The sequence below is a fragment of the Aulonocara sp. 'chitande type north' Nkhata Bay genome, linkage group LG2 (genome assembly GCF_057382095.1).
Source record: "Aulonocara sp. 'chitande type north' Nkhata Bay isolate Kocher_YH1m ecotype deep benthic linkage group LG2, A_spYH_male_GT1.1, whole genome shotgun sequence".
NCBI lineage: Eukaryota > Metazoa > Chordata > Actinopteri > Cichliformes > Cichlidae > Aulonocara > Aulonocara sp. 'chitande type north' Nkhata Bay.
The window spans coordinates 26,663,291-26,724,238 of NC_141345.1; the positions used below are offsets into that span (position 1 = coordinate 26,663,291).

The 60,948-nt window shown below is 40.7% G+C and overlaps 3 protein-coding genes and 4 pseudogenes across 13 annotated transcripts; all 7 read left to right on the top strand.

Annotated features, from left to right (window-relative positions):
- The first annotated feature begins 2,422 nt into the window (after positions 1-2,422).
- LOC147338004 (protocadherin-10) lies at positions 2,423-9,147 on the top strand. 2 transcript variants are annotated; one of them, XM_086313803.1, is made up of 5 exons: positions 2,423-4,957; positions 5,048-5,161; positions 7,580-7,638; positions 7,869-7,996; positions 8,294-9,147. In XM_086313803.1, exons 1-5 carry the CDS (start codon positions 2,639-2,641, stop codon positions 8,596-8,598), a joined length of 2,925 nt encoding a protein of 974 aa, XP_086169929.1. In that variant the 5' UTR covers positions 2,423-2,638; the 3' UTR covers positions 8,599-9,147. The 2 variants fall into 2 exon arrangements, with proteins under 2 accessions (XP_086169929.1, XP_086169919.1); XM_086313793.1 differs by having other exon boundaries at positions 2,423-5,161.
- Positions 9,148-14,056: 4,909 nt separating this feature from the next.
- LOC147338005 (protocadherin gamma-A4-like) lies at positions 14,057-19,692 on the top strand. Its single transcript, XM_086309274.1, has 3 exons — positions 14,057-16,650; positions 17,347-17,515; positions 18,449-19,692. The coding sequence occupies exons 1-3, from the start codon at positions 14,263-14,265 to the stop codon at positions 19,690-19,692; spliced, it is 3,801 nt and encodes a 1,266-aa protein (XP_086165400.1). The 5' UTR covers positions 14,057-14,262.
- Positions 19,693-19,796: 104 nt separating this feature from the next.
- On the top strand, positions 19,797-23,619 carry LOC147338006 (protocadherin alpha-C2 pseudogene; annotated as a pseudogene).
- A 184-nt stretch (positions 23,620-23,803) lies between these two features.
- LOC147338007 (protocadherin alpha-C2-like) lies at positions 23,804-59,777 on the top strand. 10 transcript variants are annotated; one of them, XM_086314126.1, is made up of 3 exons: positions 23,804-26,385; positions 55,433-55,468; positions 57,445-59,776. In XM_086314126.1, exons 1-2 carry the CDS (start codon positions 23,998-24,000, stop codon positions 55,442-55,444), a joined length of 2,400 nt encoding a protein of 799 aa, XP_086170252.1. In that variant the 5' UTR covers positions 23,804-23,997; the 3' UTR covers positions 55,445-55,468; positions 57,445-59,776. The 10 variants fall into 10 exon arrangements, with proteins under 10 accessions (XP_086170252.1, XP_086170211.1, XP_086170177.1 ...); XM_086314085.1 differs by lacking the exon at positions 23,804-26,385 and adding an exon at positions 30,403-33,113 and having other exon boundaries at positions 57,445-59,777; XM_086314118.1 differs by lacking the exon at positions 23,804-26,385 and adding an exon at positions 41,400-43,810 and having other exon boundaries at positions 57,445-59,777.
- On the top strand, positions 27,655-30,216 carry LOC147338008 (protocadherin alpha-C2 pseudogene; annotated as a pseudogene).
- On the top strand, positions 33,132-37,701 carry LOC147338009 (protocadherin alpha-C2 pseudogene; annotated as a pseudogene).
- LOC147338010 (protocadherin alpha-C2 pseudogene) lies at positions 37,858-40,640 on the top strand (annotated as a pseudogene).
- Positions 59,778-60,948: the final 1,171 nt, after the last annotated feature.

Consider the following 60,948-nt stretch of genomic DNA (forward strand, 5'->3'; position numbering starts at 1 on the left):
GCACTTACATGTGGACATTATGAGCCAAATAAAACATAGACGGCACTAAAGTGGAACTGAAAGCGCTTATAGAGAAAACAGCCCCCTTTATTTCAAGTGCATAAAAAAAACAAATGAGTTTCTAACCACTTTACCATCCTTCATCCACCCACCAGTACTTTTTCATTCTGTGGGGAGGAACGGGTCACGGTCAGATGGCTTCTGAGCGGTAGTTCAGAGAAAGTAGTCTTTCTGTCGGACAATTGGGTGAGCGAGGCGATAGGGGCGGATGAGTCCGGCTTAATGCTGCGTGTAATGCATGTTAATGTTACAGGCACCGAGGGACCGCCGGCCCGAGGGCTCTGGGATTATTTATCACAAAACATTTGTATTCTTCCGTCGGAGAACGGTTGATCCCGGATAGCTGCACACTAATCCTTCACTCCGTTAATTAAAAAGAAGGGAAAAGCAATGGAACTGGTGGTGGTGGTAATTTTTTTTTCTTTTTCCAGAAATGTAATCATTTCTGGAGAAGCTTAACCATCTGCTTGAGGTTAAGTCTACAAGCAGATTGTATTTTCTGCTTATTTAAACCTGGGGATTTTAGTTTTTCCTGAAAAGGGGAGGGAAATGCATGCCAGTGCTGCTTATTGGAGAGATAGAAGTGCAGCAACTTTAGTTCCCAGGGGAAGTAAAAGTAATGCTTTTTTTCCTGCGATTTCTTCCTCCGGGATGAGGATTTATGGTTTGATAGCATTGCGGTTTTATTCAAAAACAAGTAGTGACCTTTCTTACCTCTCCTTTAAAAACCCAGCTGAATATGAAGAGGGAACGTTATTCTCTCAGTTGCTTAAGAGAGAAATGTCAGAAACAACCACTGTCTTCAAGTGGAAGTATTCCCTTTGGCCCTGTTTGATTTGTTTTGAAAGTGAAAAGATCGCAGCAACATTAGACTTTGTTTCCCTGATCACCCTCAAAGAGGACCAACCATCAACACGATTTTCCACAGAGGTTTTAGTCCCCAGGTTGTTGGGAGCAATTTATAGAAAAATGCAGCGTCTAGTGTAAAAGGAAATGCTGCCCCTAAGAAGCAGAAATGTTTGTTTCTTGTTCTTTCTCTCTCATCTCCTTCTCGCTTCTTTTCCTTTTTAGTTGCTAACAAGCCCAACGCTGCCCGGGGGCCAAGGCTGTGTCGTCAGTCCCATGAAGAGACTTTCAGATTTCCACCATTTTTTTTGGCATTAGGATGCTAGTCGTGTCTGTCTGGAGAAGAACCTGAATTCACAAAGGCAGCCTTTGGTCGCACTCTAACTCTGTCTTTAACTGCTCCCTGCCGCTCACTGCTTGTCTAACTGACCAGGATATACAGGAAAGCGATTAGATGTGAACAAACATGCGCGGTGCTCTAAAGAGTTGTTCTCTTTATCTCAAAACTATAATGGCACTCTGATACAGCCTTTTCTGTTTATGCCAGTCTGTAAACAAATCATCTATGAGATATTTATCTAATCCCAACCACAGTATAATACCTGATTAGAGACAAGTATGATTGAGGCTTTATGACACTGCTTTTACGTTGATTATGTTGATACATGTACAGACCCACTTAAGTGAATTAAAGGCGTGTAATGCGTATTTGTATTGGTCTTTTGTCCGTTTATGATTCTCAAAGTAATCGTTTTAAGTTCCAGGACCTGTAGCTCACACTCATTTAAACACTGATTAAAATGAATACTCTGACCTATCAAAGATTCTTTTTGTAAAACCCAATTTCGCATGTGATGATTAATGAATGGGACTGTTTTATAGTGTTTGTATTCATCTTCAAAGGGCTCTAATTCAAAAGCATTATGAAGTCCCAGGAGCCTACTGTTAGTGGCCACTGGGCCATTTGAAGCAGAGCGAGTGAGTGCTTAAGCTTGTGTGTTTTGTTTACTGTATTTCAACACGTACTCATGGGACCTCAGAAGAATAGTTTATTATTTTTCTGAAGGTGCAGTGGGGATTGCAATAAAACAATAACACGATGTTGGCTATCACCACGGTCCTGGCGCAGTAAGGAGCTGGGAAAACCAAGACAAATCCTTACTCATCCTCATCTAGTAAACCCAGCCTAGGAAAGGACACTCGTGACACACTTTGACTCCTAATCCAAATCTGGCTCTGACGTCTGGTATCAAACTTACGCCCTGTCCTCACTTTAATGGGTCAGGCGAACAGACACGCGGATGTGAAAGGGTTAAACGTCTACAGTAATTAGAGTCGTATTTCGCGTCTGCGTCCTCCAATACGGAGCTGCGAGAAGCCACGTCCACCCCCTCCATCTCTCTTTCCATCTCTCTCTCCCCCTCTCTCTCTGTCACACACACACACATACACACGCACCTCCCCACCGGCTCCTCCAAGTGCCTAATACACTGTAAAATCAAAGCGCGAGCCTCCCCCGTTCATACCGGTGTTGCGCGTGGAGCACAGCACCGAGAGAGGTGCTTTCATTCTGCTCCCGCTCTCTCATTCTAAGTATTTGGCAAAGTTACCCATACAAATAAATGTGACTAACTTCAATCTTAGGACAGGCTCCTTTTCTCTATTATGTACAGCTGGATGTCTTTATGAGGCGAAAGATGTCCGTGTGAGGTGCTTTACGCACGGGGCTGAAATGGATCACATTCTCTCCAGAGGCAGCTGGGTGCCGGTGACTGGCCTGGTTATATGTCTGCTTCTGTGCGCGTGTGTCGTGGACTTGGTTCTCGCGCAAATTCGCTACTCTATCCCAGAAGAGCTGGAGCATGGAGCTTTTGTGGGCAACATCGCCGAAGACCTAGGTTTGGATGTGGCAAAGCTGTCAGCCCGTCGGTTTCGTATCGTTTCTGGCGCAAAGAAACAGTACTTAGAAGTGAACTTGGAGAACGGGATTCTCTTCGTCAACGAAAAGATAGACAGAGAAGAGCTTTGTGAACGAAGCCCAAACTGTTTTTTGCACTTACAAGTGGTCATAGAAAACCCGTTAGAACTATACAGAGTTGAAGTGGAGATTTTAGACGTGAATGACAACTCCCCCAGTTTCCCGTGGAGCGAGTTTAATCTTGACATCACAGAGTCCGCTGCGCCCGGCTCTCGTTTCCCGTTGGAGAGCGCCCAGGACCAGGACGTTGGCACCAACTCTCTGCGCTCATACCTGCTGAGCGCAAACGAGCACTTCGCACTGAACATCCAGACGCGCAATGATGGGAGCAAGTTTGCTGAGCTCGTGCTGGACACCCCACTGGACCGGGAACAGCAGAAAAAGCATGAAATGGTTCTGACTGCTTATGACGGGGGCTCACCGGAACGCTCAGGGACAGCGCTGATAACTATTACAGTTTTGGATGCCAACGATAACGTGCCTGTGTTTGACCGCGCAGTTTACCGCGCGAGCCTGGTGGAGAACGCACCGAGAGGGACGCTGGTGCTGAAACTGAACGCCACAGACCTGGATGAGGGCTCGAACGGGGAGGTTACTTATGCGTTCAGCGGGCACGCACCACTCAAGGTGCGCGAACTGTTCAGCGTGGACCCCTACATGGGTGAAATCCGAGTGAAGGGTATTGTGGACTATGAGAAAGCAAGTGTTTATGAGTTGTATGTACAAGCGAAAGACAGGGGACCCTCGGCCGTGGCCGTACACGGCAAAGTGCTGGTGGACATCCTGGATGTAAATGACAACGCTCCCGAAGTTATCCTCACATCAGTGTCCACTCCCGTTCAGGAAGATGCGCCAGCAGGTACGGTGATAGCGGTTATCAGTGTTATGGACCGGGACTCTGGAGAGAACGGAAACGTTGACTGCCAAATTCCAAACAACGTTCCCTTTCAGCTCCACTCATCTTTTAAAAACTATTACACTCTTGTGACAAGCGAGTTTCTGGACAGAGAAACCGTGTCCGAATACAACATCACCCTCACAGCACGAGACCTGGGCTCTCCTTCGCTCTCTACCAGAAAAACCATTCTCGTTCAAGTGTCTGACATTAACGACAACCCCCCGCGGTTCTCCCAACCTTCATACACAGTTTATGTGACCGAGAATAATGCCCCTGGCGCTTCCATTTGCTCTGTAACTGCATTCGACCCCGATTCTAACCAGAACGCCTATCTGTCTTATTCTATTCTGGAGGGTCAGATTCAGGGCATGCCCGTGTCCACTTATGTCTCAATCAACTCTGACAACGGCAACATCTACGCACTGCGCTCCTTTGATTACGAACAATTAAGAAACTTTCAGATTCTGGTACAGGCACAGGACGCAGGCTTCCCCCCTCTCGCGAGTAATGTCACAGTTAACGTCTTTGTCTTGGACCAGAACGACAACGCACCTGTTATCGTATCCCCACTGCCGAAAAACGGCACTGTGGCCACAGAGGTGGTTCCGCGGGCAGTAGACGCTGGCTATCTGGTTACCAAAATAACAGCGATAGACGCAGACGCGGGGCAGAACTCCCGCTTGTCCTATCAGGTGTTACAGGCTACAGACCCGGGGCTGTTCAGCGTAGCTCTGTACACGGGAGAAATCAGGACTATTCGTCGAATAGTAGAAAAAGACGCAACGAGACAGAGACTGGTAATATTAGTCAAGGACAACGGGCAGCCACCGCTTTCCGCCACTGTCTCCATTGTCCTCACAGTGGTAGACAGCGTGCCCGAGACCCTGTCAGATTTCGGGGACCTCACACTCAGCCCGCAGCCCCCTTCAAACCTCGCTCTCTACTTGATCGTGTCGCTGAGCACTATATCCTTAATATTCCTGGTGGCTATCATCGTGCTGGCTGCAGTAAAGTGCTACAAGGATAGCGAGACTCTCAGCGGGTACAACCTGCCCCCCCTATCCTGCTGCTGCTGCGGGGGGTTTCAGCCAGAGCCGCCCCCGGAGATGTTCAAAAAATCCAACCTCAACCTGCAGATTTCATCCGCCGCCAAAGTGCCCACGAACTGCATGGAGGTGAATGGAAATAGCAGTCTCTCTCAATCATATTGTTATAAAGTGTGTCTAACCCCCGAATCAGCCAAAAGTGACTTTATGTTTCTGAAGCCGTGCAGCCCGAGCAGCACACCGAGGAACAACGAGGCAAAGAGCGCGGAAAACTCGTGGAACGCGCAAAGCCGGAGCGCATCTGTGAACAACGGAACAACTACTCCCAGTGAGGTAGAGTGAAATCAGCACATAGTATAAAACAAAGGAGAGCGAGCGTTTAATTCCACCCCATTCCACACACTGACACAATAACAACTATCAACTCAGTTTCCATCAGATGTGAATCTAGACTGTGACATTCTCCCATGAAGGTCAAATCGCGCATGCCATACAGGCTGGTACTCAACTTGAGGAAAACCTTCAGTAAAGTCACTCTTTTCTTCTATCACTCCCTCGTTAGTGTTTTCGCACAGCGTGTCGTCTTCACAGCGTTTTAATATAATTGTGGCAATAATGAATTCTAATTGTGCTGCCCATGTTAATGTTTTGCACCCGGGAAATGAAATGAGACGACGTGAGATTACATTTTAATTGACATGTTAATGAAAGTGTAAAGCCCCATCTTGCGAGGAGCATATGCTGTGCAAAAAACCGTGTCTGAGAACGAAGTGAGATGTCAATTACTGCACGAGAGGAAGATGAGATGTAGTTCAGGCAGTCTCCTCTGTTCAGTCTTGGTATCAATTCAAGCATTTAATAATAATTCGAGAACTAATTATAGAGATTGTGACCTGCGAGAACAATGTCTACATCATCCAGTGTTATTGCCACACAGTTTTCATGCAGTGACGTGCACACACCTGCTTCCAGCGTATCTACCTGAACAAAAAGTCAAGGTTACAAACATGAAGGTGAATGGCAGCTGTTTGAAATTGTCAGCCTTGGGTTCAGGCAATCCATGTCACGGGCACTCGGGTTTGTGAACACGCCTTCTTGTTTTCAAACTAACAATACAGGACAGATAACCTCACTAACTATGCCTCAAGGGCACAAGGACGACCGAACCATTATACCAGACACAATGTGGCGTATTCGCAAGAGGGGGGTGGCTGTCCATTATTGATGAAAAATGGCAAATGGTCGGTTTTGGGGAGACAGGGGAGGACATCGCGAGGGGAGGGGGCAAGGAGAAGGAGGGGGCGCAAGGACATGGCTGGACTGAGACGTGGACAGCCTGTAGATCGGCCCCAGCACTGTCCTCTGAATGCGAGGAGAGAAAGAGAGATGTGGCTTCATATTTGTCGAGCAAGGGTGGGGAAGAGGAGGGGGTGAAAGGGAAGGAAGGAGAGGGGAGAAATGAGACGAGGAAGGGGGGTAGTTTACAGAGGAAGGGTGTCTACGCCCGTGTTTTTTTTATTTTTATTTTTTTTATTATTATCATAATAGACGGAGCAGCAGACCATAAATATGTGCGTAATGCCGATTCCGGTATGAATCGGCCCTGACTCTTTGTCCCCTCCGGTCTAATAGCGTGGAGGGGACAAAGAGTCAGGCCCTTGATACCAGACTCCACCAGGCTGACTGAGAAATGTCAGCCCGGTCACTGACACATACACCTCTGGCCACAAGAGGGAATTCGAGGTCACGGTGAATGTGCCGCCTGTAGCTAAACTCCTTCAGGAGAAAGTGTCCTTCTTTTTATTAATTGGCTCCACCAAATCACCCGGTAGTGCCCCTCAGCGTGCTCACGTGAGTCACAGTGAGGTTGTCTCTGGCGCGTCAAAGACAAATCACAACGAATCACAAATACTCGAAGCAAGTGCATAACCGCGCTTAAGTTGACGAATTGAAGGTGAAAAGGGAGATTAAACACACATCTAAGCGCGCACGACACACAGGAAAGGTAGGCAAATGTGATGTGTGCCACGGTGTGAATGCGTGGCGAGACGTGCTGGGTTATTCCATTTACAGCTGCGAGGGCCGCAAACTTTTCAAGGCTCTCTGCGAGACTTTTAATTAAAAACCTTGCTCGAGGAGCGTCAGGCAAATATTAATGTAAAATGATGCATAAAATCCACAAAACAATGACGTGTGTAATTTTCTTAATTTCCTCCCTGGCACGGTTCCCTTTGAAGATTAAAATCATGTTTCGTTTCATCCCGGTGGGGTTCTAATTGGTTTTGTGCACAGCTGGCTGAGGACAGTATTTTGAATACCGATTCTAATAATAGCTTACGTCGCATTCTTCTCGTTAACAACTTTAGGTGAATTAATGGAGCGTGGAATCCGTACTATGAGAATCAAATTGGAATAAATATCACTCGGGTGCTCTCTTTCACCCTTCCCGCTGCGCCACGGAGGATAAAAGCAAAACTAAGTGACAGGCGAATCGTAGCTGGAGGCGTCACCACCTCTACTCTTGAAATGAGCATGTTCTGCCAAACATCCACGGGGCGGCAGCCACGATCCATCTGAAAAGAATCGTGTCTTCAATTCAGGAGGGATCCCAAGAAAGTCTACTCCTGTCAGCTATCAGTGACCTCTATCATAACAGACATCGTTTAGATGAAATTAAAAATAGAGCCACACGGAACTGATCGTTGACATGAATACCCTTCCATTAACTCTGACAATATCTTCCCTCTGCAGCTAAAGCAGCCAAACACAGACTGGACTCTCACGAAGAACCAAAACTCCTCTATTAAAAGGTATAGTTCTGAACTTTGACCTGATTTCTGTAGAGCAGCATTATGACCTGCCCCCCCCCCCCCCCCCCCCCCCCGCCCCCCCCCATCACACACAAACACACACACACAAGTATGTGCTCAATAAAGCTCTAAAGCATACAGTCTGCATAAAAAATGCTCATGTCAATATGATTTGCATTTTCATAAATATGAGTCAACGGTGTTGTTACACAGACTTATTTCATTTGTAGTTACAATTCCATAAACATGGATGGCACCCTCATGCGAAAAGCCATGCATGCAGACCCAGAAAACTATGTCACCTCAATGGCACCTGGACAATACTGGACCTGGGGTACTCACATGAGAGGCACGAAAGGTGAGAGAGGCTAAATGCATTCCTGCTTATGTATGCATATGGAGTATTTCATCGACACTACTTTAATATTACACACGCTGCGCATCCTCGTTCTTTAATTTTTTGACTTTTTTGTTATTCCCTTAACTCACTTGTAGCTGACGGCCTACCTCATCCTCACTAAACTGACCACTAAACAGATCACTGCTCCTTTTACTGCATTTAATCGTTAACAGTCCTTACAACAAGCTGTAAAGACATGAGTCAGTATTGAATAATAAGCAGTTGTTTCTTCTCTCCTTTCTCCTCATGTTATAGATTATAAAATGTCTCCTTCACCCAGTGGGATTCCCTCTCGCCCCTGGACTCCTCGGTGTACACCTCCTCCCCAGCAGCAGCAGCCTTCAATCCCCTCCCACCCGCACCCACACCCACCACCCGATTACCACCACAATGTGTACATCCCTGGGACGCCATCAGGCTTTTGCACCCTGAGGCCTGCCGCACAGCGAAGCGACCTAGATGTCCACAATTCATTTTCTACTTTTGGAAAGAAGCGCCGTCTCCAGATGTCGCCCCAGGGAGAGACTGCGATCATAAATAATGACCTGTACAATGACTGACTTTTCAATAACTGCCCTAGTGGATGATTAAAAAGATGGATATCCTTATATGAAAACAGAGGTAGAGCCCACCCAGTACATAAATTAATGAACATATGATTTATAAGTGGTATGAAAATAGAAAGGGAAAGAGGAATAATGTATGGACAATCTGTTTTGAAGAAGGATAATGAAGGTCTGATGGCTATTTATTTGACATGCCACTGCAACATTGTCAGCATATGTGTCTGTTTTTATTATTAGAATTATCATTATTATTATTTAGACAATCAAACTGGAGCAGCAGTTACATCCAAAATAGTTTTCGAAAAAGCATTCGTGGACAATAATTTTGCACATCCTTATGAATTTATATTTTTTGGTTACATGAAAAAGAAGACGTGTTTTTCCTTTTTGTATCTTTGTTTGCTAACAGAGCTTGTGTGAATATGAAACAGTGAGTATGTATATGCAAGCTGCACCATGAAGCAGACTACTGTAATGACAGGGGAGGGTTCCTTCCTTTACACATGTACTGTATACATTTATGAAAATAAAGTATTTTTTTCATATGGCCTTCCTCTTTTCTTTCAAGCAAGCATTTGTGACCTGCTGTGATTCATAAAACATAATCCCTGCACCAAAACACAGATTCAGTCGATGTGCACGCATAAATGATTTAGATGTAAGTTTTCCAGATCTATGTTTAATTAGCCTGAGTTAATTATTTTGAGGTGAAAAAGTTCCAGAGCTACTCGTACAAGGGTGAAAAGCTTTTCGCCTTGGTAAGCTGTTTTCCACGGTGAGGAATAAACATAGTAAAATGCTAACATATGCTAATTGGAGTGCTTGCATTTCCATTTGCCCGCAGAGAATAGTGGGGTTCATTAACTGAACAAACAGAACCTCCTCTCTCGAAATATCACTTTAATTAAGACCACGAACAGGAATACAAGGGAGGAAAGAGAAAGGATGGGGGTGGGGGGCTCTTAACTCCAAATGCCACACCTGAATCTGAGCAAGGGGGCCTGTGGCTTCTCTCTCTATGTATGCCCTTTTATTTCTTTCTTCTCTGGGAATTAGTTCACAGCATCAACAGATGGGAGCTGGCCACTGGCCAGAAATGAGCAGGGTAATTAGGTTGTCCTATGGCTCAGATTGAAAATAATGTCGTTAATAAGGAAACGGGTGTCCATAGAGAGCATGAAGGGGAGCAGAGTAACCTTCTCTGTAGTAAGGTGATCCACAGGGACAGTGAAAGGGGCAGCCATTTTTAGATCGGCTTGGCTCATTTTCAGGTTTTGATCCTTGAAATAAAGTGGAAGTTGGACATTGTTTTTTTCTTTTCTGTTTTAAACACGTTCAGAAACGCCAAATTCGTGTATATAAAATAGATCACATACATATCAGCTTCCTTTAAAGTCAGCAACTGGTGAAATTGTAGTGAAATGATAAAATATAAAATCTCAACGTTTCTTCTCTTATAGCATAGCAGGACCTGTAAGGCAGACAGACTCGCTTCATTTCCACATCATGTAACCATTACTGTCGGTCGCACTGGGAGCTGTCCATTGTCATAGTGCTGAAACGGCTTTGTCCATTTGTGCCTCTAAATCCAACTGCAACGTTTCCTGTTGTCCACCAGAGGGCGCTTAGAGCACGGTGCAGCAGGCTGGATTTAATGCTTTCACAGCAGCCTCTCACATACATAAATCATGACCTCTTAAAATGTTTTGTTTTTAATTTTTAAGTAGTGATAAGAAAACAAAGTCATGAGGTGTAAATTATGCTCGTAAAATACAAATAAATTGCATACCCCTCCCCCCCTCTCTAATGTCAGTGGTAGGTTTAACCAAAAAAATACCAATAATGCAACAACATAACATTAGATGAAAACGCTGTTACAACACTGTTGCAACAACCTTGCATTCATTAATGTAAAAAAAATGCTCTACTTAAATGAAGCAATTGAATGTTGCAGCTTGCTGTGGTGAAAAGCTTTAAATACTGTTGATTACATTAATCTCTGTTTGTTCGTTTTTTTCGTTAACCACATCTTACTCTGCAAACTAACTACTACAGTTTCCCCAAAATATAAACACATAAACAAAGTAGTTGAGTAAAAAACACACAATTACACAAAGAAACATAGATGAAATGTGGTTTAAATACTCAAGTAAAGGACAAAAAAGGACAAGTGCCTCCGAAAACTACTTAGTAAACTGTAAGTTAAGTTATTTATATATTATAGATGTTTAAATTTGATTAATTTATGATCACAACGTTTTCACAGTCACTATACTGACCAGTTTTTCCACAGAATAGTTCCCCGGTAGAGGGCATCATTGAGTAAAAATTATTTTAGTGATCCACTTATTTAAAACTCTTATCCAACCCAGGGAGAAGTGTTCCCCTCCAAACAAAACTTGTTGGACAGAAAATATAACAGAAAATATTATGTGGACACCGTGTAATGTACAAACAAAACAAACAAGCAAAAACAAAAAACTGGTCGAATCTCAGTGGGAGTCATACTGTCTGTTGCATGGGCCCCCATTTTTTTGTGTCTCTGAAGCCCTTTATGACTCAGTCTGTTTGCTTAGGGTTGTTGTCATATGGGCAGATCAGATTCTTCACTAATAGTCTCATGCGTGATAACATCTGAGCCTATATTGCAAAGCCTAGTGAGTTCTTGGCAAAAAGCATAATGAAAAAGTAATTAAAAATAATTGTAATAAAATGTAATAAAACTTTGGCAGTCAAGGAGTACTACCACTACTACCACATATATTAGTGAGCCACCATTTCATGAGTAAGATGGCTCAGTGTACATTTTTAAACTTAATTTTCAATCTTTAAGATAATTAAATGAATGTAACAATCATTTCCATCAAATCTGACTTTTTATATCAAGTGTGCATGGATTTTTTAAATGTAAAATTGTGGTTTCAGATAATAAAATTTTTTAAATAAAGCATTCCAAACCATGAAGTTACATAAAGTAGTGGCTCAGACACATTCACATTCTAGTGACCAGTGCTGTTTCCAAATTAGTTTCATCTTCAACAAATCTAAAATTATTTTGACCAAGACTATTTATTAGAAAAAGTCAGGTTTCACATTTTCAGAGGCATTTTCTAGCCAATCCTTACAGTGTATGTACAAAGGAAATGGCATTTTAAGCAGTGATTGATTAGAAAATAACACATGTTGAATTAACACAAAAAATTACAAAAAGTGAAGATTACAGTTGGGTGTGACCTGATTAAAGCATCCATAGATACAGGCCAGACTCATCTAGTCCACTTGTGGGACCAGAAATAATAGATAATCAGATAACTGAGGTTAGATTGATAGAGGCTGTGATGATCACTGGCACTCCTTTTGGCTCTTTTAAACGCAGGGTTCTCCTCATCATGATGAACTGTCAGCTTAGGTCTTTAAGGGAAACTTGATGGATTCAAGGAGATTTATTGTCATTCGCATCACATGTTTACATGAGGTGGAACCTCATGTACACATGGTCCCGGAGCAAGAAGAAACAGTATTTTAAATTGTAAGTAAATTAATAGTTAAAAAAACAAATACAATTACCAGTTGGGAGAATAGATATAGAAATGTAGGTATAAATATAGGTATAGATACTTTAGCAGCAAACGGGCATAATGACCAGCATTGATAAAGTGACGGTGTCAGTAAGTGTCTTATTGTAAACTGTGATGTAATCCAGTTGCAGTACAGAAGGTAAACCAAAATACCCAAGGTATGTGTAGCTCTCTCTCTCTTCTGTGAACATGATGATCCATATACAGTGGAAGTCCCCAGTGAGCTGTTTATTACATTTATCAATCCCATTCTCCTTTGCCTTAAAACTATTGCACAAAAACACTTTTCCTTCTATGGGCTTCTCACAACAGCAGTTATGAGTGTACTTTAATGAGCAGATAATAATTTTATTGCAGCCCGGAAATACTTCCAGGCACTAAGTGTACTGAGTGTATCCTTGACTATCATAGAGCTCACACTAATTAGAACATTGCTTAACATATTTTTTTTCCATCAGTGAGATCCGCCTGTGGATCGCAGCTTGTACTCTGGCTTGCAGAGTACAACAGTCAGACTGAAATCAGGAACATAACGGTGCATGATAACTGTGCAAACATTTTAAATACACAGCCAGTGGTGGGAGGTAAAAAGCTGATCTTAATTTGCCTTTTTGTCAAGAACTTTGACAAGACAGTAATCTAAAAGGAGACGAATTGCACAGTGAGAGATTTTGCTAAGGCAGCTGCAGTAAACTCTGACACATGCTCTCTATCTTTCTCTCTTTCTCTGCCAACTGTAAACATCCTTTGATTGAGAGTATCACTCTTTCCTGATTCCAACCAGTCAGATTTTGGCACTACTCTCTGCTGCTGTCAGCTGTCATTTAGGTGTCAGATCAAGGAGGGACGCACGTCTCCTTCACACAATTCACCTCCAGGTTTTATCAGTGTCTTCTCACTGATTACATCACACCCACTCACATCTTCATCATTGTTCTTCACCCCTACTGTACCTCTCAAATGTGTAGCCTTGTTGAGTATATGTGGTAAAATCTAGTGAACACTTGACTCTACTTACACTTCAACTGTTACTCATTGTGGATGTTTACCCTAAAAAACTTTCTGTTACTTGAGTCTCCTTAGACTGAATGCTTCCACCCCCTAAACTACTATAAAGTTAAATGCATACAATGTGTTTGTTTTAGTCCAAGACCTACTTCAACTTCACTACAATTTGGCTGCTATCTTGTAGAGACCAACTACATGCGGATTTCTTGACTGTTTCCATATTACAGGCAAAACAAAACAAAACATGTTTTAAACTTTTAAAAATTAATATAAAAGTAAATGGAAATAAAAGTCATAAACTACAAACTGTAAAATAGCATCTACCAGCACAGGTCATTTGCCAGCTTAGGGCAGACTGTAGTAGGCTGGCGTCAAGTAGTAACAGCGCCAACAGGCTTGTGTATAAAGGCACAGAAAGCTAGAAAAGGTTTATGTCTTTATTATACAATCATATACCCTAGTAATGTAGGAGCTGTTTTAAACAGCTGTTTTAAATCATCTAGTGGCATGTAAATAAAATAAAGACATGCCAACTTAAGGATAGTAGATTGTTTTATCCTCCATGATTTATTCCCTTGTTATAAAGACCTCAGACAATATTTGAAATTAATCCTTTATTATTGCAAAACAAACAACTGTCTTTTGAAGACATGCCCGATGAATGAGAGATGTTGTCAGGATAAAGCACACAGTGCTGCTCGTGCGCCTGTGTGTGTGTTTGGGGATGTCCTTCCATGCGTCAGTGCCTTGCGAAGCTGCAAAGCTGATTTCAGAGCTGAAGAATTCAATACACTATGTTTAGCGTGTATCGCACGGTGTCACTGTTGACCACTAGAGCACACTACCACACTACTCTTCTTCTCTGAAGTCATGACACACCCATTTGTAAAGGCAAAGGACTGGTTTCTTAAATGGGCGCTTATGATTATTTACACACAGAACCTTAATTCATTCTTGTCTATTGTTTTTCTGGATTTTTTTTTTTTTGCAAAGATACTCTGTGAAATCTTAAGAATCACAGACATAAAACGGCTTTTAGGATCTGGCTTATTTTTTTCCTGCAAAGGAAAGGATGAGATTTTGCATTGCCGTCTTTGTCTTGTGTGCAACATGGCCAGCCGCTTTGTCGGTGACACGGTACTCCATACCCGAGGAGAAGGAAAGGGGATCTGTTGTGGCTAATCTGGCTGCAGATCTGGGACTTGAGCCAGGAGGTTTGGCGCAACGAGAGGTAAAACTTGATATTTTTTCCAACAAAAAATACCTAGATTTTAACAAAAAGACGGGCGAACTGTACATCGTAGAAAAAATGGACAGGGAATATCTTTGTCCGGCGAAACCCGCGTCCTGCTTTTTAAAGCTCGATGTGATCATAGAAAGCCCCTTACGTATCTTCAACATCGAGCTTGGAATAACGGACATAAACGATAACGCTCCACATTTCCGACGGGACAGAGTAGAGCTCGACGTTTCAGAATCTGCAACGCCGGGCGAGAGGTTCTCCCTGCCCAACGGCGTGGATCCAGATGTTGGTATAAATACAATTAAAACGTACAAACTCAGTGTTAGCGAACACTTCACAATCGAAATTCAGACAGGTAGCGACGGAACTCAGTATGTAGACTTGGTGTTGACCAAATCGTTGGATAGAGAACAGACTGCTGTTCATAATTTAATATTAACTGCAGTGGATGGCGGTGTCCCGGTGCGCTCTGGCACTGCTAATATTATTGTAAGAGTACAGGACACAAACGATAATCCCCCACGGTTTGATAAGCAGACTTATACAATTAACATGACGGAAAACACCCCAATAGGGACCTTAGTGATGAAGCTAAACGCCTCGGACCTTGACGAGGGTTTGAATTCAGAGATTGTGTACTCATTCACCCTTTACACGTCGGAGAAAACACAAGAGGTGTTTTCACTGAATCATAACACTGGAGAGATAACTGTGAAAGGAACTATAGACTATGAAGATATGAAATTCTATGAGATGCACATAGAGGCCAGAGACAAAGGCACGCATCCCTTGCTTGGTCAGTGCAAAGTGGTCGTTAATGTGAAGGACATGAATGATAATTATCCGGAAATCATCATACAGTCTGTTAAAAACACAGTGGAGGAGAACGTAGCAGTAGGAAGTGTTATTGCACTTGTAGATATAAGTGATAGAGACACGGGGGATAACGGAAAAGTAAGCTTGACTATACATCGACCCATGCCCTTTACAATTAACACATCTTCAGATCGACCCATGCATTACAAGCTCATTGTGTCCGAGCCTTTAGATCGCGAAACAGTACCTGAATATGACATTACTCTAATTGTAACAGACGCAGGGATGCCACCTTTATCTGATAATGAAACAATAACTGTCCATCTGCTGGATGTTAATGACAATGCGCCACAGTTCCCCCAGTCATTTTATACTATACGTGTCATGGAGAATAACGCACCTGGGGCCTTGCTCAGCTCACTCACTGCCTTTGACCCCGACCTCCATGAAAACCAGTATCTAGTTTATTTCATAATAGAGAAGGAGATAGCTAACACATCCATGTCTATGCTGTTCTCCATCAATCCAGAGAACGGTAATCTTTACGCACTCAAAACCTTTGATTATGAGATTGAGAAGGAGTTTCTGTTCCACATCGAGGCCAGAGACTCTGGCTCTCCTCCTCTCAGCAGTAACGTGACCGTCCACATCATTATTGTGGACCAGAACGACAATGCTCCAGTTATTGTGTCTCCGTGGCGTGCACAAGGCTCTGTGGTGGAGGAAAAGATCCCCAGATCCACTGATAAAGGATCCCTGGTTGCCAAGGTGATAGCCTTAGACACTGACTCTGTGCACAACTCTCGGATCACCTACCAGTTTCTACAGGTGACTGACGCCACCTTGTTTAGTCTGGACCAATACAATGGAGAGATCCGGACTATGAGGATGTTCAGTTACAGAGATCCACGCCACCAGAGACTGGTTGTTGTTGCCAAGGACAACGGAGAGCCTGCTCTCTCTGCTACAGTCACCATCAAGCTGACCACAATGGAGACTGCTGTTAAAGCCTACTCTGACATGACTGAGGAGCCTCTGGAATATGACATCTTCTCAGACATCAACCTGTATTTGGTCATCGGTCTGGGCTCGGTGTCATTTCTGCTGCTCATCACCATATTGGTCACCATCGTGATCAAGTGTCAGAAACCCAAGCCCAGCAAAGCAGCTCCTCCCTCCAGGAACAGTGTGATCAGTGAGAGGAACTCCACCATCGCAGACTCCACTCTGGTCTCCAACGATGCCTACTGGTACAGTCTGTTTCTAGCAGAGACCAGGAAAGGAAAGCTGGTGGTTAGACAGCCTCTGCCAAAGGGCTCCAGGTACATTGTGTCCAGCATACCGAGAGGGACAGGACTGACAGACACTAGTGACTCAGCAGCTTCTACTCTGCAGGTGAGAGTTCAGTGTCGATATTTGTATTTATGTTCATGATTTTTTATATTCATTATTCATTCATCATATACAGTAGACTCCTTCCACAATGTAAAAGTTCAGGAGTGATTTACTGTTATTTAAGCTCATTAATAGTATTATAGTATTTCTAAATATATATCTATATATATATATCTATATATATAAATATCTATCTATCTATCTATCTATCTATCTATCTATCTATCTATCTATCTATCTATCTATCTATCTATCTATCTATCTATATATATATATATATATATATATATATATATATATATAAATTGAAATTTATTACAGAATGTTCGGAGAAACATTCAAAATCTCTGATATAATATTATATATTACCGGTGTCGCTGTTCCGTTAGTAAAAGGTGGAACTACGAACGTAACCAGCATTCACTGTGGAAGTCGGGATACGACCAGAAAGCTCAGTGGTGCTGAAATTGCAATGCGAAAAGACGTGTGGCCATTTTACTACGGGAACAACGTAGCGGGAAAATTTTTGTGTGAAAATATTTGTGTTCAAATCCGTTACAGGAAATTTTTATATCATTGGAAAGTAAAGAATATCGTTTAAAGTGCTGCAAGTCCGTGAACAACAAAGGGTTCCTCATAACAATGGAGTCAGAGAAATGGTACGTGCTGTTCATTGCTCTTCTGTTTTCGATTGTGTGTCAGATATCGGGTTCAGTAACTCATTATTCGATGCCCGAAGAAATCAAAGAAGGATCCGTCGTGGCTAATCTCGCCACCGATCTCAGTCTGGATATTAAATCACTGAATCAGAGGAAGATGCGTCTTGATATCATCGCGAACAAGAAATATCTGGATGTGAACAAAGACACTGGTGAGCTGTATGTTGTTGAGAAGATTGACAGGGAAAATATTTGCACCACCAAGTCGTCAGCGTCTTGCTATCTTAGACTGGAGGTTATATTAGAAAACCCTTTACGAATATTTAATATAGAAGTAGAAATTCTTGATATGAACGACAACGCCCCACAATTTCGAAGAGACGCCATACATTTGGATATATCTGAAGCGACGCCAAGAGGAGAAAGATTTTCTCTGAGTAATGCAGTCGATCCTGATGTAGGGTCCAATTCAGTGAAAACCTATCATTTGAGTGAAAGTGAATATTTTAATATAGAAGTTCAGACCGGAAGAGATGGAACAAAATTTGCGGATTTGATCTTAAAACAGACATTAGATCGAGAGCAGCAGGCTGTTCATAATTTGATACTTACAGCTGTAGATGGAGGAACACCCGCTCGTTCTGGCACTGCCAGTGTTATTGTTCATGTTCTGGACACAAATGACAATCCACCTGCCTTTGAAAAAGAAAATCTTAGTGTTAAAATATTGGAAAACTCTCCAATTGGAAGTCTTGTTGTTGATCTTAATGCAACAGACTTAGATGAAGGATCAAATTCTGATATAACATATTCATACAGTTTATATACATCAGAAAAAACACAGGAGACATTTAATCTGAATCCAGCCACTGGTGAAATTACAGTTAAGGGAGTGCTGAACTATGAAGATTTCAGGATTTATGATATGGAAGTTATAGCTGCTGATAAAGGAGCCACCAGTTTAACAGGACAATGCACCATAAAGATTCTAGTTGAAGACATGAATGATAATCATCCAGAAATATCAATTAAATCATTTCAGAGTCCAGTGACTGAAAACATCGAGTTAGACACAGTGATAGCTGTAGTTAGTGTCAGTGATAAAGATTCAGGTGATAATGGAATAGTTGATCTTCGTGTTCCAGATAATATGCCTTTCAAACTGAGGGAGTCCTCTGATAACTATTATGAATTAGTAGTGTCGGAGCCATTAGACCGTGAGAAGGTGTCAGAATATGACATCACTTTCACTGTGACAGACAGAGGCTCTCCTCCTTTATCTGACAATGAAACTATGACTTTAGAGCTGCTGGATGTTAATGACAATGTCCCACAGTTCCCCCAGTCGTTTTATACTATACGTGTCATGGAGAATAACGCACCTGGGGCCTTGCTCAGCTCACTCACTGCCTTTGACCCCGACCTCCATGAAAACCAGTATCTAGTTTATTTCATAATAGAGAAGGAGATAGCCAACACATCCATGTCCATGCTGTTCTCCATCAATCCAGAGAACGGTAATCTTTACGCACTCAAAACCTTTGATTATGAGATTGAGAAGGAGTTTCTGTTCCACATTGAGGCCAGAGACTCTGGATCTCCTCCTCTCAGCAGTAACGTGACCGTCCACATCATTATTGTGGACCAGAACGACAATGCTCCGGTTATTGTGTCTCCGTGGCGTGCACACGGCTCTGTGGTGGAGGAAAAGATCCCCAGATCCACTGATAAAGGCTCCCTGGTTGCCAAGGTGATAGCCTTAGACACTGACTCTGTGCACAACTCTCGGATCACCTACCAGTTTCTACAGGTGACTGACGCCACCTTGTTTAGTCTGGACCAATACAATGGAGAGATCCGGACTATGAGGATGTTCAGTTACAGAGATCCACGCCACCAGAGACTGGTTGTTGTTGCCAAGGACAACGGAGAGCCTGCTCTCTCTGCTACAGTCACCATCAAGCTGACCACAATGGAGACTGCTGTTAAAGCCTACTCTGACATGACTGAGGAGCCTCTGGAATATGACATCTTCTCAGACATCAACCTGTATTTGGTCATCGGTCTGGGCTCGGTGTCATTTCTGCTGCTCATCACCATATTGGTCACCATCGTGATCAAGTGTCAGAAACCCAAGCCCAGCAAAGCAGCTCCTCCCTCCAGGAACAGTGTGATCAGTGAGAGGAACTCCACCATCGCAGACTCCACTCTGGTCTCCAATGATGCCTACTGGTACAGTCTGTTTCTAGCAGAGACCAGGAAAGGAAAGCTGGTGGTTAGACAGCCTCTGCCAAAGGGCTCCAGATACATTGTGTCCAGCATACCAAGAGGGACAGGGCTGACAGACACAAGTGACTCAGCAGCTTCTACTCTGCAGGTAGGAATTTGATATACAGATAAGATATTTTACCTACATAACTGGAACATTAAAATTAATTACGATTATTTTTTCTATTTTCCGCTTTACCTTAATCCACAAAAAAAATTCAGTGAATTATTCAAAAATCTCATAAATTATCATGAGGTACCACTATCAAATGCACTACTTAGTACATAACCAACATAGCAATAATCCATCATCATGATTTAGCAGCTTTTAATTGTGTTCAGGTCTTGTCCTCAAAAGTCAAGTCTGCAGTTTAAAGAACAATCTAAAAACCTGTGTTTTAATAGCAGTATAAATAATGTATATTTAATAAATGAAATGCAGTATTTAGGATCCACAAAGCTTAACTTCTTCATGACTTATTCACGTTTATTGTTTTTTATATACTTTTTGCGTTAGTACTGTTAGCACAGTTTTTTTTTCTTATTTAACAATCAGTTTTAGGTGCGCCGTTATCTTCATGTTGTTAGAGTAACTTAATCTCAACTAACTTCTCTGGCTGTGTCCATTCTTTACAGCCATTTCCTCCCTGTTCTTGTTTTTGTGTAAATAAAATGTAATATCATGTATTTTCAATATTTTCCTGTGCATTCTGTATATGCAATATTGGCAACTCGTGCATTTATGATTAATACAATTGAGTACTTTATTATCTCTAATAATTTGTTTTTATCAGTGGTAAAGAGCGACTAGATTACTACGTCATCTAAAGTACCATGGTCATAAAGATATGGATAGAAAATCATTAGATCTATAATGAGACATTATGCAAAGTTAATGATAACTCGAAGTGCTACCATATTTGAAAATCGTCTGCAGCATTTTAGTGGTATCTCGTTTTATAATGCAGTAATCGTGAGGTCATTACGGTTCATTGCTTTGACTGGTGGATTGTGTCTGAAATTTGATTGTTTTTTCAGCAATAATCAATTTGAACTGATTACATTTAGTAAATGTCACCTTTTATGTTTTGGGACCACCATTAACGGTATCCAGGTCCGTGTGTAGTAAAAACAAAAATATATGCAAAAATCAACGAAAATCAAGAATAATTTGAAGACGTGTGGTGTTCATTGTGGCTCAAAGGCTCCGACAAAATCTCAGGGGTGGCGCTATTCTATCAGTAAATTGCAAAGCAAAGAACGTAAAAGCAGAAAAGCGTGATGGTCTTCGCACGTTTAGAAGCAAGAGGACAGCGTCGTAGTGCTGAAACTCCGCTGCGAAACGCGCTGGCTAAGATTTAAGTTTAAATGTGCTTTGGAATTCATACAATGTGTATTTGGCTCGAAAGAAACAGGGGAAGTTTTTTTTAAATGAATATTGCTAGAAACAAACATTATATCGTTAGAAGTATGATGAACTCCCATACAAGACGGGTTTCCAGAACAATGGAGTCTTACGAGAGGTACGTGATCCTCGCTATAATTTTTTCTTTTGCCCGGTACACATCGGCCTCAGTGACTCATTATTCAATACCAGAAGAAATGAAAGAAGGATCCGTCGTGGCTAATCTCGCCACCGATCTGACCCTGGATCTTAAAACACTGAATCAGAGGAAGATGCGTCTTGATATCATCGGGAACAAGAAATATCTGGATGTGAACAAAGAGACTGGTGAGCTGTATGTTGTTGAAAAGATCGACAGGGAATACATTTGCAATACCAAGTCCTCTTGCTATCTAAAATTAGAGGTTATACTAGACAACCCAGTAAGAATATTTAATATAGAAGTAGAAATTCTTGATATAAACGACAACGCCCCACAATTTCGAAGAGACGCCATACATTTGGATATATCTGAAGCGACGGCAAGAGGAGAGAGATTTTCTCTGAGTAATGCAGTCGATCCTGATGTTGGATCCAATTCAGTGAAAACATACCATTTGAGTGAAAGTGAATTTTTTAACATAGAAGTTCAGACCGGAAGAGATGGATCGAAGTTTGCGGATTTGATCTTGAAAAAGACTTTAGATCGGGAGCAGCAGCCTGTTCATAATTTGATACTCACAGCTGTAGATGGAGGAACACCTGCTCGCTCTGGCACTGCCAGTGTTATTGTACGAGTTTTAGATACAAATGATAACGCACCCACCTTTGATAAAGAAAATCTGAATGTAAAGGTAATGGAAAACTCTCCGATTGGAAGTCTTGTTGTTGATCTTAATGCAACAGACTTAGATGAAGGATCAAATTATGATATAACATATTCATACAGTTTATATACATCAGAAAAAACACAGGAGACATTTAATCTGAATCCTGCCACTGGTGAAATTACAGTTAAGGGAGTGCTGAACTATGAAGATTTCAGGATTTATGATATGGAAGTTATAGCTGCTGATAAAGGAGCCACCAGTTTAACAGGACAATGCACCATAAAGATTCTAGTTGAAGACATGAATGATAATCACCCAGAAATATCAATTAAATCATTTCAGAGTCCAGTGACTGAAAACATCGAATTGGACACAGTGATAGCTGTAGTTAGTGTCAGTGATAAAGATTCAGGTGATAATGGAATAGTTGATCTTTATATTCCAGATAATATGCCTTTCAAACTGAGGGAGTCCTCTGATAACTATTATGAATTAGTAGTGTCGGAGCCATTAGACCGTGAGAAGGTGCCAGAATATGACATCACTTTCACTGTGACAGACAGAGGCTCTCCTCCTTTATCTGACAATGAAACTATGACTTTAGAGCTGCTGGATGTTAATGATAATGTCCCACAGTTCCCCCAGTCATTTTATACTATACGTGTCATGGAGAATAACGCACCTGGGGCCTTGCTCAGCTCACTCACTGCCTTTGACCCCGACCTCCATGAAAACCAGTATCTAGTTTATTTCATAATAGAGAAGGAGATAGCCAACACATCCATGTCCATGCTGTTCTCCATCAATCCAGAGAACGGTAAACTTTACGCACTCAAAACCTTTGATTATGAGATTGAGAAGGAGTTTCTGTTCCACATCGAGGCCAGAGACTCTGGATCTCCTCCTCTCAGCAGTAACGTGACCGTCCACATCATTATTGTGGACCAGAACGACAATGCTCCTGTTATTGTGTCACCATGGCGTGCACACGGCTCTGTGGTGGAGGAAAAGATCCCCAGATCCACTGATAAAGGATCCCTGATTGCAAAGGTGATAGCCTTAGATACAGACTCTGTGCACAACTCTCGGATCACCTACCAGTTTCTACAGGTGACTGACGCCACCTTGTTCAGTCTGGACCAATACAATGGAGAGATCCGGACTATGAGGATGTTCAGTTACAGAGATCCACGCCACCAGAGACTTGTTGTTGTTGCCAAGGACAATGGAGAGCCTGCTCTCTCTGCTACAGTCACCATCAAGCTGACCACAATGGAGACTGCTGTTAAAGCCTACTCTGACATGACTGAGGAGCCTCTGGAATATGACATCTTCTCAGACATCAACCTGTATTTGGTCATCGGTCTGGGCTCGGTGTCATTTCTGCTGCTCATCACCATATTGGTCACCATCGTGATCAAGTGTCAGAAACCCAAGCCCAGCAAAGCAGCTCCTCCCTCCAGGAACAGTGTGATCAGTGAGAGGAACTCCACCATCGCAGACTCCACTCTGGTCTCCAATGATGCCTACTGGTACAGTCTGTTTCTAGCAGAGACCAGGAAAGGAAAGTTGGTGGTTAGACAGCCTCTGCCAAAAGGCTCCAGGTACATTGTGTCCAGCATACCGAGAGGGACAGGGCTGACAGACACTAGTGACTCAGCAGCTTCTACTCTACAGGTAAGAATATAATAAACAGATATATTTTTCTTCGTTTTCCCCCCAAATTATTAACATTGATGGTTTCTCATTCATTGTTTCTTTTATGTCTGGGGGCTAATTAACAAAAATAAGTGAGGTCATGAACAAACTTTTTCATTATCTTAAAAAGAACCTGGAGTCAATCAGTCACACCTGACAATACAAGAAATAAATTAAAATATTCATAACTTATCTTCATGCCAAGCATTTCAAAACATTATAAAATCCAAAAGGTGGCGCTGTTTGGTCAAGAACAGCTCAGACCATAACGTCATGACTGTGTGTCGTCGCCATTATTGGTCATAGTAAGAGAAGCGACAGTTTCCAGGTCCCGAAACACCCCCGTTCAACGCGTCTTGCTCATTTTACCCTGGGATATAGCTGGGAGTGAATCGGCTGCATATTTTTTAATCAAGGAGGGAAGAGAAATACTGAAAACTGCTATACACGTACAGTATATCGCTTGAAATGCAGTGAAACCTTAAATAACGGGAAAAACGGGTCCCACGCAACAATGAAGTCATTTAAGAGGTATGTTCTGCTCGCCGTTATTTTTAGTTCTGTTCATAGCGTACGGGCCTCAGTGACTCATTACTCCATACCCGAAGAAATGAAGGAAGGGTCAGTTGTTGCTAACCTTGCTACTGATCTCAGCCTAGACGTTAAATCACTCGGTAAGAGGAAGATGCGACTTGACCTTATCGCCAACAAAAAATATCTGGATGTGAACAAAGAGACTGGTGAGCTGTATGTTGTCGAGAAGATTGACAGGGAATATCTTTGTACACAAACGTTTACGGTGTGTTACTTAAAAATGGAAGTAATACTAGAAAATCCATTGAGAATATTTAATATTGAACTGGAAATTTTGGATATAAACGACAACGCCCCACAATTCCGAAGAGACGCCATACACTTGGATATATCTGAATCAACGCCTACAGGAGAAAGATTCTCTTTGAGCAATGCCGTTGATCCCGATGTGGGCAGCAATTTAGTGAAAACGTACCATTTAAGTGAAAGTGAACAATTTACAATTGAAGTTCAGACCGGAAGAGATGGATCGAAGTTTGCGGATTTGATCTTGAAACAAACATTAGATCGTGAGAAGCAGGCTGTTCATAACTTGATACTCACAGCTGTAGATGGAGGAAAACCTGCTCGTTCTGGCACTGCCAGTGTTATTGTTCATGTTTTAGACACAAATGACAATCCACCTATATTTGGTCAATCAGTCTATAATGTAAAAATAATGGAAAATTCTCCGATTGGAAGTCTTGTTATTGATCTTAATGCAACAGACTTAGATGAAGGATCAAATTCTGATATAACATATTCATACAGTTTATATACATCAGAAAAAACACAGGAGACATTTAATCTGAATCCTGCCACTGGTGAAATTACAGTTAAGGGAGTGCTGAACTATGAAGATTTCAGGATTTATGATATGGAAGTTATAGCTGCTGATAAAGGAGCCACCAGTTTAACAGGACAATGCACCATAAAGATTCTAGTTGAAGACATGAATGATAATCACCCAGAAATATCAATTAAATCATTTCAGAGTCCAGTGACTGAAAACATCGAGTTAGACACAGTGATAGCTGTAGTTAGTGTCAGTGATAAAGATTCAGGTGATAATGGAATAGTTGATCTTCATATTCCAGATAATATGCCTTTCAAACTGAGGGAGTCCTCTGATAACTATTTTGAATTAGTAGTGTCAGAGCCATTAGACCGTGAGAAGGTGCCAGAATATGACATCACTTTCACTGTGACAGACAGAGGCTCTCCTCCTTTATCTGACAATGAAACTATGACTTTAGAGCTGCTCGATGTTAATGATAATGTCCCACAGTTCCCGCAGTCATTTTATACTATACGTGTCATGGAGAATAACGCACCTGGGGCCTTGCTCAGCTCACTCACTGCCTTTGACCCCGACCTCCATGAAAACCAGTATCTAGTTTATTTCATAATAGAGAAGGAGATAGCCAACACATCCATGTCCATGCTGTTCTCCATCAATCCAGAGAACGGTAATCTTTACGCACTCAAAACCTTTGATTATGAGATTGAGAAGGAATTTCTGTTCCACATCGAGGCCAGAGACTCTGGCTCTCCTCCTCTCAGCAGTAACGTGACCGTCCACATCATTATTGTGGACCAGAACGACAATGCTCCGGTTATTGTGTCTCCTTGGCGTGCACACGGCTCTGTGGTGGAGGAAAAGATCCCCAGATCCACTGATAAAGGATCCCTGATTGCCAAGGTGATAGCGTTAGACACAGACTCTGTGCACAACTCTCGGATCACCTACCAGTTTCTACAGGTGACTGACGCCACCTTGTTCAGTCTGGACCAATACAATGGAGAGATCCGGACTATGAGGATGTTCAGTTACAGAGATCCACGCCACCAGAGACTTGTTGTTGTTGCCAAGGACAATGGAGAGCCTGCTCTCTCTGCTACAGTCACCATCAAGCTGACCACAATGGAGACTGCTGTTAAAGCCTACTCTGACATGACTGAGGAGCCTCTGGAATATGACATCTTCTCAGACATCAACCTGTATTTGGTCATCGGTCTGGGCTCGGTGTCATTTCTGCTGCTCATCACTATATTGGTCACCATCGTGATCAAGTGTCAGAAACCCAAGCCCAGCAAAGCAGCTCCTCCCTCCAGGAACAGTGTGATCAGTGAGAGGAACTCCACCATCGCAGACTCCACTCTGGTCTCCAACGATGCCTACTGGTACAGTCTGTTTCTAGCAGAGACCAGGAAAGGAAAGCTGGTGGTTAGACAGCCTCTGCCAAAGGGCTCCAGATACATTGTGTCCAGCATACCAAGAGGGACAGGACTGACAGACACTAGTGACTCAGCAGCTTCTACTCTGCAGGTAGGAATTTGATATACAGATAAGATATTTTACCTACATAAATGGAACATTTAAATTAATTACGATTATTTTTTCTATTTTCTCCTTTACCTTAATCCACAAAAAAATTCAGTGAATTATTCAAAAATCTCATAAATTATCATGAGGTACCACTATCAAATGCACTACTTAGTACATAACCAACATAGCAATAATCCATCATCATGATTTAGCAGCTTTTAATTGTGTTCAGGTCTTGTCCTCAAAAGTCAAGTCTGCAGTTTAAAGAACAATCTAAAAACCTGTGTTTTAATAGCAGTATAACTAATGTATATTTAATAAATGAAATGCAGTATTTAGGATCCACAAAGCTTAACTTCTTCATGACTTATTCACGTTTATTGTTTTTTATATACTTTTTGCGTTAGTACTGTTAGCACAGTTTTTTTTTTCTTATTTAACAATCAGTTTTAGGTGCGCCGTTATCTTCATGTTGTTAGAGTAACTTAATCTCAACTAACTTCTCTGGCTGTGTCCATTCTTTACAGCCATTTCCTCCCTGTTCTTGTTTTTGTGTAAATAAAATGTAATATCATGTATTTTCAATATTTTCCTGTGCATTCTGTATATGCAATATTGGCAACTCGTGCATTTATGATTAATACAATTGAGTACTTTATTATCTCTAATAATTTGTTTTTATCAGTGGTAAAGAGCGACTAGATTACTACGTCATCTAAAGTACCATGGTCATAAAGATATGGATAGAAAATCATTAGATCTATAATGAGACATTATGCAAAGTTAATGATAACTCGAAGTGCTACCATATTTGAAAATCGTCTGCAGCATTTTAGTGGTATCTCGTTTTATAATGCAGTAATCGTGAGGTCATTACGGTTCATTGCTTTGACTGGTGGATTGTGTCTGAAATTTGATTGTTTTTTCAGCAATAATCAATTTGAACTGATTACATTTAGTAAATGTCACCTTTTATGTTTTGGGACCACCATTAACGGTATCCAGGTCCGTGTGTAGTAAAAACAAAAATATATGCAAAAATCAACGAAAATCAAGAATAATTTGAAGACGTGTGGTGTTCATTGTGGCTCAAAGGCTCCGACAGAATCTCAGGGGTGGCGCTATTCTATCAGTAAATTGCAAAGCAAAGAACGTAAAAGCAGAAAAGCGTGATGGTCTTCGCACGTTTAGAAGCAAGAGGACAGCGTCGTAGTGCTGAAACTCCGCTGCGAAAAGCGCTGGCCAAGATTTAAGTTTAAATGTGCTTTGGAATTCATACAATGTGTATTTAGCTCGAAAGAAACAGGGGAATTTTTTTAAATGAATATTGCTAAAAACAAACATTATATCGTTTGAAGTATGATGAACTCCCATACAAGACGGGTTTCCAGAACAATGGAGTCTTACGAGAGGTACGTGATCCTCGCTATAATTTTTTCTGTTGCTCGGTACACATCGGCCTCAGTGACTCATTATTCAATACCGGAAGAAATGAAAGAAGGATCCGTCGTGGCTAATCTCGCCACCGACCTCGGGCTGGATGTGAAAACACTGAATCAGAGGAAGATGCGTCTTGATATCATCGCGAACAAGAAATATCTGGATGTGAACAAAGAGACTGGTGAGCTGTATGTTGTTGAGAAGATTGACAGGGAACATATTTGCCCTTTTAAGTTATCAGCATCTTGCTATCTAAAATTAGAGGTTATACTAGATAACCCAGTAAGAATATTTAATATAGAAGTAGAAATTCTTGATATGAACGACAACGCCCCACAATTTCGAAGAGACGCCATACATTTGGATATATCTGAAGCGACGGCAAGAGGAGAAAGATTTTCTTTGAGTAATGCAGTCGATCCTGATGTTGGATCCAATTCAGTGAAAACATACCATTTGAGTGAAAGTGAATGTTTTAATATAGAAGTTCAGACCGGAAGAGATGGATCGAAGTTTGCGGATTTGATCTTGAAAAAGACTTTAGACCGAGAGGAGAAACCTGTTCACAATTTGATACTCACAGCTGTAGATGGAGGAACACCTGCTCGCTCTGGCACTGCCAGTGTTATTGTACGAGTTTTAGATACAAATGATAACGCACCCACCTTTGATGAAGAGAATCTGAATGTAAAGGTAATTGAAAATTCTCCGATTGGAAGTCTTGTTGTTGATCTTAATGCAACAGACTTAGATGAAGGATCAAATTCTGATATAACATATTCATACAGTTTATATACATCAGAAAAAACACAGGAGACATTTAATCTGAATCCTGCCACTGGTGAAATTACAGTTAAGGGAGTGCTGAACTATGAAGATTTCAGGATTTATGATATGGAAGTTATAGCTGCTGATAAAGGAGCCACCAGTTTAACAGGACAATGCACCATAAAGATTCTAGTAGAAGACATGAATGATAATCATCCAGAAATATCAATTAAATCATTTCAGAGTCCAGTGACTGAAAACATCGAGTTAGACACAGTGATAGCTGTAGTTAGTGTCAGTGATAAAGATTCAGGTGATAATGGAATAGTTGATCTTCGTGTTCCAGATAATATGCCTTTCAAACTGAGGGAGTCCTCTGATAACTATTATGAATTAGTAGTGTCGGAGCCATTAGACCGTGAGAAGGTGCCAGAATATGACATCACTTTCACTGTGACAGACAGAGGCTCTCCTCCTTTATCTGACAATGAAACTATGACTTTAGAGCTGCTGGATGTTAATGATAATGTCCCACAGTTCCCCCAGTCATTTTATACTATACGTGTCATGGAGAATAACGCACCTGGGGCCTTGCTCAGCTCACTCACTGCCTTTGACCCCGACCTCCATGAAAACCAGTATCTAGTTTATTTCATAATAGAGAAGGAGATAGCCAACACATCCATGTCCATGTTGTTCTCCATCAATCCAGAGAACGGTAATCTTTACGCACTCAAAACCTTTGATTATGAGATTGAGAAGGAGTTTCTGTTCCACATCGAGGCCAGAGACTCTGGCTCTCCTCCTCTCAGCAGTAACGTGACCGTCCACATCATTATTGTGGACCAGAACGACAATGCTCCAGTTATTGTGTCTCCGTGGCGTGCACACGGCTCTGTGGTGGAGGAAAAGATCCCCAGATCCACTGATAAAGGCTCCCTGGTTGCCAAGGTGATAGCCTTAGACACTGACTCTGTGCACAACTCTCGGATCACCTACCAGTTTCTACAGGTGACTGACGCCACCTTGTTTAGTCTGGACCAATACAATGGAGAGATCCGGACTATGAGGATGTTCAGTTACAGAGATCCACGCCACCAGAGACTGGTTGTTGTTGCCAAGGACAACGGAGAGCCTGCTCTCTCTGCTACAGTCACCATCAAGCTGACCACAATGGAGACTGCTGTTAAAGCCTACTCTGACATGACTGAGGAGCCTCTGGAATATGACATCTTCTCAGACATCAACCTGTATTTGGTCATCGGTCTGGGCTCGGTGTCATTTCTGCTGCTCATCACCATATTGGTCACCATCGTGATCAAGTGTCAGAAACCCAAGCCCAGCAAAGCAGCTCCTCCCTCCAGGAACAGTGTGATCAGTGAGAGGAACTCCACCATCGCAGACTCCACTCTGGTCTCCAACGATGCCTACTGGTACAGTCTGTTTCTAGCAGAGACCAGGAAAGGAAAGCTGGTGGTTAGACAGCCTCTGCCAAAGGGCTCCAGGTACATTGTGTCCAGCATACCGAGAGGGACAGGGCTGACAGACACTAGTGACTCAGCAGCTTCTACTCTGCAGGTAGGAATCCAGTGTTCGCCTTTGCAGTAATTTCTCTGCTTTATAAACCTTATTATTTGTATTTATAACATGTACAAAACAGCGGATTCTCGTTTTACATGCTATACTTTTTCAGGTAAATAAATATAATTGACTTTGGTAAAAATGCAAAATACATTTTTTCTATTATCAAAACTAATCTCACGAAATATAAAATGAATACTTCATTGTCTTTATTTTTATTTTTTTTACTTTTTCCCCTTCCTTTAACACAAGTAAAATGTGGTATGATATTTTCGGTGGCGCTGTTCCGTCCATAAAAGGCCAGCCCATCAACGTAGTCACAATGCTAACTACGTCTGAGCGAATCGGAAAAAAGACCAAACAGCTCCGTGGTGCTGAAAGTGCGAAAACGCACTAGCAAACTTTACAGCGGAAAAAACGGTGCGATAAAATTCAGTTTGAACGTGTTTCGAGTAGAATAGGTCTCAGCGCAAATTAGTATTGCTAGAAACGTCAAATATTCCGAGTGAAATAATATGATTGGATACAAAACCAGGGGTGCTTTTGTAACAATGGAGTCGTCGGAAAGGTACGTGCTGCTCAGTCTTTTCCTGTTTTCGATCCTCAATCCACTGTCGGCCTCAGTGACTCATTATTCGATACCAGAAGAAATGAAAGAAGGATCTGTCGTGGCTAATCTCGCCACCGATCTGACCCTGGATCTTAAAACACTGAATCAGAGGAAGATGCGTCTTGATATCATCGCGAACAAGAAATATCTGGATGTGAACAAAGAGACTGGTGAGCTGTATGTTGTTGAGAAGATCGACAGGGAATACATTTGCAATACCAAGTCCTCTTGCTATCTGAAACTAGAGGTTATACTAGAAAGCCCGTTACGAATATTTAATATCGAAATAGAAATCCTTGACATGAACGACAACGCCCCGCAATTTCGACGAGACGCCATACATTTGGATATATCTGAAGTTACAGCAAGAGGAGAGAGATTTTCTCTGAGTAATGCAGTCGATCCTGATGTTGGATCCAATTCAGTGAAAACATACTATCTGAGTGAAAGTGAATATTTTAATATAGAAGTTCAGACCGGAAGAGATGGATCGAAGTTTGCAGAATTAATTCTAACAAAGACATTAGACCGAGAGCAGCAGCCTGTTCATAATTTGATACTCACAGCTGTAGATGGAGGAACACCCGCTCGTTCTGGCACTGCCAGTGTTATTGTTCATGTTCTGGACACTAATGACAATCCACCTACGTTTGATAAAGACAATCTGAGTGTAAATTTAATGGAAAACTCTCCGATTGGAAGTCTTGTTGTTCATTTAAATGCAACAGACTTAGATGAAGGATCAAATTCTGATATAACATATTCATACAGTTTATATACGTCAGAAAAAACACAGGAGACATTTAATCTGAATCCTGCCACTGGTGAAATTACAGTTAAGGGAGTGCTGAACTATGAAGATTTCAGGATTTATGATATGGAAGTTATAGCTGCTGATAAAGGAGCCACCAGTTTAACAGGACAATGTACCATAAAGATTCTAGTTGAAGACATGAATGATAATCACCCAGAAATATCAATTAAATCATTTCAGAGTCCAGTGACTGAAAACATCGAGTTAGACACAGTGATAGCTGTAGTTAGTGTCAGTGATAAAGATTCAGGTGATAATGGAATAGTTGATCTTCATATTCCAGATAATATGCCTTTCAAACTGAGGGAGTCCTCTGATAACTATTATGAATTAGTAGTGTCGGAGCCATTAGACCGTGAGAAGGTGCCGGAATATGACATCACTTTCACTGTGACAGACAGAGGCTCTCCTCCTTTATCTGACAATGAAACTATGACTTTAGAGCTGCTGGATGTTAATGACAATGTTCCACAGTTCCCCCAGTCATTTTATACTATACGTGTCATGGAGAATAACGCACCTGGGGCCTTGCTCAGCTCACTCACTGCCTTTGACCCCGACCTCCATGAAAACCAGTATCTAGTTTATTTCATAATAGAGAAGGAGATAGCTAACACCTCCATGTCCATGCTGTTCTCCATCAATCCAGAGAACGGTAAACTTTACGCACTCAAAACCTTTGATTATGAGATTGAGAAGGAGTTTCTGTTCCACATCGAGGCCAGAGACTCTGGCTCTCCTCCTCTCAGCAGTAATGTGACCGTCCACGTCATTATTGTGGACCAGAACGACAATGCTCCAGTTATTGTGTCTCCATGGCGTGCACACGGCTCTGTGGTGGAGGAAAAGATCCCCAGATCCACTGATAAAGGATCCCTGATTGCCAAGGTGATAGCGTTAGATACAGACTCTGTGCACAACTCTCGGATCACCTACCAGTTTCTACAGGTGACTGACGCCACCTTGTTCAGTCTGGACCAATACAACGGAGAGATCCGGACTATGAGGATGTTCAGTTACAGAGATCCACGCCACCAGAGACTGGTTGTTGTTGCCAAGGACAATGGAGAGCCTGCTCTCTCTGCTACAGTCACCATCAAGCTGACCACAATGGAGACTGCTGTTAAAGCCTACTCTGACATGACTGAGGAGCCTCTGGAATATGACATCTTCTCAGACATCAACCTGTATTTGGTCATCGGTCTGGGCTCAGTGTCGTTTCTGCTGCTCATCACCATATTGGTCACCATCGTGATCAAGTGTCAGAAACCCAAGCCCAGCAAAGCAGCTCCTCCCTCCAGGAACAGTGTGATCAGTGAGAGGAACTCCACCATCGCAGACTCCACTCTGGTCTCCAACGATGCCTACTGGTACAGTCTGTTTCTAGCAGAGACCAGGAAAGGAAAGCTGGTGGTTAGACAGCCTCTGCCAAAAGGCTCCAGGTACATTGTGTCCAGCATACCGAGAGGGACAGGGCTGACAGACACTAGTGACTCAGCAGCTTCTACTCTACAGGTAGGAATTTAATTCACAGACATGGTATTTTAGCTACATCGCTAATATATGTAAATTAATTACTATAATTTTAATGTTCCTTTTTTCCTCAACGTGATCTGCTAACAATTTTCAGTTAACTAATATAAAATGTCATAAGTTATCATGAGGGTACCACTATTAAATTCACTACTTAGTACATAACCAATAATCCATCATCATAATTCAGCAGGTTTTATTGTGTAAAAGTCTTGTCCTCAAAGGTCAAGTCTGCATTTCAAAGAACAGTCTAAAAACCTGCGCTGTTAGCAGCGAAAATAACTTATATTTAGTAAAAAATGCTGCATCCACGATCCACAAAGTTTAACTTTTTCATGACTTATTCAAGTTTATTGATTTTTATACATATATATTTTTATGTTATTACTGTTAGCATAGTCATTTTTTTTCTTATTTAACAATCAGTTTTAGGTGCGCCGTTATCTTCATGTTGTTAGAGTAACTTAATCTCAACTAACTTCTCTGGCTGTGGCCATTCTTCAGAGCCATTTCCTCCCTGTTCTTGTTTTTGTGGAAATAAAATGTAATATCATGTATTTTCAATATTTTTCCTGTGCATTCTGTATGTGCAATATTGGCAACTCTTGCATTTATGATTAATACAATTGAGTACTTTTTCTATCTCTAATAATTTGTTTTTATTAGTGGTAAAGAGCGACTAGATCACGACGTCATCTAAACAACCATGGTCATGGAGATATGCGTTCAGAATCATTAGATCTATTATGAGAAATTATATAAGGTAATGACAACTCGAAGTGCTACCATATTTGAAAATCGTCTGCAGTATTTCCGTGATATTTCGTTTTATAATGCAGAAATCGTGAGGTCATTAAGGTTCATCGTTTTGACTGGTCAATTGCGTCTGAAATTTGATTGTTGATTGTTTTTTCAGCAATAATCAATTTGAAGTCATTTAATGTACTAAACGAGCATCGTTTATGTTTTGGGACCACCATTAACGGTACCCAGGTCCGTGTGTATTAAAAACAAAAATATATGCAAAAACAAACGAAAATCAAGAATAATTTGAAGACGTGTGGTGTTCATTGCGTTTCAAAGACTCTGACAGAATCTCAGGGGTGGCGCTATTCTATCAGTAAAATGCAAAGCAAAGAACATAAAAGCAGAAAAGCGTGATGGTCTTCGCACGTTTAGAAGCAAGAGGACAGCGTCGTAGTGCTGAAACTCCGCTGCGAAAAGCGCTGGCCAAGATTTAGCTTAAATGTACTTTGGAATTCACACTATGTGCGTTGGGCTCAGAAGAAAGAGGGAAATTTTTTAAATGAATATTGCTGGAAACAAACATTATATATGATGAACTCCCATACAAGACGGCTTTCCAGAACAATGGAGTCTTACGAGAGGTACGTGATCGTCGCTATTATTTTTTCTTTTGCTCGGTGCACATCGGCCTCAGTGACTCATTATTCAATACCAGAAGAAATGAAAGAAGGATCCGTCGTGGCTAATCTCGCCACCGACCTCGGGCTGGATATGAAAACTCTGAATCAGAGGAAGATGCGTCTTGATATCATCGCGAACAAGAAATATTTAGACCTAAACAAAGAGACTGGTGAGCTGTATGTTGTAGAGAAAATCGACAGAGAGCATATTTGCCCTACAAAGTCATTAGCGTCCTGCTATCTAAAATTAGAGGTTATACTAGATAACCCAGTAAGAATATTTAATATAGAAGTAGAAATTCTTGATATAAACGACAACGCCCCACAATTTCGAAGAGACGCCATACATTTGGATATATCTGAAGCGACGTCAAGAGGAGAAAGATTTTCTCTGAGTAATGCAGTCGATCCGGATGTCGGATCCAATTCAGTGAAAACATACTATCTGAGTGAAAGTGAATATTTTAATATAGAAGTTCAGACCGGAAGAGATGGATCAAAGTTTGCGGATTTGATCTTGAAAAAGACTTTAGATCGAGAGAAGAAACCTGTTCACAATTTGATACTCACAGCTATAGATGGAGGAACACCTGCTCGTTCTGGCACTGCAAGTGTTATTGTACGAGTTTTAGATACAAATGATAACACACCCACCTTTGACAAAGACAATATGAACATTAAAATGATGGAAAACTCTCCGATTGGAAGTCTTGTTGTTGATCTTAATGCAACAGACTTAGATGAAGGGTTAAATTCTGATATAACATATTCATACAGTTTATATACGTCAGAAAAAACACAGGAGACATTTAATCTGAATCCTGCCACTGGTGAAATTACAGTTAAGGGAGTGCTGAACTATGAAGATTTCAGGATTTATGATATGGAAGTTATAGCTGCTGATAAAGGAGCCACCAGTTTAACAGGACAATGCACCATAAAGATTCTAGTTGAAGACATGAATGATAATCACCCAGAAATATCAATTAAATCATTTCAGAGTCCAGTGACTGAAAACATCGAGTTAGACACAGTGATAGCTGTAGTTAGTGTCAGTGATAAAGATTCAGGTGATAATGGAATAGTTGATCTTTATATTCCAGATAATATGCCTTTCAAACTGAGGGAGTCCTCTGATAACTATTATGAATTAGTAGTGTCGGAGCCATTAGACCGTGAGAAGGTGCCAGAATATGACATCACTTTCACTGTGACAGACAGAGGCTCTCCTCCTTTATCTGACAATGAAACTATGACGTTAGAGCTGCTGGATGTTAATGACAATGTCCCACAGTTCCCCCAGTCGTTTTATACTATACGTGTCATGGAGAATAACGCACCTGGGGCCTTGCTCAGCTCACTCACTGCCTTTGACCCCGACCTCCATGAAAACCAGTATCTAGTTTATTTCATAATAGAGAAGGAGATAGCTAACACATCCATGTCTATGCTGTTCTCCATCAATCCAGAGAACGGTAATCTTTACGCACTCAAAACCTTTGATTATGAGATTGAGAAGGAGTTTCTGTTCCACATCGAGGCCAGAGACTCTGGCTCTCCTCCTCTCAGCAGTAACGTGACCGTCCACATCATTATCGTGGACCAGAACGACAATGCTCCAGTTATTGTGTCTCCGTGGCGTGCACACGGCTCTGTGGTGGAGGAAAAGATCCCCAGATCCACTGATAAAGGATCCCTGATTGCAAAGGTGATAGCGTTAGATACAGACTCTGTGCACAACTCTCGGATCACCTACCAGTTTCTACAGGTGACTGACGCCACCTTGTTCAGTCTGGACCAATACAACGGAGAGATCCGGACTATGAGGATGTTCAGTTACAGAGATCCACGCCACCAGAGACTTGTTGTTGTTGCCAAGGACAACGGAGAGCCTGCTCTCTCTGCTACAGTCACCATCAAGCTGACCACAATGGAGACTGCTGTTAAAGCCTACTCTGACATGACTGAGGAGCCTCTGGAATATGACATCTTCTCAGACATCAACCTGTATTTGGTCATCGGTCTGGGCTCGGTGTCGTTTCTGCTGCTCATCACCATATTGGTCACCATCGTGATCAAGTGTCAGAAACCCAAGCCCAGCAAAGCAGCTCCTCCCTCCAGGAACAGTGTGATCAGTGAGAGGAACTCCACCATCGCAGACTCCACTCTGGTCTCCAACGATGCCTACTGGTACAGTCTGTTTCTAGCAGAGACCAGGAAAGGAAAGCTGGTGGTTAGACAGCCTCTGCCAAAAGGCTCCAGGTACATTGTGTCCAGCATACCGAGAGGGACAGGACTGACAGACACTAGTGACTCAGCAGCTTCTACTCTACAGGTAGGAAGTTAATGCATAGATATGGTATTTTATTTACACAATAACATATAAATATCAATTATTTTCATTATAATTTTTATTTCCCCCTCGACTTCATTTATTAAAACATTCTAGTAAATCATTCTAAAATCTCAGAAATTATCATGAGGTAGCATTTTCAGATGCATTACAAACATAATATTTTAAATTATTCTCCTAATTTTTCTAAATGTATTATTATTATTATTATTATTATTATTATTATTGTATCAACTCGTGTTCATGCATAACTTAGTTTCAGTGATCACATAAACGTTCAAATCCTTGCTGGAGGCACCAGTGTCGCATCCATAAAGTAGTATACAACGAAGAAATTAATACCTTCAATAAATACGTTTTTTGATTCATGTTTTTTCAATAGGGGTGAATAAGACTTTTTTTTTAAATATACATTTAATTTAATATTTGGTATTGATTGGTGGTAAAAGACACACACACACACACACACACACACACACACACACACACACAGGAGTGACTCACTGCTTTATCTAACGGGTCTCCAACATGAATAATTAGAAAAACATAGAACACAGGAGAATAAGTGGAAAAGCAAATAATCATAAATGAATTATATTTATAAATAATCTGCACATATTCAGTGACATGTCGTTTCCACTGTTACATTTTTGAAGCGATTGGACGTAATAATTTGCACGCATAAACTGTGTATTAACTATGAATGTAATTTTCAAAATTACTAAATTTAAGCCCACTTAAAGGGAATAAACGAATTTAACCCGAGTGATCCCACCTCATTAGTTGTTATACACACACACACACACACACACACACACACACACACACACACACACACATACATATACATATATATATATATATATATATATATATATATATATATATATATATATATATATATATATATATATATATATATATTACGGTCCGCACTGCATACATACATGAAACAATTGTGAGTCGAAAATAATTTTTTGGCATATCATGTTCAACGTAGTTAGGAAGATCTTGTAAAATCAAAGGGGTGGCGCTATTCTATAACTAAAAAGCCGACACACGGACGTCATGTAAGAACAGCGTGGTGGTCTGAGAAAAGAGGTAAAAAGCGGACAGCTCCGTAGTGCTGAAGGTCCCCTCCGTGGGGCGCTGGCATTATTTTGAGAAGGAAAAGGTCGATATTGAAATGCATGTTTGCCTGTGATGAAAGACAGAATATCAAAACTGAATATTGCTGGAATAATATACTTGATGGTTCGAAGAGCAATTAACTCACTTAAAGACGGCTTTCCAGAACAATGGGGTTCCATAAGAGGTATGTGCTGCTTGCTGTTATTTTCTCTTTTGTTCGATACACATCGGCCTCAGCGACTCATTATTCAATACCAGAAGAATTGAAAGAAGGATCCGTCGTGGCTAATCTCGCCACCGATCTCAGCCTGGATGTTAAAACACTGAATCAGAGGAAGATGCGTCTTGATATCATCGCAAACAAGAAATATCTGGATGTGAACAAAGAGACTGGTGAGCTGTATGTTGTTGAAAAGATCGACAGGGAACATATTTGCAATACAAAGTCCTCAATGTCTTGCTATCTAAGATTAGAGGTAATACTAGAAAATCCAGTACGAATATTTAACATGGAAGTTGAAATTCTTGACATGAACGACAACGCCCCGCAATTTCGAAGAGAGACTATACATTTAGACATAACTGAATCAACGCCTACAGGAGAAAGATTCTCCTTGAGCAATGCCGTTGATCCTGATGTGGGCAGTAATTCAGTGAAAACGTACCATTTAAGTGAAAGTGAACAATTTACAATTGAAGTTCAGACCGGAAGAGATGGATCAAAATTTGCGGATTTGATATTAAAACAGACATTAGATCGGGAGCAGCAGGCTGTTCATAATTTGATACTCACAGCTGTAGATGGAGGAACACCTGCTCGTTCTGGCACTGCAAGTGTTATTGTACGAGTTTTAGATACAAATGATAACGCACCCACCTTTGAAAAAGACAATCTGAGTGTTAAAATAATGGAAAACTCTCCGACAGGAAGTATTGTTGTTCATTTAAATGCAACAGATTTAGATGAAGGATCAAATTCTGATATAACATATTCATACAGTTTATATACATCAGAAAAAACACAGGAGACATTTAATCTGAATCCAGCCACTGGTGAAATTACAGTTAAGGGACTGCTGAACTATGAAGATTTCAGGATTTATGATATGGAAGTTATAGCTGCTGATAAAGGAGCCAGCAGTTTAACAGGACAATGCACCATAAAGATTCTAGTTGAAGACATGAATGATAATCACCCAGAAATATCAATTAAATCATTTCAGAGTCCAGTGACTGAAAACATCGAGTTAGACACAGTGATAGCTGTAGTTAGTGTCAATGATAAAGATTCAGGTGATAATGGAATAGTTGATCTTCATATTCCAGATAATATGCCTTTCAAACTGAGGGAGTCCTCTGATAACTATTATGAATTAGTAGTGTCGGAGCCATTAGACCGTGAGAAGGTGTCAGAATATGACATCACTTTCACTGTGACAGACAGAGGCTCTCCTCCTTTATCTGACAATGAAACTATGACTTTAGAGCTGCTGGATGTTAATGACAATGTCCCACAGTTCCCCCAGTCATTTTATACTATACGTGTCATGGAGAATAACGCACCTGGGGCCTTGCTCAGCTCACTTACTGCCTTTGACCCCGACCTCCATGAAAACCAGTATCTAGTTTATTTCATAATAGAGAAGGAGATAGCCAACACCTCAATGTCTATGCTGTTCTCCATCAATCCAGAGAACGGTAATCTTTATGCACTCAAAACCTTTGATTATGAGATTGAGAAGGAGTTTCTGTTCCACATCGAGGCCAGAGACTCTGGATCTCCTCCTCTCAGCAGTAACGTGACCGTCCACATCATTATTGTGGACCAGAATGACAATGCTCCGGTTATTGTGTCTCCGTGGCGTGCACACGGCTCTGTGGTGGAGGAAAAGATCCCCAGATCCACTGATAAAGGCTCCCTGGTTGCCAAGGTGATAGCCTTAGACAATGACTCTGTGCACAACTCTCGGATCACCTACCAGTTTCTACAGGTGACTGACGCCACCTTGTTTAGTCTGGATCAATACAATGGAGAGATCCGGACTATGAGGATGTTCAGTTACAGAGATCCACGCCACCAGAGACTTGTTGTTGTTGCCAAGGACAATGGAGAGCCTGCGCTCTCTGCTACAGTCACCATCAAGCTGACCACAATGGAGACTGCTGTTAAAGCCTACTCTGACATGACTGAGGAGCCTCTGGAATATGACATCTTCTCAGACATCAACCTGTATTTGGTCATCGGTCTGGGCTCGGTGTCATTTCTGCTGCTCATCACTATATTGGTCACCATCGTGATCAAGTGTCAGAAACCCAAGCCCAGCAAAGCAGCTCCTCCCTCCAGGAACAGTGTGATCAGTGAGAGGAACTCCACCATCGCAGACTCCACTCTGGTCTCCAACGATGCCTACTGGTACAGTCTGTTTCTAGCAGAGACCAGGAAAGGAAAGCTGGTGGTTAGACAGCCTCTGCCAAAGGGCTCCAGGTACATTGTGTCCAGCATACCGAGAGGGACAGGACTGACAGACACTAGTGACTCAGCAGCTTCTACTCTGCAGGTGAGGCACTTTTTTGAGTCACCCTGATTGGGTATAATATCATTCAGAAAATGTTCATTTTATAACCCAGTACTGGATTAAATAGCTTTATTCCCAAGCATTAATTTAGAAATGGTCCCTTTGTTTGAGATGCAAATTTTATTAAATGTCATCCTTATTATTCACACTCATGGTCTTTTATATGCAGCACAGTTCAGTGATGTCCTATCCTAAAATCTTTATTCGACATTTAGTTCAATGTAGTTATCTAAAGCAAACTGATGAAACATACTATTTTAGGTGAAACAAACGTTTTCCCCTTTTGCAGTTTATATAAAATATTTTGGAAATAAAAAGAGACGTTTTACAGAAAATGATATGAATATACTTATTCTATGTCGTGCAGCGACCCATTCAAGTGAAAATAAAAAAAGTAAAATACTCCCATGAAAACGCATCTTCCACATCAGCCGTGTAAATCATTACGAATAAACTTCCTAAGCATTTCTTAGTGTTTAAGTTTAATCTTGGGGCAAATTAGTAAATTATTTTTGCATTAAAAAATATTGTGTGATGGCCATTTTATTTCAGGCAGAGGCGCTGTTTCCCAATCTAACTTACGGGACAATAGTGACATCTCGATCGCCACCCCAGTAAAATTTTAAATAAGAGGAAGAGAACGGAAAACGAGCAGCTCCTGGTGAATTTGGATTTCAAGGATTTCCAGACACTGTACTTGCATTTTCGGGGGAGATTTAACTGACGCCTACCTCTTCTTTAAAGCCCACTTGTTTTAAATTGCTTAAGAAAAGAAAGGTCGTAGTAAGAATGAAGGGATTTGTCTGCTTTGGACACTGGAGAAGGTATGTGCTGATATTCATTCTCCTCGCTTCCAATATAAAGTGCACTGCAGCTGTGACACACTACTCTGTTCCCGAGGAACTGGAAGAAGGCTCTGTTGTAGCAAATCTAGCCGGGGATTTGGGAATAGATGTGAAGACACTGGTCGAACGGAAAATGCGTCTAGAGATCATTGCAAATAGAAAATATCTGGACGTGAACAAAGAAACAGGGGAGCTGTACATTGTTGAACGAATTGACAGAGAATCTCTCTGTCCCGCTAAGACGTCATGTTATCTGAAAATGGAGGCAATAATCGAAAATCCCAAAAGAATTTTTTACATAGAATTGGAGATAATGGACATAAACGATAACGCGCCCCACTTCAGAAGAGACACCATAGATTTAGACATTTCAGAAGGGACAGAGGCTGGAGAGCGTTTTTCAGTGAGCAACGCAGTTGATCCAGATGTTGGATCGAACTCCGTAAAAGCCTACCACTTGAGTGAGAGTGATTATTTCACTATCGAAATTCAAACAGGAAGAGATGGATCAAAATTTGCTGATTTGATCCTTACAAAAAAACTAAATCGAGAAGAACGCGCTGCTCATAATTTAATTCTTACGGCCGTAGATGGCGGTATACCGCCTAGTTCAGGAACTGCTACTGTTTTTGTTCACGTTTTAGATACAAATGACAACGCCCCTAAATTTGAAGAAGACAGTTATCAGGTTAGTGTACTGGAGAATTCTCCAGTTGGAAGTATTGTTATTCATCTTAATGCGACAGATTTAGATGAAGGCTTAAATTCAGAAATAGTATATTCATATAGTCTGTATACATCGGAAAAAACACAGGAAACCTTTAATCTAAACCCTACGACAGGTGAGATCACTGTAAAGGGGGTGTTAAATTATGAAGATTTCAGGATTTATGATATGGAAGTTATAGCAACCGATAAAGGGGTTGGTGCATTATCAGGCCAATGTAAAATTAAGATTATTGTAGAAGACATGAATGATAATCATCCACAAATTTCTATCAAGTCTTTTCAAACTCCAGTCACTGAAAACATTGAATTGGACACAGTGATAGCTGTAGTTAGTGTCAGTGATAAAGATTCAGGTGATAATGGAATAGTTGATCTTCATATTCCAGATAATATGCCATTCAAACTAAGGGAGTCCTCTGATAACTATTATGAATTAGTAGTGTCGGAGCCTTTAGACCGTGAGAAGGTGTCAGAATATGACATCACTTTCACTGTGACAGACAGAGGCTCTCCTGCTTTATCTGACAATGAAACTATGACTTTAGAGCTGCTGGATGTTAATGACAATGTCCCACAGTTCCCGCAGTCGTTTTATACTATACGTGTCATGGAGAATAACGCACCTGGGGCCTTGCTCAGCTCACTCACTGCCTTTGACCCCGACCTCCATGAAAACCAGTATCTAGTTTATTTCATAATAGAGAAGGAGATAGCCAACACATCCATGTCTATGCTGTTCTCCATCAATCCAGAGAACGGTAATCTTTATGCACTCAAAACCTTTGATTATGAGATTGAGAAGGAGTTTCTGTTCCACATCGAGGCCAGAGACTCTGGATCTCCTCCTCTCAGCAGTAACGTGACCGTCCACATCATTATCGTGGACCAGAATGACAATGCTCCTGTTATTGTGTCACCGTGGCGTGCACACGGCTCTGTGGTAGAGGAAAAGATCCCCAGATCCACTGATAAAGGATCCCTGATTGCCAAGGTGATAGCGTTAGATACAGACTCTGTGCACAACTCTCGGATCACCTACCAGTTTCTACAGGTGACTGACGCCACCTTGTTTAGTCTGGACCAATACAATGGAGAGATCCGGACTATGAGGATGTTCAGTTACAGAGATCCACGCCACCAGAGACTTGTTGTTGTAGCCAAGGACAATGGAGAGCCTGCTCTCTCTGCTACAGTCACCATCAAGCTGACCACAATGGAGACTGCTGTAAAAGCCTACTCTGACATGACTGAGGAGCCTCTGGAATATGACATCTTCTCAGACATCAACCTGTATTTGGTCATCGGTCTGGGCTCGGTGTCATTTCTGCTGCTCATCACTATATTGGTCACCATCGTGATCAAGTGTCAGAAACCCAAGCCCAGCAAAGCAGCTCCTCCCTCCAGGAACAGTGTGATCAGTGAGAGGAACTCCACCATCGCAGACTCCACTCTGGTCTCCAACGATGCCTACTGGTACAGTCTGTTTCTAGCAGAGACCAGGAAAGGAAAGCTGGTGGTTAGACAGCCTCTGCCAAAGGGCTCCAGGTACATTGTGTCCAGCATACCGAGAGGGACAGGACTGACAGACACTAGTGACTCAGCAGCTTCTACTCTACAGGTATGGAGAAGCAACGAGTGAAATTTTTACACTTACCAGTTCTATGGTTTTACTGCTGTTTCTCTGCTTAATCAACACCGTTAACACTGTGTATCCATTATTTTTTAAAACCACTCAACCAAATACCAATAAGAAAACAAATTATGTGTTTATTAATCAAATTAATTATCTTGCTGTGCTTTTGTTGGCATCTAGTAACTGCAGTTGAATGCTACAAACGATCTATATTTTAGGTAAATTAGGAGGACAGCTGTAGGAGCAACGACACTAATAACTATAACAACTACATTTGTAAAGCATATCAGCGTTATACTTTCGAAGTCGGTTAATTCAAGTGAGAGATAACACAACGCGTCGCTCTTTACCACAAAAAAAAAATCAGGTCCACGTGACGTCACCATCCAGATAACTGAGGAAAGTAACAGAACCTCCATTTTTACATGGTTCTTTCTTCTAGCAGCCCGAGGTCATAGTATATAACCTCTTTGTTGATATTCATAGAGGTGTGCTTTCTTGGAACCGAGACATCGATTTTGCCCATCCAGAGGCGTTTTATTTGTGAACGAGACGAACTAATAATCATGGATTTTAAATTATGTCATCGCTCTGGGGTGAGGTACGTGTCGATGCTCATTTTTTTCTGTGTGGCCGTCTCCGTTATATCTGCTGTTACACACTACTCAATCCCCGAAGAGATGGAACAAGGTTCCGTGGTCGCTAATCTAGCATTGGATTTGGGTCTGGACGCAAAATCACTGGGTAGACGCAACATGAGACTGGATGTCATCGCCAATAAGCGATATCTTGAAATCAATAAAGACACAGGAGAGTTATTTGTTTCTGAAAAGATTGACCGCGAATACATATGTAACAGCAAGAATCCATCGTGTTTTCTTAAAATGGATGTGACGATCGAAAATCCAATTCGTCTGTTCAACATTGAGGTTGAAATAATGGACATCAATGACAATGCGCCTTTTTTTCGTAGAGACACGATGCATTTAGATATATCCGAATCGACCTCGCCAGGGGAGCGCTTTTCCCTACCTAATGCTGTGGATCCCGATTTTGGTTCAAATTCAGTAAAAAATTACCATCTTAGTAAAAATCAACACTTTGCGCTTGAAATTCAGACCGGGAGAGATGGTTCAAAGTTTGCAGACCTGATTGTGAAAACATCTTTAGACAGGGAGAAGCAGGCTGTTCATAATCTAATACTCACTGCTGTGGACGGTGGAGTCCCCACCCGCACAGGTACAGCCAGCATCATTGTTCGAGTGCTTGATGTCAACGACAACGCCCCTTCTTTTGAAAAAGAAAAATATGTCGTAGATGTGATGGAAAACTCTCCAGTTGGCAGTCTAGTAATTAAACTTAATGCCACTGATTTAGATGAAGGATCCAATTCTGAGATTGTTTATTCATACAGTTTGTATACATCAGAAAGGACCCAAAATATGTTTAACCTCAATCCAGAAAATGGTGAGATCAGAGTCAAAGAGATGATAAATTATGAAGATTTAAAACTTTATGAAATGGAAATTATAGCCAGTGATAAGGGACCTAACTCAGTATCTGGACAGTGTAAACTTACAATACAGGTGACAGATATGAATGATAATCACCCAGAAATATCAATTAAATCATTTCAGAGTCCAATAAAAGAAGACACACCCACAGACACAGTGATAGCTGTAGTTAGTGTCAGTGATAAAGATTCAGGTGATAATGGAATAGTTGATCTTCATATTCCAGATAATATGCCTTTCAAACTGAGGGAGTCCTCTGATAACTATTATGAATTAGTAGTGTCGGAGCCATTAGACCGTGAGAAGGTGCCAGAATATGACATCACTTTCACTGTGACAGACAGAGGCTCTCCTCCTTTATCTGACAATGAAACTATGACTTTAGAGCTGCTGGATGTTAATGACAATGTTCCACAGTTCCCCCAGTCATTTTATACTATACGTGTCATGGAGAATAATGCACCTGGGGCCTTGCTCAGCTCACTCACTGCCTTTGACCCCGACCTCCATGAAAACCAGTATCTAGTTTATTTCATAATAGAGAAGGAGATATCCAACACTTCCATGTCCATGCTGTTCTCCATCAATCCAGAGAACGGTAATCTTTACGCACTCAAAACCTTTGATTATGAGATTGAGAAGGAGTTTCTGTTCCACATCGAGGCCAGAGACTCTGGCTCTCCTCCTCTCAGCAGTAACGTGACAGTACACATCATTATTGTGGACCAGAACGACAATGCTCCTGTTATTGTGTCACCGTGGCGTGCACACGGCTCTGTGGTGGAGGAAAAGATCCCCAGATCCACTGATAAAGGATCCCTGATTGCCAAGGTGATAGCCTTAGATACAGACTCTGTGCACAACTCTCGGATCACCTACCAGTTTCTACAGGTGACTGACGCCACCTTGTTCAGTCTGGACCAATACAATGGAGAGATCCGGACTATGAGGATGTTCAGTTACAGAGATCCACGCCACCAGAGACTTGTTGTTGTTGCCAAGGACAATGGAGAGCCTGCTCTCTCTGCTACAGTCACCATCAGCCTGACCACAATGGAGACTGCTGTTAAAGCCTACTCTGACATGACTGAGGAGCCTCTGGAATATGACATCTTCTCAGACATCAACCTGTATTTGGTCATCGGTCTGGGCTCGGTGTCGTTTCTGCTGCTCATCACCATATTGGTCACCATCGTGATCAAGTGTCAGAAACCCAAGCCCAGCAAAGCAGCTCCTCCCTCCAGGAACAGTGTGATCAGTGAGAGGAACTCCACCATCGCAGACTCCACTCTGGTCTCCAACGATGCCTACTGGTACAGTCTGTTTCTAGCAGAGACCAGGAAAGGAAAGCTGGTGGTTAGACAACCTCTGCCAAAGGGCTCCAGGTACATTGTGTCCAGCATACCGAGAGGGACAGGACTGACAGACACTAGTGACTCAGCAGCTTCTACTCTGCAGGTATGATAAAAAAAAGTCACTTAAAGACACCTTCAGCACATATATATATAAATCTTTTGTTGCACTTTTATGAAATATAGGCATAAAGGAACATGTTGAACAGAAAATTTCAGAATTTTTTTTCTTTTTCTAAAACTTTGAAATGTTAAAACCCCAGTTATGTCTCCCTTTTAGCACCCAAAGATGCATCTATTGTGTATAGAAAAACTTCCAAAACTTACAGCTTCAAATTTTAGAAATTTGCACTGAGACATACTGTCTTCATTCTGATTCTGGTCAAAGCTGTCATTTAGATATACGTTGAGCATTATCAAATTTATTTTTATTAAGAGTTGATATTTATAACCTTCACATTTTTTGGATAATACTTAAATATGGATGGATAATAATAATTTCTCGAAATTTAACTAAATGAATTCCAGAGGCCCATCACTTACACCAGAAAGTCATATTAAATTGTTTGGATTGCATTTTTCAGAAGTCGCTGATTGAAAGCCTAATGCAGAGTCATTTGTTGTGTCTTTATGTTTTACATGATGCAATTTAGCCTATGTTTAAATAAAATTATATATCATTATAAGAAACACGAAGAATAAAAACTACAATGAGAAAACAGAATAAACAGGAAGTATATTTGGAGTATGAAATTCAAATCTTAAAGCAGGCAAAAATATAATTGAAGTATTTCATAACATTATTGTTTTTTGTTTTTAATAAAAAATAAAGTTCTAGTTTGTTACGACTCGGAAAAATTCTCTAAATACTGTTGATGGCGCTGCTCTTCAGTAAAACCTAATCTCATGTGACGTCATAATTCTCACGATACTTCATTGTAGGCGTTGTATACGGCATATTTACACCAGGCTCGGAAGACAGCGGCATAAAGATATTTTCTCCAGAAATTACCGTATTGCCTTTCGTCAGAGATTTGAGGATTGCTTCACCTTGTCTGAACATAGAAGAAATTAAAAGATTTTAAATACGCATTCTTTTCCTCAATGGCTCACCGTAATCTCAAGTGTTCCCGAAGATGGTATGTCTCAGTATTTCTTTTTCTTTTTCCCATCATGAATCCGGTATCGACAGTCACCCATTATTCGGTTCCCGAAGAAATGGACGAAGGTTCTCTTGTTGCGAATTTAGCAACAGATTTGGGATTAGATACAAGAAGTCTGAGTAATAGAAGAATCCGCGTTGACGTTGTAGGCAATAAAAAATATCTTGACATCAAAAAAGACACAGGAGAGCTCTTTATTCTGGAAAGGATAGACAGAGAGTTTTTATGTCCTCTAAAGACCGCCACGTCTTGCTTTCTTAAATTAGACGCTTCCGTTGAGAATCCAGTGCGAATGTTTAACATTGAAGTGGAAATCGTGGACATTAATGACAACGCTCCACATTTTCGGAGGGGGACGATGCATTTGGACATTTCTGAATCGAGTCCGGTGGGGGAGAGATTCTCACTGAACAATGCTGCAGACCCAGATGTTGGAACAAATTCTGTGAAAAATTACCATCTGAGCTCAAGTGAACATTTCTCAGTTGAAATTCAGACCGGGAGAGACGGGACAAAGTTTGCAGACTTAATTTTAAAAAAACCTTTAGACAGGGAGAAGCAGGCTGTTCATAATCTAATACTTACTGCTGTGGACGGTGGAGTTCCAGCCCGCACAGGTACAGCCAGCATCATTGTTCGCGTGCTTGATGTCAACGACAACGCCCCTTCTTTTGAAAAAGCAAAATATGTCGTAGATGTGATGGAAAACTCTCCAATTGGCAGTCTAGTAATTAAACTTAATGCCACTGATTTAGATGAAGGATCCAATTCTGAGATTGTTTATTCATACAGTTTGTATACATCAGAAAGGACCCAAAAGATGTTTAACCTCAATCCAGAAAATGGTGAGATCAGAGTCAAAGAGATGATAAATTATGAAGATTTAAAACTTTATGAAATGGAAATTATAGCCAGTGATAAGGGACCTAACTCAGTATCTGGACAGTGTAAACTTACAATACAGGTGACAGATATGAATGATAATCACCCAGAAATATCAATTAAATCATTTCAAAGCCCAATAAAAGAAGACACACCCACAGACACAGTGATAGCTGTGGTTAGTGTCAGTGATAAAGATTCAGGTGATAATGGAATAGTTGATCTTCGTATTCCAGATAATATGCCTTTCAAACTGAGGGAGTCCTCTGATAACTATTTTGAATTAGTAGTGTCGGAGCCATTAGACCGTGAGAAGGTGCCGGAATATGACATCACTTTCACTGTGACAGACAGAGGCTCTCCTCCTTTATCTGACAATGAAACTATGACTTTAGAGCTGCTGGATGTTAATGACAATGTCCCACAGTTCCCCCAGTCATTTTATACTATACGTGTCATGGAGAATAACGCACCTGGGGCCTTGCTCAGCTCACTCACTGCCTTTGACCCCGACCTCCATGAAAACCAGTATCTAGTTTATTTCATAATAGAGAAGGAGATAGCCAACACCTCCATGTCTATGCTGTTCTCCATCAATCCAGAGAACGGTAATCTTTACGCACTCAAAACCTTTGATTATGAGATTGAGAAGGAGTTTCTGTTCCACATCGAGGCCAGAGACTCTGGCTCTCCTCCTCTCAGCAGTAACGTGACCGTCCACATCATTATTGTGGACCAGAACGACAATGCTCCTGTTATTGTGTCTCCGTGGCGTGCACACGGCTCTGTGGTGGAGGAAAAGATCCCCAGATCCACTGATAAAGGATCCCTGATTGCAAAGGTGATAGCGTTAGATACAGACTCTGTGCACAACTCTCGGATCACCTACCAGTTTCTACAGGTGACTGACGCCACCTTGTTTAGTCTGGACCAATACAATGGAGAGATCCGGACTATGAGGATGTTCAGTTACAGAGATCCACGCCACCAGAGACTTGTTGTTGTAGCCAAGGACAATGGAGAGCCTGCTCTCTCTGCTACAGTCACCATCAAGCTGACCACAATGGAGACTGCTGTTAAAGCCTACTCTGACATGACTGAGGAGCCTCTGGAATATGACATCTTCTCAGACATCAACCTGTATTTGGTCATCGGTCTGGGCTCGGTGTCATTTCTGCTGCTCATCACCATATTGGTCACCATCGTGATCAAGTGTCAGAAACCCAAGCCCAGCAAAGCAGCTCCTCCCTCCAGGAACAGTGTGATCAGTGAGAGGAACTCCACCATCGCAGACTCCACTCTGGTCTCCAACGATGCCTACTGGTACAGTCTGTTTCTAGCAGAGACCAGGAAAGGAAAGCTGGTGGTTAGACAGCCTCTGCCAAAGGGCTCCAGGTACATTGTGTCCAGCATACCAAGAGGGACAGGACTGACAGACACTAGTGACTCAGCAGCTTCTACTCTACAGGTATGGGAAATGTTTACATTCAGCATTTATTTATACTTTTGTACTCTGTCAATGTCCACCCCTCCACTTACAAGTGATCAGTGTTGGACTGAATCATTAATTCAGCTTTGGAATTTGAATCCATCCCAGTCCAGTCAGTTTACTTACATCTACTGACCTCTATTTGTTTTTTAATTGCTATATTTGGTATTTGGGTTAATAAGCAAATCAGAGTTTCTCTCCATCATCATTAGTGTGGTCAAAGGAATAACTTTGTTAATCTGACTAGATATCTACTAAAGGATTATTTGTTGGGAAGAATGAAAAATAACTTATTGTTCAACTGTACATTTTGTGCGTACAGTTCTTTTTTTTAAAGAATTACACCCAAAACATGTAACAAAGGAAGATGAGAGAGTAACAGTATACAAAAGTTGTCTAAAAAGAAAAATTAGACATGTTTTGAGGAAATTAAATGTGTCATAAATATGATATTTACATTTTGTTTAAATATTTGAAATATTCTGACTATATAGCAACACACCTAATGGTGAAACCTGTCCACTGTGATTTTTGGGAGGAAACTTCTACACAGTATAAATGCAGAACCACAGAGACTTACAAATGAGCCTATGTGAGAACTTAGTTTTTAAGTAGCCTGTGCCAATAGAGGCAAGGTCCAAAACTCAGTAGAAACACTGCAAATAGAGTGAATAAAACCACAGACAGTAACATGACCCCCCCCCCCCCCCCCGAAAAAAAGAAAAGATAAGAAAATACTACATAGTCAGTTCAAGCGTTCAAATAAATATGTTAATAATCGAGCATGCACAAACATTTAAGAACGAAAACCTTTATATATACACGCACTGAAACTGTACATAAACAGACATGCTTGGTGTGTTTGTTTAGTTTTGTTGACTGGTCTGATCACTAACTGGCACTTACTTTTCTGTATTTGGCTGAAATTCTTCTTCTTATTATTATTATTATCTTAACTCTTTCCATTGTCTCTTTGAGATCACACTATATCGAGTAGCTTGCCTAACTTTTATGTGTAAAGTAGCAGGCAGGCATTGTGTACCTTGCCAATAGCGAGAGCAAACAGTCTTTAGGTGAGTGTGACAAAGACCCGGGTGATGCATACAGTTTATTAAATCGCAATAAAGCTTTATACCACAAAACATGTAATATAATTTTAGCGCCGTTTCAAAAATAGATGTGTCTTGCAATTAAACCGGCCTTTATATCATTCCTTAGGCATTGAAAACAGACAGAAAGGACGGGAAAATCGGTAGCACATCATAACAGAGTAACTGCCATTCGCAATGAGCAGTGATAAATTTGATGTCATTACTTGTCCAGTACTGTTTCATGCATCAGCACAGGAAACCTCGCACTCCGACAGGCAAACGGGATACTGTGTTACAAACTCGCTGTTTTCCTCATGATAATTGCGTAATAAAGAAAAAAAGTGCATGAAGAAATGGAAAGATGCCGAAAACTGGGAAGTACTTCGTGTGCATTCACTAATTCACGTCCCAGTTCGCATCAGCAACTTCTTAAACGGGAATTGAGACGCCCTGATTCTGTTGTTATTTAATGAAAACAACTGTATTTTATTTTTATGTTGTTTTTTTTTATTGAAAAAGTTGCGCAATTGTTTCCGTCGCTGTTTTGCAGAAAAACACACCCATTAGTGAGGTCATCGATTTCACGTAAATTTATTGGAGGAAGGAGAATAGGTGGTCCCATTTAAAATGTACGTCATTCGTGAGGAAGAAACATTTTCTCTGATGATGTCCGTTTCGTGTGTTTAGTCAACAAGAGGACGATTTACCTGCGTTTCCGCACATTTCAAGGTGTTTCAGAGTTACGGAAGCTTCACGATGATGCACCATCTCAAACAGTCATGCGGGACAGGGTACGTTTCCCTGATTTTCTTTCTTTCTGCTATCGTGAATACTGCGTCTTCAATCACCCATTATTCTATTCCTGAAGAAATGGAGGAAGGTTCTGTTGTTGCAAATTTAGCAACCGACCTGAGGTTAGATGTGAAGACGCTGAATGAAAGAAAAATGCGCGTGGATGTAGTAGCTAACAAAAAATACCTCGACATTAACAAGGTAACGGGGGAGCTGTTCATTTTAGAAAGGATTGACCGTGAGTTTTTGTGTCCATTGAAGACAACGTCATACTGCGTTCTTAAATTAGACGCTACTATCGAGAATCCTGTGCGGATGTTTAATATTGAGGTGGAAATAACGGACATTAATGACAACGCTCCACATTTTCGGAGGGGGACGATGCATTTGGACATTTCTGAATCGAGTCCGGTGGGGGAGAGATTCTCACTGAATAATGCTGCAGACCCAGATGTTGGAACAAATTCTGTGAAAAATTACCATCTGAGCTCAAGTGAACATTTCTCAGTTGAAATTCAGACCGGGAGAGACGGGACAAAGTTTGCAGACTTGATTTTAAAAAAACCTTTAGACAGGGAGAAGCAGGCTGTTCATAATCTAATACTTACTGCTGTGGACGGTGGAGTCCCCACCCGCACAGGTACAGCCAGCATCATTGTTCGCGTGCTTGATGTCAACGACAACGCCCCTTCTTTTGAAAAAGCAAAATATGTCGTAGATGTGATGGAAAACTCTCCAATTGGCAGTCTAGTAATTAAACTGAATGCCACTGATTTAGATGAAGGATCCAATTCTGAGATTGTTTATTCATACAGTTTGTATACATCAGAAAGGACCCAAAAGATGTTTAACCTCAATCCAGAAAATGGTGAGATCAGAGTCAAAGAGATGATAAATTATGAAGATTTAAAACTTTATGAAATGGAAATTATAGCCAGTGATAAGGGCCCTAACTCAGTATCTGGACAGTGTAAACTTACAATACAGGTGACAGATATGAATGATAATCACCCAGAAATATCAATTAAATCATTTCAAAGCCCAATAAAAGAAGACACACCCACAGACACAGTGATAGCTGTAGTTAGTGTCAGTGATAAAGATTCAGGTGATAATGGAATAGTTGATCTTCATATTCCAGATAATATGCCTTTCAAACTGAGGGAGTCCTCTGATAACTATTATGAATTAGTAGTGTCGGAGCCATTAGACCGTGAGAAGGTGCCAGAATATGACATCACTTTCACTGTGACAGACAGAGGCTCTCCTCCTTTATCTGACAATGAAACTATGACTTTAGAGCTGCTGGATGTTAATGACAATGTCCCACAGTTCCCCCAGTCATTTTATACTATACGTGTCATGGAGAATAACGCACCTGGGGCCTTGCTCAGCTCACTCACTGCCTTTGACCCCGACCTCCATGAAAACCAGTATCTAGTTTATTTCATAATAGAGAAGGAGATAGCCAACACCTCCATGTCCATGCTGTTCTCCATCAATCCAGAGAACGGTAATCTTTACGCACTCAAAACCTTTGATTATGAGATTGAGAAGGAGTTTCTGTTCCACATCGAGGCCAGAGACTCTGGCTCTCCTCCTCTCAGCAGTAACGTGACCGTCCACATCATTATTGTGGACCAGAACGACAATGCTCCAGTTATTGTGTCTCCGTGGCGTGCACACGGCTCTGTGGTGGAGGAAAAGATCCCCAGATCCACTGATAAAGGATCCCTGATTGCCAAGGTGATAGCGTTAGATACAGACTCTGTGCACAACTCTCGGATCACCTACCAGTTTCTACAGGTGACTGACGTCACCTTGTTCAGTCTGGACCAATACAATGGAGAGATCCGGACTATGAGGATGTTCAGTTACAGAGATCCACGCCACCAGAGACTTGTTGTTGTTGCCAAGGACAATGGAGAGCCTGCTCTCTCTGCTACAGTCACCATCAAGCTGACCACAATGGAGACTGCTGTTAAAGCCTACTCTGACATGACTGAGGAGCCTCTGGAATATGACATCTTCTCAGACATCAACCTGTATTTGGTCATCGGTCTGGGCTCGGTGTCATTTCTGCTGCTCATCACCATATTGGTCACCATCGTGATCAAGTGTCAGAAACCCAAGCCCAGCAAAGCAGCTCCTCCCTCCAGGAACAGTGTGATCAGTGAGAGGAACTCCACCATCGCAGACTCCACTCTGGTCTCCAACGATGCCTACTGGTACAGTCTGTTTCTAGCAGAGACCAGGAAAGGAAAGCTGGTGGTTAGACAACCTCTGCCAAAGGGCTCCAGGTACATTGTGTCCAGCATACCGAGAGGGACAGGGCTGACAGACACTAGTGACTCAGCAGCTTCTACTCTGCAGGTATAGGTCCTCAATGTTTTTTGTATTTTTTAAAAAACTCTTTTTAAAAAAGGATACCTACTACTTATTACAATTTCTTGTTTAACAAACTCCAAAGTGAAAAAAAAAATGTAAACCTTTAATCGCTGGTACACACTTGCAATATCTGCAATGGAAATGTTTTTCTCTTTGCATGAGAGACATTACAACCTTTAGAAAATGAGTACAGATTAAAAAATGCCAACAATAATGTTTCACATGTGTGAAACCCAAATATGTTTTTGCTCTGGTGTCAATGTGTTTAGTTTTATGTTAACTGGCACATGAGCAAAGGTACACGAGTCAAATAAGATTTATTTTAAAACAAACAGGAGAAATGCATTTTGAGATCAGATAGGAGTGTGACTTTCTTTGCAGGTTTTCAAAGAGTTATATCGTCCTTACTATTTTGTTTTGTTTGTTTGTTTTTTGCTGTTGATGACATGACCTTTCAACATGAAGAAGATACAGAATATGAGATTGCTGGTCATCAGAACAACTTCAAACTTAAGTCTGCACTATGTTTGCAGGAAACTATGACATTAGGGTAGGCAGTTCATCTCCAGTAGTTGAGATGAACAGGTTTTGAGAGAAGAAACAGAAATTTCTTAATTTATTGGTTAGAATAAACAACTTAAATATGATACAATTTTGCCATTATTCTATGTCATATCTGTCTGTCTTTCTTTCTTGGTAAGTATGGTACTCTAAATGTAAAACTGTGTTGTGACCTACTTCTGTAGCACACGTAACAGTATTCCCTTCTAAGGTTCACACTAACCACGCTTATTCTGTGCTATTTATAAGTCATAACATTCAGTTTATAGTGCCAACTCTGTGATCACTGGATTCATACACACATACACAAAGAATCCTTCTGTGCTTGTATTGACCTGACCACTGAATTGCTTTTTTTTTCTCCCCACTCTAAAGTACCCTAAATGAAGGAAGTCCGCTCTGCAGTTGGAGGTATGCAGAAGTCTCACTCCCCCACCCTGGATAACTTTTCTATTAATTATTACAGAACTATTGTTTCAATTGTTTTTCTGTTTGTTTTGTTCTCGGTGGATGTTAGTATTATTCAGTGTCTTGTATTTCATTTTCTTTGAGGAGGAGATGTTTTTTTTTTTTTGTTTTTTTTTAGATCACTTGACTTACTTAACATTACATGCATTTTGCCACTTTTGTGTCAGCTTTAATGCTTACAGTCTCATCCATTAGGCCTAATGAAAGCTTCTTATACAGTCTAACCAGCACAGTGATTAACAGCATGCTAATATATTTGAGTACTATGTTTTCTCCCTTAATACTTTTATATTATTTTGGTGCATAAAACATTACTATCATGACCTTTATTGACCTCAGACAATAAAAAAAGATTAAACAAAAATAATCGTAATGGCTTACAGTCTTGCTTACATTTCAGCGAATACAGTCATCCAAATTAAGTAGTATTAAATTAGTATTCCTGTCATAGTCATTGCTTTTGGTGAACAAAGTGACAATCATGTTGAGAAACTAAACAAAACAAAAGAAACCGAAGCAAAGCAAAACAAAACAAACAAACAAAAAAACCCTTCACTTCAGTCAACACTGTTGTCATTTGCTGGCTTAGGTTCTGGCCTTTGCTGTTACAGGTTTTCTCAGTTGCTTTGGTAGATTTCTCAAAACATTTTCAACACTCTCTGCATTGAAGATTAATTACCAAGAGCAGCACATGCATGCAGCAAACAAACAAACAAAAAACAAACAAACCCTACCGTGAAGAGGCTGTAACTCACTCAAAACTGAAAATTAACTTCACGAGCTAGCAAAAATACCTCTGATATCAACATGAAAAGTGTGAACCAGGGATATTTTGACCGAAGACAGTGATTGTTATTTCGAATTTCCTCACTTCTAGTCTTTTCCTCCAATTCTTTTCACTTTGTATCAAAGTGAAAATTCTGTGTTTGTAATGAACCACTTACATTTCCATGTAGTGTGAGGGTTTTTCCTATGCTTCTCTATGTTTTTCCTGCAATTGTCACAATATAAACTATACTAAATGGGGGGAAAAAACAAAAAAACCTCTGGCCCCAGGTTTTCATACTTCACATATTTTTCTGACAGCTCAGCTCCGTTTTTTTTTAAATTTTAAGTTTAAGGTTTCATACTTGTAACATATACTATAATAGAGTTTAAGATTAAAAACTATTCCATGGAGAAAGAATAATTTATATTGATGACAAAGACAAATACAACCCATGAGCATTCAAATTGTCTAGACCTGCTGAAAGATTTACAAATTTAAAGAATAATGAAAAATTTTCCTTATGCTGTGGATGAGCAACACAGTGCTGTGAATGATTCTGTATATTGTTTTGACAGCATTAACTCTAATTCAGGAACTGAGCCTAAGCAACTGAGAAAAACTGAAATATATGCCAAGAAAAAAATGCCCTTAATTGAATCACTATGTTCTCAAAAGAATGGTGTGTGTGTGTGCATGTCTGTTCATCCCCTAATGATCCATCACTTATATATTAGGACTATTTCCTGTTTTTGAATGTTTGTAAGTGAAATTGGGCTGTGCTGTTAAACCGGTGATTCTACTAAATGTTTCTGACTTCACAGAATGACACGTTTGAACATGAATGACACAATGTCTGTTGTAGACTGAATTGTGACCTAAATCTTTGTGCAGGAGACGCGCAAAGAGAAACCGGTCACCCAGTTACCTAGCAACCACTCTCCTTCACATAATTTTGCAGCATGGTATTCATAGATCTGCCTCCTCCCCACTACATGTTCAAGGATCCGCCCAATCCCTCAACCCAGTCTGTCCTCTGCTTGAAGCCCCGTATAAGCGACAGACGTCGGCTGCATGAGATGTGTCAGTTTGCCCAGTCCCAAGTGCTCTTGTTCTTTTTTTGAAATTTGTCTAATTTTCATCTCGTTGGCAGGCATCCACAACCAGCAGCAGCAGCTCCACATAAGACCCCCATCCACCTGCAGCGTACAGGATTAACACTGACAAGAATGGCTTCACAGAGGAAAGAAGAAACCTCTAACCATACACCCCCCTCCAGGTCTGTCCTGCTGAGTCTGTAAAAACATGGCCCAGAGCTTTATCTTTGAACCCATGAAAAGCCAGTCAACAATGCATCCCTGTCCATTCAGTATGCATGATAAGACAGCATGGTTTCAACCACACTTCAACTGTCATATGTTAAAAAGAAAATTTCAAGAGGAGATGCAATGAAATGGACTATCTGAAAAACTGTGCCAGTGGATATTAAAAGAAGCCACATCAAAGAGTAAAAAGGTGGACATTGAAATGTTGAAATGCCTTGAAAATACACACACTCTCTCTCTCTCTCGCTCTCTTCAAAAAATGAAACCCATAAGATATCATATTTTTAACTGCTCTGCTTTGTCTTGGTCTACTACAGCTTTGTTGTATGATAAATAGGGTAACTAAGGTGAAATAGCACAATTAACTAAACATCAGAAAAGCACCAACCTACAGTTTTAATGTATGAAATAAGAGAAAATCAGTATTTTGTAAATGTGGTAACTTTGAGTACTTTTATGTTTTGTACTTGACTTTGTGCTTTATATGTGAACTAGGCCTGAAGATACTGTATGACTTAGAGCAGCGGTCCCCAACCTTTTTTGCGCCACGGACCGGTTTATGCCCGACAATATTTTCATGGACCGGCCTTTAAGGTGTCACGGATAAATACAACAAAATAAAACTAGTACCGGTACCGAAAAAAAGAAAATTTATTCATAACACACGTAAAAGACCAAGGAAAACCGAGTAAACGATAAAAACGATAACAAAATAACACTGAAAACCGATAAAAACCCTGAAAACTATACATTTCACACCTGAGCCTCAACTCTCGCGGCCTGGTACCAAACGACTCACGGACCGGTACCGGTCCGAGGCCCGGGGGTTGGGGACCGCTGACTTAGAGTGCTGAGAGATAAGATCAATAAGTGTACAGAACAGAAAAGATCAAGGCCTTTAGCCATTATGCCTTTAAGTTGTTTTTGCATGGAAGAATTCAAGTACTTTTGACAGCTTTTGTTATTTTATTATATTAAGCAACATTTTTGCAGTTAAGTCTCACTGTTTCACTTGATTTTTCCGAACAATATGGAGCGATTTTAATGGGACAATAATGGCAGTAAATCAGTATAACACCTTTTAATCATGATGTCCTGAGAGGTTTAGAAGATGTCAAACAAAATCTATAAAACAGCACAATGACATTGCTTTGGACTCAGAAAACGATTTAATCAAAGCCTAAATTAAAATGTGCAATGTCGCTTATTATTTATTTTATGTGCTCCTCTAGAATGAGGCTTGGATTTTAAATGCAACACAAGTGAATACAGTGAGCCTTTAGCACTCTGTACGGTATATGCACCACAAACATGAACATGTACAGTCACCTGTCAATGTCTAGATCCAAGTTCTGGCTGTTCCTTCATTTTGATGTCTTCTGCAGTGTTTAAAACCGAAGAACCAAACATGTTCGTTTAATCCTTACACTTCAGAAACAATGTTGTTATGGTTGATTTCACTCAATGAAAGCTGTTCTAATGTTTATCACTGACTAACTGTATGTATATGGATATGCATATGCAGCACCTTATCTAGGATACAGATATAATTCATATATACAGTATCTCATTTGTATGTATCTATGAATATGCCTTTCATTTTCAGTACCAGTGCTTTTGCAACTTTTAATGTGAAAAAAGTGGAACTCCTGTGCCATAAGATTTATGACTCCAACTAGTATGTTTAGCACAGCTCATAAAGCATTACTTTTAAGAAGCTCAAATATCTTAAAAACATATGCAGTAAGGGCCTTTGTACAGTGGTACTTTTATGGTGCAATATATGGTAATTTGTGTAATGTGTGATCTGTGGTTTGGTCTGTAAGATTCATTAAATACTAAACAGAATAAACTAAAAGGCATTTAGTACTCATTTTAGATAGCTGGATTATTTAATAATTGTTTCAAATGTAATACATTTTAAGCAATACTTGTCTAACCATCTAAATGGATAGTATCGAGAGTGAGAGAGACACACTCGTCTATTATAATAAAATGCATTAAAATGCCAAAGTTCAAGTTCCTGTCCCATCTTTGTAAACTTGTCAACCAACTCAGTCAAGTTTCTCTACAGTAGAACCTGCTTGTATTAATGTATTAATACTTATTGAATTGACTGTATTAATTTCAGATTTATTTACCTTATTAAGATATTTGCTCTTTCACATTTTATTTTACCATTCTATTAAATTCATTATATATTTGTTGCTTTTTTACTTCTTTAAAAAGAAAAATCTGTGGCGTATTAAGACAGGTTTAGAAACAAAAACCCATATTTTCACAAGACAACGTGGGAGGATATTCTACAGATAAGTTTTGCAGTCATTCTTTCACTGTCTCGTTTTCTTGCAGTTCAGTTTCCACAAAAATTATAAAAGCATGGTAAGGTTTGCACACAGTGCTGTTCCTGTTTCTGTAGGCTGCTAAGACTTTTTTTATTTGTTTGTTTTTCTTATCCCTAATATGGATGGTGTGAAGAAAAATATCATGAATACGAGTACCAACAAGACAAACAAAAACTGAAAAAAAACAAAACTCCTAAAGTAAACCATATACAAACATTTCCACAAAAATCTCCCTTCTAGAGCTGCTCTCCTTCAAGATCTGAAGTTTCCACCACTAGAATGTAAGTATGGATTAAAATTCAAATTATCAAATTATATTGTCATATATATTTAAAACATCCATCCACCCGCTTCCGCTTTTTGTTTTGCTTTTTGATTTTTGTACTAAACTAACCAGCTTTTCTTGATTTAATCTATATTAAAAAAAAAAAAACAAACAAAAAATTTTAGATATTTGAAGAATATATCACATGAAGTGAAAGCAAGAGGGACATTTTGACAGGTAAGTATTTCAGGAAATCTATGAGGGTTCCTCTGTCATGATGGCAAAGGGAATGGCTCCAGCTATGTGTCTGTACTGCGCTGCCTTCTATGAGCCCTATATATGCACGATGTGTTATTATATTGCCAAACAAACAATCATAATAAAAGAGCAATCACATCATGAGTCTGCAGTATATGAATCTTTAAACAAAGCCTTATTAATCGTGATAAATGCCACGAGCTGTGTAATAAATTAAGGGCATATAAAACATTTTGTTACAATGCAAAATGTTTTGTTTATCATGAACACTGCTTTAAAGATAATGAGTGTATTTGTATTTTATTCAGTGGCTGGTTGAAAGCATAAGGCTGTCTCTCTTTGAGACTCTTTGTGTGCAGACATGACCTCATCTCCCCTGAGAGATGAGGTCATGAGGAGGTAATAATAGTAATCAGGCCAACAGCACTAGTTATTTTAGCATCTTCTATTCACACTTTAACTTC

Bases quoted from the DNA above. Each gene is read 5' to 3' on its own strand.
- LOC147338007 (XM_086314051.1), top strand. From the start codon at position 30,690: ATGATTGGATACAAAACCAGGGGTGCTTTTGTAACAATGGAGTCGTCG. The intron at 33,114-57,444 runs GTAGGAATTTAA...TCTCGTTGGCAG, and splicing joins CAGCAGCTTCTACTCTACAG to GCATCCACAACCAGCAGCAG.
- LOC147338005 (XM_086309274.1), top strand. From the start codon at position 14,263: ATGAGATTTTGCATTGCCGTCTTTGTCTTGTGTGCAACATGGCCAGCC. The intron at 16,651-17,346 runs GTTCAGTGTCGA...ATTGTGTGTCAG, and splicing joins CTTCTACTCTGCAGGTGAGA to ATATCGGGTTCAGTAACTCA. The intron at 17,516-18,448 runs GTGAGCTGTATG...TTCGTGTTCCAG, and splicing joins GGATGTGAACAAAGACACTG to ATAATATGCCTTTCAAACTG.
- LOC147338004 (XM_086313793.1), top strand. From the start codon at position 2,639: ATGGATCACATTCTCTCCAGAGGCAGCTGGGTGCCGGTGACTGGCCTG. The intron at 5,162-7,579 runs GTAGAGTGAAAT...TTCCCTCTGCAG, and splicing joins GAACAACTACTCCCAGTGAG to CTAAAGCAGCCAAACACAGA. The intron at 7,639-7,868 runs GTATAGTTCTGA...TTTCATTTGTAG, and splicing joins CAAAACTCCTCTATTAAAAG to TTACAATTCCATAAACATGG.